The sequence below is a fragment of the Anarhichas minor genome, unplaced genomic scaffold, assembly GCF_050575085.1.
Source record: "Anarhichas minor isolate MPS153535 unplaced genomic scaffold, ASM5057508v1 ptg000018l, whole genome shotgun sequence".
Lineage (NCBI taxonomy): Eukaryota > Metazoa > Chordata > Actinopteri > Perciformes > Anarhichadidae > Anarhichas > Anarhichas minor.
In genome coordinates, this window is record NW_027466464.1 from 820,483 (window position 1) to 892,571 (window position 72,089).

Genomic DNA, 72,089 nt, shown 5'->3' on the forward strand with positions numbered 1-72,089 from the left:
ACGGTCACAAAGGCATGCCAGGAGTCCACAAACGGACTTTCGGGACTCCAGCGCCAACTTTCAAAATGTGTCGTCATGGTTACCTGACCAACCTGGCCGGCCCGAGGCCGCCAGCCCAAAGCAATGGGTGTCAATGACAGCCATAAACAGAGGAAGCCGCTAAAGCCACCAAACTTGGCACAATGTCATGAAGGCATGCCAGGAGTGCACAAACGGACTTTCGGGACTCTAGCGCCAACTTTCAAAATGTGTCGTCATGGGTACCTGGCCGGCACGAGGCCACCAGCCCAAAGCAATGGGTGTCAATGACAGCCATAACCAGAGGAAACCGCTAAAGCCACCAAACTTGGCACAATGTCATGAAGGCATGCCAGGAGTCCACACACGGACTTTCGGGACTCTAGCGCCAACTTTCAAAATGTGTCGTCATGGGTACCTGACCAACCCTGGCCGGCACGAGGCCACCAGCCCAAAGCAATGGGTATCAATGACAGCCATAAACAGACGAAGCCGCTAAAGCCACCAAACTTGGCACAATGTCATGAAGGCATGCCAGGAGTGCACAAACGGACTTTCGGGACTCCAGCGCCAACTTTCAAAATGTGTCGTCATGGGTACCTGATCAACCCTGGACGGCACGAGGCCACCAGCCCAAAGGAATGGGTATCAATGACAGCCATGAACAGAGGAAGCCGCTATAGCCACCAAACTTCTAAAACGGTCGCAAAGGCATGCCAGGAGTCCACAAACGGACTTTCGGGACTCTAGCGCCAACTTTCAAAATGTGTCGTCATGGGTACCTGGACGGCACGAGGCCACCAGCCCAAAGCAATGGGTGTCAATGACAGCCATAACCAGAGGAAGCCGCTAAAGCCACCAAAGTTGGCACAATGTCATGAAGGCATGCCAGGAGTCCACACACGGACTTTCGGGACTCCAGCGCCTACTTTCAAAATGTGTCGTCATGGGTACCTGACCAACCCTGGCCGGCACGAGGCCACCAGCCCAAAGCAATGGGTATCAATGACAGCCATAAACAGACGAAGCCGCTTAAGCCACCAAACTTGGCACAATGTCATGAAGGCATGCCAGGAGTGCACAAACGGACTTTCGGGACTCCAGCGCCTACTTTCAAAATGTGTCGTCATGGGTACCTGATCAACCCTGGCCGGCACGAGGCCGCCAGCCCAAAGCAATGGGTGTCAATGACAGCCATGAACAGAGGAAGCCGCTAAAGCCACCAAACTTCTAAAACGGTCGCAAAGGCATGCCAGGAGTCCACAAACGGACTTTCGGGACTCTAGCGCCAACTTTCAAAATGTGTCGTCATGGGTACCTGACCAACCCTGGCCGGCACAAGGCCACCAGCCCAAAGCAATGGGTATCAATGACAGCCATAACCAGAGGAAGCCGCTAAAGCCACCAAACTTCGCACACGGGCGCGAAGTCATGCCAGGAGTGCACACACGGACTTTCGGGACTCCAGCACCAACTTTCAAAATGTGTCGTCATGGTTACCTGACCAACCTGGCCGGCCCGAGGCCGCCAGCCCAAAGTAATGGGTGTCAATGACAGCCATAAACAGAGGAAGCCGCTAAAGCCACCAAACTTCGAAAACGGGCGCGAAGGCATGCCAGGAGTGCACAAACGGACTTTCGGGACTCTAGCGCCAACTTTCAAAATGTGTCGTCATGGGTACCTGATCAACCCTGGCCGGCACGAGGCCACCAGCCCAAAGGAATGGGTATCAATGACAGCCATGAACAGAGGAAGCCGCTAAAGCCACCAAACTTCTAAAACGGTCGCAAAGGCATGCCAGGAGTCCACAAACGGACTTTCGGGACTCTAGCGCCAACTTTCAAAATGTGTCGTCATGGGTACCTGGCCGGCCCGAGGCCCCCAGCCCAAAGCAATGGGTATCAATGACAGCCATAAACAGAGGAAGCCGCTAAAGCCACCAAACTTCGAAAACGGGCGCAACGGCATGCCAGGAGTCCACACACGGACTTTCGGGACTCCAGCGCCTACTTTCAAAATGTGTCGTCATGGGTACCTGATCAACCCTGGCCGGCACGAGGCCACCAGCCCAAAGGAATGGGTATCAATGACAGCCATGAACAGAGGAAGCCGCTAAAGCCACCAAACTTCTAAAACGGTCGCAAAGGCATGCCAGGAGTCCACAAACGGACTTTCGGGACTCTAGCGCCAACTTTCAAAATGTGTCGTCATGGGTACCTGACCAACCCTGGCCGGCACAAGGCCACCAGCCCAAAGCAATGGGTATCAATGACAGCCATAAACAGAGGAAGCCGCTAAAGCCACCAAACTTCGAAAACGGGCGCAACGGCATGCCAGGAGTCCACACACGGACTTTCGGGACTCCAGCGCCTACTTTCAAAATGTGTCGTCATGGGTACCTGATCAACCCTGGCCGGCACGAGGCCACCAGCCAAAGGAATGGGTATCAATGACAGCCATGAACAGAGGAAGCCGCTAAAGCCACCAAACTTCTAAAACGGTCGCAAAGGCATGCCAGGAGTCCACAAACGGACTTTCGGGACTCTAGCGCCAACTTTCAAAATGTGTCGTCATGGGTACCTGACCAACCCTGGCCGGCACAAGGCCACCAGCCCAAAGCAATGGGTATCAATGACAGCCATAAACAGAGGAAGCCGCTAAAGCCACCAAACTTCGAAAACGGGCGCAACAGCATGCCAGGAGTCCACACACGGACTTTCGGGACTCCAGCGCCTACTTTCAAAATGTGTCGTCATGGGTACCTGACCAACCCTGGCCGGCACAAGGCCACCAGCCCAAAGCAATGGGTATCAATGACAGCCATAACCAGAGGAAGCCGCTAAAGCCACCAAACTTCGCACACGGGCGCGAAGTCATGCCAGGAGTGCACACACGGACTTTCGGGACTCCAGCACCAACTTTCAAAATGTGTCGTCATGGTTACCTGACCAACCTGGCCGGCCCGAGGCCGCCAGCCCAAAGTAATGGGTGTCAATGACAGCCATAAACAGAGGAAGCCGCTAAAGCCACCAAACTTTGAAAACGGGCGCGAAGGCATGCCAGGAGTGCACAAACGGACTTTCGGGACTCTAGCGCCAACTTTCAAAATGTGTCGTCATGGGTACCTGGCCGGCCCGAGGCCCCCAGCCCAAAGCAATGGGTATCAATGACAGCCATAAACAGAGGAAGCCGCTAAAGCCACCAAACTTCGAAAACGGGCGCAACGGCATGCCAGGAGTCCACACACGGACTTTCGGGACTCCAGCGCCTACTTTCAAAATGTGTCGTCATGGGTACCTGATCAACCCTGGCCGGCACGAGGCCACCAGCCCAAAGGAATGGGTATCAATGACAGCCATGAACAGAGGAAGCCGCTAAAGCCACCAAACTTCTAAAACGGTCGCAAAGGCATGCCAGGAGTCCACAAACGGACTTTCGGGACTCTAGCGCCAACTTTCAAAATGTGTCGTCATGGGTACCTGACCAACCCTGGCCGGCACAAGGCCACCAGCCCAAAGCAATGGGTATCAATGACAGCCATAAATAGAGGAAGCCGCTAAAGCCACCAAACTTCGAAAACGGGCGCAACGGCATGCCAGGAGTCCACACACGGACTTTCGGGACTCCAGCGCCTACTTTCAAAATGTGTCGTCATGGGTACCTGACCAACCTGGCCGGCCCGAGGCCGCCAGCCCAAAGCAATGGGTGTCAATGACAGCCATAAACAGAGGAAGCCGCTAAAGCCACCAAACTTCGAAAACGGGCGCGAAGGCATGCCAGGAGTCCACACACGGACTTTCGGGACTCTAGCGCCAACTTTCAAAATGTGTCGTCATGGGTACCTGATCAACGCTGGCCGGCACGAGGCCACCAGCCCAAAGGAATGGGTATCAATGACAGCCATGAACAGAGGAAGCCGCTAAAGCCACCAAACTTCTAAAACGGTCGCAAAGGCATGCCAGGAGTCCACAAACGGACTTTCGGGACTCTAGCGCCAACTTTCAAAATGTGTCGTCATGGGTACCTGGCCGGCCCGAGGCCCCCAGCCCAAAGCAATGGGTATCAATGACAGCCATAAACAGAGGAAGCCGCTAAAGCCACCAAACTTCAAAAACGTGCGCAACGGCATGCCAGGAGTCCACATACGGACTTTCGGGACTCCAGCGCCTACTTTCAAAATGTGTCGTCATGGGTACCTGACCAACCCTGGCCGGCACAAGGCCACCAGCCCAAAGCAATGGGTATCAATGACAGCCATAAACAGAGGAAGCCGCTAAAGCCACCAAACTTCGAAAACGGGCGCAACGGCATGCCAGGAGTCCACACACGGACTTTCGGGACTCCAGCGCCTACTTTCAAAATGTGTCGTCATGGGTACCTGATCAACCCTGGCCGGCACGAGGCCACCAGCCCAAAGGAATGGGTATCAATGACAGCCATGAACAGAGGAAGCCGCTAAAGCCACCAAACTTCTAAAACAGTCGCAAAGGCATGCCAGGAGTCCACAAACGGACTTTCGGGACTCTAGCGCCAACTTTCAAAATGTGTCGTCATGGGTACCTGACCAACCCTGGCCGGCACAAGGCCACCAGCCCAAAGCAATGGGTATCAATGACAGCCATAAACAGAGGAAGCCGCTAAAGCCACCAAACTTCGAAAACGGGCGCAACGGCATGCCAGGAGTCCACACACGGACTTTCGGGACTCCAGCGCCTACTTTCAAAATGTGTCGTCATGGGTACCTGACCAACCCTGGCCGGCACAAGGCCACCAGCCCAAAGCAATGGGTATCAATGACAGCCATAACCAGAGGAAGCCGCTAAAGCCACCAAACTTCGAAAACGGGCGCGAAGGCATGCCAGGAGTCCACACACGGACTTTCGGGACTCTAGCGCCAACTTTCAAAATGTGTCGTCATGGGTACCTGATCAACGCTGGCCGGCACGAGGCCACCAGCCCAAAGGAATGGGTATCAATGACAGCCATGAACAGAGGAAGCCGCTAAAGCCACCAAACTTCTAAAACGGTCGCAAAGGCATGCCAGGAGTCCACAAACGGACTTTCGGGACTCTAGCGCCAACTTTCAAAATGTGTCGTCATGGGTACCTGACCAACCCTGGCCGGCACAAGGCCACCAGCCCAAAGCAATGGGTATCAATGACAGCCATAAATAGAGGAAGCCGCTAAAGCCACCAAACTTCGAAAACGGGCGCAACGGCATGCCAGGAGTCCACACACGGACTTTCGGGACTCCAGCGCCTACTTTCAAAATGTGTCGTCATGGGTACCTGACCAACCTGGCCGGCCCGAGGCCGCCAGCCCAAAGCAATGGGTGTCAATGACAGCCATAAACAGAGGAAGCCGCTAAAGCCACCAAACTTCGAAAACGGGCGCGAAGGCATGCCAGGAGTCCACACACGGACTTTCGGGACTCTAGCGCCAACTTTCAAAATGTGTCGTCATGGGTACCTGATCAACGCTGGCCGGCACGAGGCCACCAGCCCAAAGGAATGGGTATCAATGACAGCCATGAACAGAGGAAGCCGCTAAAGCCACCAAACTTCTAAAACGGTCGCAAAGGCATGCCAGGAGTCCACAAACGGACTTTCGGGACTCTAGCGCCAACTTTCAAAATGTGTCGTCATGGGTACCTGGCCGGCCCGAGGCCCCCAGCCCAAAGCAATGGGTATCAATGACAGCCATAAACAGAGGAAGCCGCTAAAGCCACCAAACTTCAAAAACGTGCGCAACGGCATGCCAGGAGTCCACATACGGACTTTCGGGACTCCAGCGCCTACTTTCAAAATGTGTCGTCATGGGTACCTGACCAACCCTGGCTGGCACAAGGCCACCAGCCCAAAGCAATGGGTATCAATGACAGCCATAAACAGAGGAAGCCGCTAAAGCCACCAAACTTCGAAAACGGGCGCAACGGCATGCCAGGAGTCCACACACGGACTTTCGGGACTCCAGCGCCAACTTTCAAAATGTGTCGTCATGGGTACCTGATCAACCCTGGCCGGCACGAGGCCACCAGCCCAAAGGAATGGGTATCAATGACAGCCATGAACAGAGGAAGACGCTAAAGCCACCAAACTTCTAAAACGGTCGCAAAGGCATGCCAGGAGTCCACAAACGGACTTTCGGGACTCTAGCGCCAACTTTCAAAATGTGTCGTCATGGGTACCTGGCCGGCCCGAGGCCCCCAGCCCAAAGCAATGGGTATCAATGACAGCCATAAACAGAGGAAGCCGCTAAAGCCACCAAACTTCGAAAACGTGCGCAACGGCATGCCAGGAGTCCACACACGGACTTTCGGGACTCTAGCGCCAACTTTCAAAATGTGTCGTCATGGGTACCTGATCAACCCTGGCCGGCACGAGGCCACCAGCCCAAAGGAATGGGTATCAATGACAGCCATGAACAGAGGAAGCCGCTAAAGCCACCAAACTTCTAAAACGGTCGCAAAGGCATGCCAGGAGTCCACAAACGGACTTTCGGGACTCTAGCGCCAACTTTCAAAATGTGTCGTCATGGGTACCTGGCCGGCCCGAGGCCCCCAGCCCAAAGCAATGGGTATCAATGACAGCCATAAACAGAGGAAGCCGCTAAAGCCACCAAACTTCAAAAACGTGCGCAACGGCATGCCAGGAGTCCACATACGGACTTTCGGGACTCCAGCGCCTACTTTCAAAATGTGTCGTCATGGGTACCTGACCAACCCTGGCCGGCACAAGGCCACCAGCCCAAAGCAATGGGTATCAATGACAGCCATAAACAGAGGAAGCCGCTAAAGCCACCAAACTTCGAAAACGGGCGCAACGGCATGCCAGGAGTCCACACACGGACTTTCGGGACTCCAGCGCCTACTTTCAAAATGTGTCGTCATGGGTACCTGATCAACCCTGGCCGGCACGAGGCCACCAGCCCAAAGGAATGGGTATCAATGACAGCCATGAACAGAGGAAGCCGCTAAAGCCACCAAACTTCGAAAACGGGCGCGAAGGCATGCCAGGAGTCCACACACGGACTTTCGGGACTCTAGCGCCAACTTTCAAAATGTGTCGTCATGGGTACCTGACCAACCTGGCCGGCCCGAGGCCGCCAGCCCAAAGCAATGGGTGTCAATGACAGCCATAAACAGAGGAAGCCGCTAAAGCCACCAAACTTCGAAAACGGGCGCGAAGGCATGCCAGGAGTCCACACACGGACTTTCGGGACTCTAGCGCCAACTTTCAAAATGTGTCGTCATGGGTACCTGATCAACGCTGGCCGGCACGAGGCCACCAGCCCAAAGGAATGGGTATCAATGACAGCCATGAACAGAGGAAGCCGCTAAAGCCACCAAACTTCTAAAACGGTCGCAAAGGCATGCCAGGAGTCCACAAACGGACTTTCGGGACTCTAGCGCCAACTTTCAAAATGTGTCGTCATGGGTACCTGGCCGGCCCGAGGCCCCCAGCCCAAAGCAATGGGTATCAATGACAGCCATAAACAGAGGAAGCCGCTAAAGCCACCAAACTTCAAAAACGTGCGCAACGGCATGCCAGGAGTCCACATACGGACTTTCGGGACTCCAGCGCCTACTTTCAAAATGTGTCGTCATGGGTACCTGACCAACCCTGGCCGGCACAAGGCCACCAGCCCAAAGCAATGGGTATCAATGACAGCCATAAACAGAGGAAGCCGCTAAAGCCACCAAACTTCGAAAACGGGCGCAACGGCATGCCAGGAGTCCACACACGGACTTTCGGGACTCCAGCGCCTACTTTCAAAATGTGTCGTCATGGGTACCTGATCAACCCTGGCCGGCACGAGGCCACCAGCCCAAAGGAATGGGTATCAATGACAGCCATGAACAGAGGAAGCCGCTAAAGCCACCAAACTTCTAAAACAGTCGCAAAGGCATGCCAGGAGTCCACAAACGGACTTTCGGGACTCTAGCGCCAACTTTCAAAATGTGTCGTCATGGGTACCTGACCAACCCTGGCCGGCACAAGGCCACCAGCCCAAAGCAATGGGTATCAATGACAGCCATAAACAGAGGAAGCCGCTAAAGCCACCAAACTTCGAAAACGGGCGCAACGGCATGCCAGGAGTCCACACACGGACTTTCGGGACTCCAGCGCCTACTTTCAAAATGTGTCGTCATGGGTACCTGACCAACCCTGGCCGGCACAAGGCCACCAGCCCAAAGCAATGGGTATCAATGACAGCCATAACCAGAGGAAGCCGCTAAAGCCACCAAACTTCGAAAACGGGCGCGAAGGCATGCCAGGAGTCCACACACGGACTTTCGGGACTCTAGCGCCAACTTTCAAAATGTGTCGTCATGGGTACCTGATCAACGCTGGCCGGCACGAGGCCACCAGCCCAAAGGAATGGGTATCAATGACAGCCATGAACAGAGGAAGCCGCTAAAGCCACCAAACTTCTAAAACGGTCGCAAAGGCATGCCAGGAGTCCACAAACGGACTTTCGGGACTCTAGCGCCAACTTTCAAAATGTGTCGTCATGGGTACCTGACCAACCCTGGCCGGCACAAGGCCACCAGCCCAAAGCAATGGGTATCAATGACAGCCATAAATAGAGGAAGCCGCTAAAGCCACCAAACTTCGAAAACGGGCGCAACGGCATGCCAGGAGTCCACACACGGACTTTCGGGACTCCAGCGCCTACTTTCAAAATGTGTCGTCATGGGTACCTGACCAACCTGGCCGGCCCGAGGCCGCCAGCCCAAAGCAATGGGTGTCAATGACAGCCATAAACAGAGGAAGCCGCTAAAGCCACCAAACTTCGAAAACGGGCGCGAAGGCATGCCAGGAGTCCACACACGGACTTTCGGGACTCTAGCGCCAACTTTCAAAATGTGTCGTCATGGGTACCTGATCAACCCTGGCCGGCACGAGGCCACCAGCCCAAAGGAATGGGTATCAATGACAGCCATGAACAGAGGAAGCCGCTAAAGCCACCAAACTTCTAAAACGGTCGCAAAGGCATGCCAGGAGTCCACAAACGGACTTTCGGGACTCTAGCGCCAACTTTCAAAATGTGTCGTCATGGGTACCTGGCCGGCCCGAGGCCCCCAGCCCAAAGCAATGGGTATCAATGACAGCCATAAACAGAGGAAGCCGCTAAAGCCACCAAACTTCAAAAACGTGCGCAACGGCATGCCAGGAGTCCACATACGGACTTTCGGGACTCCAGCGCCTACTTTCAAAATGTGTCGTCATGGGTACCTGACCAACCCTGGCCGGCACAAGGCCACCAGCCCAAAGCAATGGGTATCAATGACAGCCATAAACAGAGGAAGCCGCTAAAGCCACCAAACTTCGAAAACGGGCGCAACGGCATGCCAGGAGTCCACACACGGACTTTCGGGACTCCAGCGCCTACTTTCAAAATGTGTCGTCATGGGTACCTGATCAACCCTGGCCGGCACGAGGCCACCAGCCCAAAGGAATGGGTATCAATGACAGCCATGAACAGAGGAAGCCGCTAAAGCCACCAAACTTCTAAAACAGTCGCAAAGGCATGCCAGGAGTCCACAAACGGACTTTCGGGACTCTAGCGCCAACTTTCAAAATGTGTCGTCATGGGTACCTGACCAACCCTGGCCGGCACAAGGCCACCAGCCCAAAGCAATGGGTATCAATGACAGCCATAAACAGAGGAAGCCGCTAAAGCCACCAAACTTCGAAAACGGGCGCAACGGCATGCCAGGAGTCCACACACGGACTTTCGGGACTCCAGCGCCTACTTTCAAAATGTGTCGTCATGGGTACCTGACCAACCCTGGCCGGCACAAGGCCACCAGCCCAAAGCAATGGGTATCAATGACAGCCATAACCAGAGGAAGCCGCTAAAGCCACCAAACTTCGAAAACGGGCGCAAAGGCATGCCAGGAGTCCACACACGGACTTTCGGGACTCTAGCGCCAACTTTCAAAATGTGTCGTCATGGGTACCTGATCAACGCTGGCCGGCACGAGGCCACCAGCCCAAAGGAATGGGTATCAATGACAGCCATGAACAGAGGAAGCCGCTAAAGCCACCAAACTTCTAAAACGGTCGCAAAGGCATGCCAGGAGTCCACAAACGGACTTTCGGGACTCTAGCGCCAACTTTCAAAATGTGTCGTCATGGGTACCTGACCAACCCTGGCCGGCACAAGGCCACCAGCCCAAAGCAATGGGTATCAATGACAGCCATAAATAGAGGAAGCCGCTAAAGCCACCAAACTTCGAAAACGGGCGCAACGGCATGCCAGGAGTCCACACACGGACTTTCGGGACTCCAGCGCCTACTTTCAAAATGTGTCGTCATGGGTACCTGACCAACCTGGCCGGCCCGAGGCCGCCAGCCCAAAGCAATGGGTGTCAATGACAGCCATAAACAGAGGAAGCCGCTAAAGCCACCAAACTTCGAAAACGGGCGCGAAGGCATGCCAGGAGTCCACACACGGACTTTCGGGACTCTAGCGCCAACTTTCAAAATGTGTCGTCATGGGTACCTGATCAACCCTGGCCGGCACGAGGCCACCAGCCCAAAGGAATGGGTATCAATGACAGCCATGAACAGAGGAAGCCGCTAAAGCCACCAAACTTCTAAAACGGTCGCAAAGGCATGCCAGGAGTCCACAAACGGACTTTCGGGACTCTAGCGCCAACTTTCAAAATGTGTCGTCATGGGTACCTGGCCGGCCCGAGGCCCCCAGCCCAAAGCAATGGGTATCAATGACAGCCATAAACAGAGGAAGCCGCTAAAGCCACCAAACTTCAAAAACGTGCGCAACGGCATGCCAGGAGTCCACATACGGACTTTCGGGACTCCAGCGCCTACTTTCAAAATGTGTCGTCATGGGTACCTGACCAACCCTGGCCGGCACAAGGCCACCAGCCCAAAGCAATGGGTATCAATGACAGCCATAAACAGAGGAAGCCGCTAAAGCCACCAAACTTCGAAAACGGGCGCAACGGCATGCCAGGAGTCCACACACGGACTTTCGGGACTCCAGCGCCTACTTTCAAAATGTGTCGTCATGGGTACCTGATCAACCCTGGCCGGCACGAGGCCACCAGCCCAAAGGAATGGGTATCAATGACAGCCATGAACAGAGGAAGCCGCTAAAGCCACCAAACTTCTAAAACAGTCGCAAAGGCATGCCAGGAGTCCACAAACGGACTTTCGGGACTCTAGCGCCAACTTTCAAAATGTGTCGTCATGGGTACCTGACCAACCCTGGCCGGCACAAGGCCACCAGCCCAAAGCAATGGGTATCAATGACAGCCATAAACAGAGGAAGCCGCTAAAGCCACCAAACTTCGAAAACGGGCGCAACGGCATGCCAGGAGTCCACACACGGACTTTCGGGACTCCAGCGCCTACTTTCAAAATGTGTCGTCATGGGTACCTGACCAACCCTGGCCGGCACAAGGCCACCAGCCCAAAGCAATGGGTATCAATGACAGCCATAACCAGAGGAAGCCGCTAAAGCCACCAAACTTCGAAAACGGGCGCAAAGGCATGCCAGGAGTCCACACACGGACTTTCGGGACTCTAGCGCCAACTTTCAAAATGTGTCGTCATGGGTACCTGATCAACGCTGGCCGGCACGAGGCCACCAGCCCAAAGGAATGGGTATCAATGACAGCCATGAACAGAGGAAGCCGCTAAAGCCACCAAACTTCTAAAACGGTCGCAAAGGCATGCCAGGAGTCCACAAACGGACTTTCGGGACTCTAGCGCCAACTTTCAAAATGTGTCGTCATGGGTACCTGACCAACCCTGGCCGGCACAAGGCCACCAGCCCAAAGCAATGGGTATCAATGACAGCCATAAATAGAGGAAGCCGCTAAAGCCACCAAACTTCGAAAACGGGCGCAACGGCATGCCAGGAGTCCACACACGGACTTTCGGGACTCCAGCGCCTACTTTCAAAATGTGTCGTCATGGGTACCTGACCAACCTGGCCGGCCCGAGGCCGCCAGCCCAAAGCAATGGGTGTCAATGACAGCCATAAACAGAGGAAGCCGCTAAAGCCACCAAACTTCGAAAACGGGCGCGAAGGCATGCCAGGAGTCCACACACGGACTTTCGGGACTCTAGCGCCAACTTTCAAAATGTGTCGTCATGGGTACCTGATCAACGCTGGCCGGCACGAGGCCACCAGCCCAAAGGAATGGGTATCAATGACAGCCATGAACAGAGGAAGCCGCTAAAGCCACCAAACTTCTAAAACGGTCGCAAAGGCATGCCAGGAGTCCACAAACGGACTTTCGGGACTCTAGCGCCAACTTTCAAAATGTGTCGTCATGGGTACCTGGCCGGCCCGAGGCCCCCAGCCCAAAGCAATGGGTATCAATGACAGCCATAAACAGAGGAAGCCGCTAAAGCCACCAAACTTCAAAAACGTGCGCAACGGCATGCCAGGAGTCCACATACGGACTTTCGGGACTCCAGCGCCAACTTTCAAAATGTGTCGTCATGGGTACCTGACCAACCCTGGCTGGCACAAGGCCACCAGCCCAAAGCAATGGGTATCAATGACAGCCATAAACAGAGGAAGCCGCTAAAGCCACCAAACTTCGAAAACGGGCGCAACGGCATGCCAGGAGTCCACACACGGACTTTCGGGACTCCAGCGCCAACTTTCAAAATGTGTCGTCATGGGTACCTGATCAACCCTGGCCGGCACGAGGCCACCAGCCCAAAGGAATGGGTATCAATGACAGCCATGAACAGAGGAAGACGCTAAAGCCACCAAACTTCTAAAACGGTCGCAAAGGCATGCCAGGAGTCCACAAACGGACTTTCGGGACTCTAGCGCCAACTTCCAAAATGTGTCGTCATGGGTACCTGGCCGGCCCGAGGCCCCCAGCCCAAAGCAATGGGTATCAATGACAGCCATAAACAGAGGAAGCCGCTAAAGCCACCAAACTTCGAAAACGTGCGCAACGGCATGCCAGGAGTCCACACACGGACTTTCGGGACTCTAGCGCCAACTTTCAAAATGTGTCGTCATGGGTACCTGATCAACCCTGGCCGGCACGAGGCCACCAGCCCAAAGGAATGGGTATCAATGACAGCCATGAACAGAGGAAGCCGCTAAAGCCACCAAACTTCTAAAACGGTCGCAAAGGCATGCCAGGAGTCCACAAACGGACTTTCGGGACTCTAGCGCCAACTTTCAAAATGTGTCGTCATGGGTACCTGGCCGGCCCGAGGCCCCCAGCCCAAAGCAATGGGTATCAATGACAGCCATAAACAGAGGAAGCCGCTAAAGCCACCAAACTTCAAAAACGTGCGCAACGGCATGCCAGGAGTCCACATACGGACTTTCGGGACTCCAGCGCCTACTTTCAAAATGTGTCGTCATGGGTACCTGACCAACCCTGGCCGGCACAAGGCCACCAGCCCAAAGCAATGGGTATCAATGACAGCCATAAACAGAGGAAGCCGCTAAAGCCACCAAACTTCGAAAACGGGCGCAACGGCATGCCAGGAGTCCACACACGGACTTTCGGGACTCCAGCGCCTACTTTCAAAATGTGTCGTCATGGGTACCTGATCAACCCTGGCCGGCACGAGGCCACCAGCCCAAAGGAATGGGTATCAATGACAGCCATGAACAGAGGAAGCCGCTAAAGCCACCAAACTTCGAAAACGGGCGCGAAGGCATGCCAGGAGTCCACACACGGACTTTCGGGACTCTAGCGCCAACTTTCAAAATGTGTCGTCATGGGTACCTGACCAACCTGGCCGGCCCGAGGCCGCCAGCCCAAAGCAATGGGTGTCAATGACAGCCATAAACAGAGGAAGCCGCTAAAGCCACCAAACTTCGAAAACGGGCGCGAAGGCATGCCAGGAGTCCACACACGGACTTTCGGGACTCTAGCGCCAACTTTCAAAATGTGTCGTCATGGGTACCTGATCAACGCTGGCCGGCACGAGGCCACCAGCCCAAAGGAATGGGTATCAATGACAGCCATGAACAGAGGAAGCCGCTAAAGCCACCAAACTTCTAAAACGGTCGCAAAGGCATGCCAGGAGTCCACAAACGGACTTTCGGGACTCTAGCGCCAACTTTCAAAATGTGTCGTCATGGGTACCTGGCCGGCCCGAGGCCCCCAGCCCAAAGCAATGGGTATCAATGACAGCCATAAACAGAGGAAGCCGCTAAAGCCACCAAACTTCAAAAACGTGCGCAACGGCATGCCAGGAGTCCACATACGGACTTTCGGGACTCCAGCGCCTACTTTCAAAATGTGTCGTCATGGGTACCTGACCAACCCTGGCCGGCACAAGGCCACCAGCCCAAAGCAATGGGTATCAATGACAGCCATAAACAGAGGAAGCCGCTAAAGCCACCAAACTTCGAAAACGGGCGCAACGGCATGCCAGGAGTCCACACACGGACTTTCGGGACTCCAGCGCCTACTTTCAAAATGTGTCGTCATGGGTACCTGATCAACCCTGGCCGGCACGAGGCCACCAGCCCAAAGGAATGGGTATCAATGACAGCCATGAACAGAGGAAGCCGCTAAAGCCACCAAACTTCTAAAACGGTCGCAAAGGCATGCCAGGAGTCCACAAACGGACTTTCGGGACTCTAGCGCCAACTTTCAAAATGTGTCGTCATGGGTACCTGACCAACCCTGGCCGGCACAAGGCCACCAGCCCAAAGCAATGGGTATCAATGACAGCCATAAACAGAGGAAGCCGCTAAAGCCACCAAACTTCAAAAACGGGCGCAACGGCATGCCAGGAGTCCACACACGGACTTTCGGGACTCCAGCGCCTACTTTCAAAATGTGTCGTCATGGGTACCTGACCAACCTGGCCGGCCCGAGGCCGCCAGCCCAAAGCAATGGGTGTCAATGACAGCCATAAACAGAGGAAGCCGCTAAAGCCACCAAACTTCGAAAACGGGCGCGAAGGCATGCCAGGAGTGCACAAACGGACTTTCGGGACTCTAGCGCCAACTTTCAAAATGTGTCGTCATGGGTACCTGATCAACCCTGGCCGGCACGAGGCCACCAGCCCAAAGGAATGGGTATCAATGACAGCCATGAACAGAGGAAGACGCTAAAGCCACCAAACTTCTAAAACGGTCGCAAAGGCATGCCAGGAGTCCACAAACGGACTTTCGGGACTCTAGCGCCAACTTTCAAAATGTGTCGTCATGGGTACCTGGCCGGCCCGAGGCCCCCAGCCCAAAGCAATGGGTATCAATGACAGCCATAAACAGAGGAAGCCGCTAAAGCCACCAAACTTCGAAAACGTGCGCAACGGCATGCCAGGAGTCCACATACGGACTTTCGGGACTCCAGCGCCTACTTTCAAAATGTGTCGTCATGGGTACCTGACCAACCCTGGCCGGCACAAGGCCACCAGCCCAAAGCAATGGGTATCAATGACAGCCATAAACAGAGGAAGCTGCTAAAGCCACCAAACTTCGAAAACGGGCGCAACGGCATGCCAGGAGTCCACACACGGACTTTCGGGACTCCAGCGCCTACTTTCAAAATGTGTCGTCATGGGTACCTGATCAACCCTGGCCGGCACGAGGCCACCAGCCCAAAGGAATGGGTATCAATGACAGCCATGAACAGAGGAAGCCGCTAAAGCCACCAAACTTCTAAAACAGTCGCAAAGGCATGCCAGGAGTCCACAAACGGACTTTCGGGACTCTAGCGCCAACTTTCAAAATGTGTCGTCATGGGTACCTGACCAACCCTGGCCGGCACAAGGCCACCAGCCCAAAGCAATGGGTATCAATGACAGCCATAAACAGAGGAAGCCGCTAAAGCCACCAAACTTCGAAAACGGGCGCAACGGCATGCCAGGAGTCCACACACGGACTTTCGGGACTCCAGCGCCTACTTTCAAAATGTGTCGTCATGGGTACCTGACCAACCCTGGCCGGCACAAGGCCACCAGCCCAAAGCAATGGGTATCAATGACAGCCATAACCAGAGGAAGCCGCTAAAGCCACCAAACTTCGGAAACGGGCGCGAAGGCATGCCAGGAGTCCACACACGGACTTTCGGGACTCTAGCGCCAACTTTCAAAATGTGTCGTCATGGGTACCTGATCAACGCTGGCCGGCACGAGGCCACCAGCCCAAAGGAATGGGTATCAATGACAGCCATGAACAGAGGAAGCTGCTAAAGCCACCAAACTTCTAAAACGGTCGCAAAGGCATGCCAGGAGTCCACAAACGGACTTTCGGGACTCTAGCGCCAACTTTCAAAATGTGTCGTCATGGGTACCTGGCCGGCCCGAGGCCCCCAGCCCAAAGCAATGGGTATCAATGACAGCCATAAACAGAGGAAGCCGCTAAAGCCACCAAACTTCAAAAACGTGCGCAACGGCATGCCAGGAGTCCACATACGGACTTTCGGGACTCTAGCGCCAACTTTCAAAATGTGTCGTCATGGGTACCTGATCAACCCTGGCCGGCACGAGGCCACCAGCCCAAAGGAATGGGTATCAATGACAGCCATGAACAGAGGAAGCCGCTAAAGCCACCAAACTTCTAAAACGGTCGCAAAGGCATGCCAGGAGTCCACAAACGGACTTTCGGGACTCTAGCGCCAACTTTCAAAATGTGTCGTCATGGGTACCTGGCCGGCCCGAGGCCCCCAGCCCAAAGCAATGGGTATCAATGACAGCCATAAACAGAGGAAGCCGCTAAAGCCACCAAACTTCAAAAACGTGCGCAACGGCATGCCAGGAGTCCACATACGGACTTTCGGGACTCCAGCGCCTACTTTCAAAATGTGTCGTCATGGGTACCTGACCAACCCTGGCCGGCACAAGGCCACCAGCCCAAAGCAATGGGTATCAATGACAGCCATAAACAGAGGAAGCCGCTAAAGCCACCAAACTTCGAAAACGGGCGCAACGGCATGCCAGGAGTCCACACACGGACTTTCGGGACTCCAGCGCCTACTTTCAAAATGTGTCGTCATGGGTACCTGATCAACCCTGGCCGGCACGAGGCCACCAGCCCAAAGGAATGGGTATCAATGACAGCCATGAACAGAGGAAGCCGCTAAAGCCACCAAACTTCGAAAACGGGCGCGAAGGCATGCCAGGAGTCCACACACGGACTTTCGGGACTCTAGCGCCAACTTTCAAAATGTGTCGTCATGGGTACCTGACCAACCTGGCCGGCCCGAGGCCGCCAGCCCAAAGCAATGGGTGTCAATGACAGCCATAAACAGAGGAAGCCGCTAAAGCCACCAAACTTCGAAAACGGGCGCGAAGGCATGCCAGGAGTCCACACACGGACTTTCGGGACTCTAGCGCCAACTTTCAAAATGTGTCGTCATGGGTACCTGATCAACGCTGGCCGGCACGAGGCCACCAGCCCAAAGGAATGGGTATCAATGACAGCCATGAACAGAGGAAGCCGCTAAAGCCACCAAACTTCTAAAACGGTCGCAAAGGCATGCCAGGAGTCCACAAACGGACTTTCGGGACTCTAGCGCCAACTTTCAAAATGTGTCGTCATGGGTACCTGGCCGGCCCGAGGCCCCCAGCCCAAAGCAATGGGTATCAATGACAGCCATAAACAGAGGAAGCCGCTAAAGCCACCAAACTTCAAAAACGTGCGCAACGGCATGCCAGGAGTCCACATACGGACTTTCGGGACTCCAGCGCCTACTTTCAAAATGTGTCGTCATGGGTACCTGACCAACCCTGGCCGGCACAAGGCCACCAGCCCAAAGCAATGGGTATCAATGACAGCCATAAACAGAGGAAGCCGCTAAAGCCACCAAACTTCGAAAACGGGCGCAACGGCATGCCAGGAGTCCACACACGGACTTTCGGGACTCCAGCGCCTACTTTCAAAATGTGTCGTCATGGGTACCTGATCAACCCTGGCCGGCACGAGGCCACCAGCCCAAAGGAATGGGTATCAATGACAGCCATGAACAGAGGAAGCCGCTAAAGCCACCAAACTTCTAAAACGGTCGCAAAGGCATGCCAGGAGTCCACAAACGGACTTTCGGGACTCTAGCGCCAACTTTCAAAATGTGTCGTCATGGGTACCTGACCAACCCTGGCCGGCACAAGGCCACCAGCCCAAAGCAATGGGTATCAATGACAGCCATAAACAGAGGAAGCCGCTAAAGCCACCAAACTTCAAAAACGGGCGCAACGGCATGCCAGGAGTCCACACACGGACTTTCGGGACTCCAGCGCCTACTTTCAAAATGTGTCGTCATGGGTACCTGACCAACCTGGCCGGCCCGAGGCCGCCAGCCCAAAGCAATGGGTGTCAATGACAGCCATAAACAGAGGAAGCCGCTAAAGCCACCAAACTTCGAAAACGGGCGCGAAGGCATGCCAGGAGTGCACAAACGGACTTTCGGGACTCTAGCGCCAACTTTCAAAATGTGTCGTCATGGGTACCTGATCAACCCTGGCCGGCACGAGGCCACCAGCCCAAAGGAATGGGTATCAATGACAGCCATGAACAGAGGAAGACGCTAAAGCCACCAAACTTCTAAAACGGTCGCAAAGGCATGCCAGGAGTCCACAAACGGACTTTCGGGACTCTAGCGCCAACTTTCAAAATGTGTCGTCATGGGTACCTGGCCGGCCCGAGGCCCCCAGCCCAAAGCAATGGGTATCAATGACAGCCATAAACAGAGGAAGCCGCTAAAGCCACCAAACTTCGAAAACGTGCGCAACGGCATGCCAGGAGTCCACATACGGACTTTCGGGACTCCAGCGCCTACTTTCAAAATGTGTCGTCATGGGTACCTGACCAACCCTGGCCGGCACAAGGCCACCAGCCCAAAGCAATGGGTATCAATGACAGCCATAAACAGAGGAAGCCGCTAAAGCCACCAAACTTCGAAAACGGGCGCAACGGCATGCCAGGAGTCCACACACGGACTTTCGGGACTCCAGCGCCTACTTTCAAAATGTGTCGTCATGGGTACCTGATCAACCCTGGCCGGCACGAGGCCACCAGCCCAAAGGAATGGGTATCAATGACAGCCATGAACAGAGGAAGCCGCTAAAGCCACCAAACTTCTAAAACAGTCGCAAAGGCATGCCAGGAGTCCACAAACGGACTTTCGGGACTCTAGCGCCAACTTTCAAAATGTGTCGTCATGGGTACCTGACCAACCCTGGCCGGCACAAGGCCACCAGCCCAAAGCAATGGGTATCAATGACAGCCATAAACAGAGGAAGCCGCTAAAGCCACCAAACTTCGAAAACGGGCGCAACGGCATGCCAGGAGTCCACACACGGACTTTCGGGACTCCAGCGCCTACTTTCAAAATGTGTCGTCATGGGTACCTGACCAACCCTGGCCGGCACAAGGCCACCAGCCCAAAGCAATGGGTATCAATGACAGCCATAACCAGAGGAAGCCGCTAAAGCCACCAAACTTCGAAAACGGGCGCGAAGGCATGCCAGGAGTCCACACACGGACTTTCGGGACTCTAGCGCCAACTTTCAAAATGTGTCGTCATGGGTACCTGATCAACGCTGGCCGGCACGAGGCCACCAGCCCAAAGGAATGGGTATCAATGACAGCCATGAACAGAGGAAGCTGCTAAAGCCACCAAACTTCTAAAACGGTCGCAAAGGCATGCCAGGAGTCCACAAACGGACTTTCGGGACTCTAGCGCCAACTTTCAAAATGTGTCGTCATGGGTACCTGGCCGGCCCGAGGCCCCCAGCCCAAAGCAATGGGTATCAATGACAGCCATAAACAGAGGAAGCCGCTAAAGCCACCAAACTTCAAAAACGTGCGCAACGGCATGCCAGGAGTCCACATACGGACTTTCGGGACTCCAGCGCCTACTTTCAAAATGTGTCGTCATGGGTACCTGACCAACCCTGGCCGGCACAAGGCCACCAGCCCAAAGCAATGGGTATCAATGACAGCCATAAACAGAGGAAGCCGCTAAAGCCACCAAACTTCGAAAACGGGCGCAACGGCATGCCAGGAGTCCACACACGGACTTTCGGGACTCCAGCGCCTACTTTCAAAATGTGTCGTCATGGGTACCTGATCAACCCTGGCCGGCACGAGGCCACCAGCCCAAAGGAATGGGTATCAATGACAGCCATGAACAGAGGAAGCCGCTAAAGCCACCAAACTTCTAAAACGGTCGCAAAGGCATGCCAGGAGTCCACAAACGGACTTTCGGGACTCTAGCGCCAACTTTCAAAATGTGTCGTCATGGGTACCTGACCAAACCTGGCCGGCACAAGGCCACCAGCCCAAAGCAATGGGTATCAATGACAGCCATAAACAGAGGAAGCCGCTAAAGCCACCAAACTTCGAAAACGGGCGCAACGGCATGCCAGGAGTCCACACACGGACTTTCGGGACTCCAGCGCCTACTTTCAAAATGTGTCGTCATGGGTACCTGACCAACCTGGCCGGCCCGAGGCCGCCAGCCCAAAGCAATGGGTGTCAATGACAGCCATAAACAGAGGAAGCCGCTAAAGCCACCAAACTTCGAAAACGGGCGCGAAGGCATGCCAGGAGTGCACAAACGGACTTTCGGGACTCTAGCGCCAACTTTCAAAATGTGTCGTCATGGGTACCTGATCAACCCTGGCCGGCACGAGGCCACCAGCCCAAAGGAATGGGTATCAATGACAGCCATGAACAGAGGAAGACGCTAAAGCCACCAAACTTCTAAAACAGTCGCAAAGGCATGCCAGGAGTCCACAAATGGACTTTCGGGACTCTAGCGCCAACTTTCAAAATGTGTCGTCATGGGTACCTGGCCGGCCCGAGGCCCCCAGCCCAAAGCAATGGGTATCAATGACAGCCATAAACAGAGGAAGCCGCTAAAGCCACCAAACTTCGAAAACGTGCGCAACGGCATGCCAGGAGTCCACACACGGACTTTCGGGACTCTAGCGCCAACTTTCAAAATGTGTCGTCATGGGTACCTGATCAACCCTGGCCGGCACGAGGCTACCAGCCCAAAGGAATGGGTATCAATGACAGCCATGAACAGAGGAAGCCGCTAAAGCCACCAAACTTCTAAAACGGTCGCAAAGGCATGCCAGGAGTCCACAAACGGACTTTCGGGACTCTAGCGCCAACTTTCAAAATGTGTCGTCATGGGTACCTGGCCGGCCCGAGGCCCCCAGCCCAAAGCAATGGGTATCAATGACAGCCATAAACAGAGGAAGCCGCTAAAGCCACCAAACTTCAAAAACGTGCGCAACGGCATGCCAGGAGTCCACATACGGACTTTCGGGACTCCAGCGCCTACTTTCAAAATGTGTCGTCATGGGTACCTGACCAACCCTGGCCGGCACAAGGCCACCAGCCCAAAGCAATGGGTATCAATGACAGCCATAAACAGAGGAAGCCGCTAAAGCCACCAAACTTCGAAAACGGGCGCAACGGCATGCCAGGAGTCCACACACGGACTTTCGGGACTCCAGCGCCTACTTTCAAAATGTGTCATCATGGGTACCTGATCAACCCTGGCCGGCACGAGGCCACCAGCCCAAAGGAATGGGTATCAATGACAGCCATGAACAGAGGAAGCCGCTAAAGCCACCAAACTTCTAAAACGGTCGCAAAGGCATGCCAGGAGTCCACAAACGGACTTTCGGGACTCTAGCGCCAACTTTCAAAATGTGTCGTCATGGGTACCTGACCAACCCTGGCCGGCACAAGGCCACCAGCCCAAAGCAATGGGTATCAATGACAGCCATAAACAGAGGAAGCCGCTAAAGCCACCAAACTTCGAAAACGGGCGCAACGGCATGCCAGGAGTCCACACACGGACTTTCGGGACTCCAGCGCCTACTTTCAAAATGTGTCGTCATGGGTACCTGACCAACCCTGGCCGGCACAAGGCCACCAGCCCAAAGCAATGGGTATCAATGACAGCCATAACCAGAGGAAGCCGCTAAAGCCACCAAACTTCGCACACGGGCGCGAAGTCATGCCAGGAGTGCACACACGGACTTTCGGGACTCCAGCACCAACTTTCAAAATGTGTCGTCATGGTTACCTGACCAACCTGGCCGGCCCGAGGCCGCCAGCCCAAAGTAATGGGTGTCAATGACAGCCATAAACAGAGGAAGCCGCTAAAGCCACCAAACTTTGAAAACGGGCGCGAAGGCATGCCAGGAGTGCACAAACGGACTTTCGGGACTCTAGCGCCAACTTTCAAAATGTGTCGTCATGGGTACCTGACCAACCCTGGCCGGCACAAGGCCACCAGCCCAAAGCAATGGGTATCAATGACAGCCATAAACAGAGGAAGCCGCTAAAGCCACCAAACTTCGAAAACGGGCGCAACGGCATGCCAGGAGTCCACACACGGACTTTCGGGACTCCAGCGCCTACTTTCAAAATGTGTCGTCATGGGTACCTGATCAACCCTGGCCGGCACGAGGCCACCAGCCCAAAGGAATGGGTATCAATGACAGCCATGAACAGAGGAAGCCGCTAAAGCCACCAAACTTCTAAAACGGTCGCAAAGGCATGCCAGGAGTCCACAAACGGACTTTCGGGACTCTAGCGCCAACTTTCAAAATGTGTCGTCATGGGTACCTGACCAACCCTGGCCGGCACAAGGCCACCAGCCCAAAGCAATGGGTATCAATGACAGCCATAAATAGAGGAAGCCGCTAAAGCCACCAAACTTCGAAAACGGGCGCAACGGCATGCCAGGAGTCCACACACGGACTTTCGGGACTCCAGCGCCTACTTTCAAAATGTGTCGTCATGGGTACCTGACCAACCTGGCCGGCCCGAGGCCGCCAGCCCAAAGCAATGGGTGTCAATGACAGCCATAAACAGAGGAAGCCGCTAAAGCCACCAAACTTCGAAAACGGGCGCAACGGCATGCCAGGAGTCCACACACGGACTTTCGGGACTCCAGCGCCTACTTTCAAAATGTGTCGTCATGGGTACCTGATCAACCCTGGCCGGCACGAGGCCACCAGCCCAAAGGAATGGGTATCAATGACAGCCATGAACAGAGGAAGCCGCTAAAGCCACCAAACTTCTAAAACGGTCGCAAAGGCATGCCAGGAGTCCACAAACGGACTTTCGGGACTCTAGCGCCAACTTTCAAAATGTGTCGTCATGGGTACCTGACCAACCCTGGCCGGCACAAGGCCACCAGCCCAAAGCAATGGGTATCAATGACAGCCATAAACAGAGGAAGCCGCTAAAGCCACCAAACTTCGAAAACGGGCGCAACGGCATGCCAGGAGTCCACACACGGACTTTCGGGACTCCAGCGCCTACTTTCAAAATGTGTCGTCATGGGTACCTGACCAACCTGGCCGGCCCGAGGCCGCCAGCCCAAAGCAATGGGTGTCAATGACAGCCATAAACAGAGGAAGCCGCTAAAGCCACCAAACTTCAAAAACGTGCGCAACGGCATGCCAGGAGTCCACATACGGACTTTCGGGACTCCAGCGCCTACTTTCAAAATGTGTCGTCATGGGTACCTGACCAACCCTGGCCGGCACAAGGCCACCAGCCCAAAGCAATGGGTATCAATGACAGCCATAAACAGAGGAAGCCGCTAAAGCCACCAAACTTCGAAAACGGGCGCAACGGCATGCCAGGAGTCCACACACGGACTTTCGGGACTCCAGCGCCTACTTTCAAAATGTGTCGTCATGGGTACCTGATCAACCCTGGCCGGCACGAGGCCACCAGCCCAAAGGAATGGGTATCAATGACAGCCATGAACAGAGGAAGCCGCTAAAGCCACCAAACTTCGAAAACGGGCGCGAAGGCATGCCAGGAGTCCACACACGGACTTTCGGGACTCTAGCGCCAACTTTCAAAATGTGTCGTCATGGGTACCTGACCAACCTGGCCGGCCCGAGGCCGCCAGCCCAAAGCAATGGGTGTCAATGACAGCCATAAACAGAGGAAGCCGCTAAAGCCACCAAACTTCGAAAACGGGCGCGAAGGCATGCCAGGAGTCCACACACGGACTTTCGGGACTCTAGCGCCAACTTTCAAAATGTGTCGTCATGGGTACCTGATCAACACTGGCCGGCACGAGGCCACCAGCCCAAAGGAATGGGTATCAATGACAGCCATGAACAGAGGAAGCCGCTAAAGCCACCAAACTTCTAAAACGGTCGCAAAGGCATGCCAGGAGTCCACAAACGGACTTTCGGGACTCTAGCGCCAACTTTCAAAATGTGTCGTCATGGGTACCTGGCCGGCCCGAGGCCCCCAGCCCAAAGCAATGGGTATCAATGACAGCCATAAACAGAGGAAGCCGCTAAAGCCACCAAACTTCAAAAACGTGCGCAACGGCATGCCAGGAGTCCACATACGGACTTTCGGGACTCCAGCGCCTACTTTCAAAATGTGTCGTCATGGGTACCTGACCAACCCTGGCCGGCACAAGGCCACCAGCCCAAAGCAATGGGTATCAATGACAGCCATAAACAGAGGAAGCCGCTAAAGCCACCAAACTTCGAAAAAGGGCGCAACGGCATGCCAGGAGTCCACACACGGACTTTCGGGACTCCAGCGCCTACTTTCAAAATGTGTCGTCATGGGTACCTGATCAACCCTGGCCGGCACGAGGCCACCAGCCCAAAGGAATGGGTATCAATGACAGCCATGAACAGAGGAAGCCGCTAAAGCCACCAAACTTCTAAAACGGTCGCAAAGGCATGCCAGGAGTCCACAAACGGACTTTCGGGACTCTAGCGCCAACTTTCAAAATGTGTCGTCATGGGTACCTGACCAACCCTGGCCGGCACAAGGCCACCAGCCCAAAGCAATGGGTATCAATGACAGCCATAAACAGAGGAAGCCGCTAAAGCCACCAAACTTCGAAAACGGGCGCAACGGCATGCCAGGAGTCCACACACGGACTTTCGGGACTCCAGCGCCTACTTTCAAAATGTGTCGTCATGGGTACCTGACCAACCTGGCCGGCCCGAGGCCGCCAGCCCAAAGCAATGGGTGTCAATGACAGCCATAAACAGAGGAAGCCGCTAAAGCCACCAAACTTCGAAAACGGGCGCGAAGGCATGCCAGGAGTGCACAAACGGACTTTCGGGACTCTAGCGCCAACTTTCAAAATGTGTCGTCATGGGTACCTGATCAACCCTGGCCGGCACGAGGCCACCAGCCCAAAGGAATGGGTATCAATGACAGCCATGAACAGAGGAAGACGCTAAAGCCACCAAACTTCTAAAACGGTCGCAAAGGCATGCCAGGAGTCCACAAACGGACTTTCGGGACTCTAGCGCCAACTTTCAAAATGTGTCGTCATGGGTACCTGGCCGGCCCGAGGCCCCCAGCCCAAAGCAATGGGTATCAATGACAGCCATAAACAGAGGAAGCCGCTAAAGCCACCAAACTTCGAAAACGTGCGCAACGGCATGCCAGGAGTCCACACACGGACTTTCGGGACTCTAGCGCCAACTTTCAAAATGTGTCGTCATGGGTACCTGATCAACCCTGGCCGGCACGAGGCCACCAGCCCAAAGGAATGGGTATCAATGACAGCCATGAACAGAGGAAGCCGCTAAAGCCACCAAACTTCTAAAACGGTCGCAAAGGCATGCCAGGAGTCCACAAACGGACTTTCGGGACTCTAGCGCCAACTTTCAAAATGTGTCGTCATGGGTACCTGGCCGGCCCGAGGCCCCCAGCCCAAAGCAATGGGTATCAATGACAGCCATAAACAGAGGAAGCCGCTAAAGCCACCAAACTTCAAAAACGTGCGCAACGGCATGCCAGGAGTCCACATACGGACTTTCGGGACTCCAGCGCCTACTTTCAAAATGTGTCGTCATGGGTACCTGACCAACCCTGGCCGGCACAAGGCCACCAGCCCAAAGCAATGGGTATCAATGACAGCCATAAACAGAGGAAGCCGCTAAAGCCACCAAACTTCGAAAACGGGCGCAACGGCATGCCAGGAGTCCACACACGGACTTTCGGGACTCCAGCGCCTACTTTCAAAATGTGTCGTCATGGGTACCTGATCAACCCTGGCCGGCACGAGGCCACCAGCCCAAAGGAATGGGTATCAATGACAGCCATGAACAGAGGAAGCCGCTAAAGCCACCAAACTTCTAAAACAGTCGCAAAGGCATGCCAGGAGTCCACAAACGGACTTTCGGGACTCTAGCGCCAACTTTCAAAATGTGTCGTCATGGGTACCTGACCAACCCTGGCCGGCACAAGGCCACCAGCCCAAAGCAATGGGTATCAATGACAGCCATAAACAGAGGAAGCCGCTAAAGCCACCAAACTTCGAAAACGGGCGCAACGGCATGCCAGGAGTCCACACACGGACTTTCGGGACTCCAGCGCCTACTTTCAAAATGTGTCGTCATGGGTACCTGACCAACCCTGGCCGGCACAAGGCCACCAGCCCAAAGCAATGGGTATCAATGACAGCCATAACCAGAGGAAGCCGCTAAAGCCACCAAACTTCGAAAACGGGTGCGAAGGCATGCCAGGAGTCCACACACGGACTTTCGGGACTCTAGCGCCAACTTTCAAAATGTGTCGTCATGGGTACCTGATCAACGCTGGCCGGCACGAGGCCACCAGCCCAAAGGAATGGGTATCAATGACAGCCATGAACAGAGGAAGCTGCTAAAGCCACCAAACTTCTAAAACGGTCGCAAAGGCATGCCAGGAGTCCACAAACGGACTTTCGGGACTCTAGCGCCAACTTTCAAAATGTGTCGTCATGGGTACCTGGCCGGCCCGAGGCCCCCAGCCCAAAGCAATGGGTATCAATGACAGCCATAAACAGAGGAAGCCGCTAAAGCCACCAAACTTCAAAAACGTGCGCAACGGCATGCCAGGAGTCCACATACGGACTTTCGGGACTCCAGCGCCTACTTTCAAAATGTGTCGTCATGGGTACCTGACCAACCCTGGCCGGCACAAGGCCACCAGCCCAAAGCAATGGGTATCAATGACAGCCATAAACAGAGGAAGCCGCTAAAGCCACCAAACTTCGAAAACGGGCGCAACGGCATGCCAGGAGTCCACACACGGACTTTCGGGACTCCAGCGCCTACTTTCAAAATGTGTCGTCATGGGTACCTGATCAACCCTGGCCGGCACGAGGCCACCAGCCCAAAGGAATGGGTATCAATGACAGCCATGAACAGAGGAAGCCGCTAAAGCCACCAAACTTCTAAAACGGTCGCAAAGGCATGCCAGGAGTCCACAAACGGACTTTCGGGACTCTAGCGCCAACTTTCAAAATGTGTCGTCATGGGTACCTGACCAAACCTGGCCGGCACAAGGCCACCAGCCCAAAGCAATGGGTATCAATGACAGCCATAAACAGAGGAAGCCGCTAAAGCCACCAAACTTCGAAAACGTGCGCAACGGCATGCCAGGAGTCCACACACGGACTTTCGGGACTCCAGCGCCTACTTTCAAAATGTGTCGTCATGGGTACCTGACCAACCTGGCCGGCCCGAGGCCGCCAGCCCAAAGCAATGGGTGTCAATGACAGCCATAAACAGAGGAAGCCGCTAAAGCCACCAAACTTCGAAAACGGGCGCGAAGGCATGCCAGGAGTGCACAAACGGACTTTCGGGACTCTAGCGCCAACTTTCAAAATGTGTCGTCATGGGTACCTGATCAACCCTGGCCGGCACGAGGCCACCAGCCCAAAGGAATGGGTATCAATGACAGCCATGAACAGAGGAAGCCGCTAAAGCCACCGAACTTCGCACACGGGCGCGAAGGCATGCCAGGAGTGCACAAACGGACTTTCGGGACTCTAGCGCCAACTTTCAAAATGTGTCGTCATGGGTACCTGGCCGGCCCGAGGCCCCCAGCCCAAAGCAATGGGTATCAATGACAGCCATAAACAGAGGAAGCCGCTAAAGTCACCAAACTTCGAAAACGGGCGCAACGGCATGCCAGGAGTCCACACACGGACTTTCGGGACTCCAGCGCCTACTTTCAAAATGTGTCGTCATGGGTACCTGACCAACCTGGCCGGCCCGAGGCCGCCAGCCCAAAGCAATGGGTGACAATGACAGCCATAAACAGAGGAAGCCGCTAAAGCCACCAAACTTCGAAAACGGGCGCGAAGGCATGCCAGGAGTGCACAAACGGACTTTCGGGACTCTAGCGCCAACTTTCAAAATGTGTCGTCATGGGTACCTGATCAACCCTGGCCGGCACGAGGCCACCAGCCCAAAGGAATGGGTATCAATGACAGCCATGAACAGAGGAAGCCGCTAAAGCCACCAAACTTCTAAAACGGTCGCAAAGGCATGCCAGGAGTCCACAAACGGACTTTCGGGACTCTAGCGCCAACTTTCAAAATGTGTCGTCATGGGTACCTGGCCGGCCCGAGGCCCCCAGCCCAAAGCAATGGGTATCAATGACAGCCATAAACAGAGGAAGCCGCTAAAGCCACCAAACTTCGAAAACGTGCGCAACGGCATGCCAGGAGTCCACACACGGACTTTCGGGACTCCAGCGCCTACTTTCAAAATGTGTCGTCATGGGTACCTGACCAACCCTGGCCGGCACAAGGTCACCAGCCCAAAGCAATGGGTATCAATGACAGCCATAAACAGAGGAAGCCGCTAAAGCCACCAAACTTCGAAAACGGGCGCAACGGCATGCCAGGAGTCCACACACGGACTTTCGGGACTCCAGCGCCTACTTTCAAAATGTGTCGTCATGGGTACCTGATCAACCCTGGCCGGCACGAGGCCACCAGCCCAAAGGAATGGGTATCAATGACAGCCATGAACAGAGGAAGCCGCTAAAGCCACCAAACTTCTAAAACGGTCGCAAAGGCATGCCAGGAGTCCACAAACGGACTTTCGGGACTCTAGCGCCAACTTTCAAAATGTGTCGTCATGGGTACCTGACCAACCCTGGCCGGCACAAGGCCACCAGCCCAAAGCAATGGGTATCAATGACAGCCATAAACAGAGGAAGCCGCTAAAGCCACCAAACTTCGAAAACGGGCGCGAAGGCATGCCAGGAGTGCACAAACGGACTTTCGGGACTCTAGCGCCAACTTTCAAAATGTGTCGTCATGGGTACCTGATCAACCCTGGCCGGCACGAGGCCACCAGCCCAAAGGAATGGGTATCAATGACAGCCATGAACAGAGGAAGCCGCTAAAGCCACCAAACTTCTAAAACGGTCGCAAAGGCATGCCAGGAGTCCACAAACGGACTTTCGGGACTCTAGCGCCAACTTTCAAAATGTGTCGTCATGGGTACCTGACCAACCCTGGCCGGCACAAGGCCACCAGCCCAAAGCAATGGGTATCAATGACAGCCATAAACAGAGGAAGCCGCTAAAGCCACCAAACTTCGAAAACGGGCGCAACGGCATGCCAGGAGTCCACACACGGACTTTCGGGACTCCAGCGCCTACTTTCAAAATGTGTCGTCATGGGTACCTGACCAACCTGGCCGGCCCGAGGCCGCCAGCCCAAAGCAATGGGTGTCAATGACAGCCATAAACAGAGGAAGCCGCTAAAGCCACCAAACTTCGAAAACGGGCGCGAAGGCATGCCAGGAGTGCACAAACGGACTTTCGGGACTCTAGCGCCAACTTTCAAAATGTGTCGTCATGGGTACCTGATCAACCCTGGCCGGCACGAGGCCACCAGCCCAAAGGAATGGGTATCAATGACAGCCATGAACAGAGGAAGACGCTAAAGCCACCAAACTTCTAAAACGGTCGCAAAGGCATGCCAGGAGTCCACAAACGGACTTTCGGGACTCTAGCGCCAACTTTCAAAATGTGTCGTCATGGGTACCTGGCCGGCCCGAGGCCCCCAGCCCAAAGCAATGGGTATCAATGACAGCCATAAACAGAGGAAGCCGCTAAAGCCACCAAACTTCGAAAACGTGCGCAACGGCATGCCAGGAGTCCACACACGGACTTTCGGGACTCTAGCGCCAACTTTCAAAATGTGTCGTCATGGGTACCTGATCAACCCTGGCCGGCACGAGGCCACCAGCCCAAAGGAATGGGTATCAATGACAGCCATGAACAGAGGAAGCCGCTAAAGCCACCAAACTTCTAAAACGGTCGCAAAGGCATGCCAGGAGTCCACAAACGGACTTTCGGGACTCTAGCGCCAACTTTCAAAATGTGTCGTCATGGGTACCTGGCCGGCCCGAGGCCCCCAGCCCAAAGCAATGGGTATCAATGACAGCCATAAACAGAGGAAGCCGCTAAAGCCACCAAACTTCAAAAACGTGCGCAACGGCATGCCAGGAGTCCACATACGGACTTTCGGGACTCCAGCGCCTACTTTCAAAATGTGTCGTCATGGGTACCTGACCAACCCTGGCCGGCACAAGGCCACCAGCCCAAAGCAATGGGTATCAATGACAGCCATAAACAGAGGAAGCCGCTAAAGCCACCAAACTTCGAAAACGGGCGCAACGGCATGCCAGGAGTCCACACACGGACTTTCGGGACTCCAGCGCCTACTTTCAAAATGTGTCGTCATGGGTACCTGATCAACCCTGGCCGGCACGAGGCCACCAGCCCAAAGGAATGGGTATCAATGACAGCCATGAACAGAGGAAGCCGCTAAAGCCACCAAACTTCTAAAACAGTCGCAAAGGCATGCCAGGAGTCCACAAACGGACTTTCGGGACTCTAGCGCCAACTTTCAAAATGTGTCGTCATGGGTACCTGACCAACCCTGGCCGGCACAAGGCCACCAGCCCAAAGCAATGGGTATCAATGACAGCCATAAACAGAGGAAGCCGCTAAAGCCACCAAACTTCGAAAACGGGCGCAACGGCATGCCAGGAGTCCACACACGGACTTTCGGGACTCCAGCGCCTACTTTCAAAATGTGTCGTCATGGGTACCTGACCAACCCTGGCCGGCACAAGGCCACCAGCCCAAAGCAATGGGTATCAATGACAGCCATAACCAGAGGAAGCCGCTAAAGCCACCAAACTTCGAAAACGGGTGCGAAGGCATGCCAGGAGTCCACACACGGACTTTCGGGACTCTAGCGCCAACTTTCAAAATGTGTCGTCATGGGTACCTGATCAACGCTGGCCGGCACGAGGCCACCAGCCCAAAGGAATGGGTATCAATGACAGCCATGAACAGAGGAAGCTGCTAAAGCCACCAAACTTCTAAAACGGTCGCAAAGGCATGCCAGGAGTCCACAAACGGACTTTCGGGACTCTAGCGCCAACTTTCAAAATGTGTCGTCATGGGTACCTGGCCGGCCCGAGGCCCCCAGCCCAAAGCAATGGGTATCAATGACAGCCATAAACAGAGGAAGCCGCTAAAGCCACCAAACTTCAAAAACGTGCGCAACGGCATGCCAGGAGTCCACATACGGACTTTCGGGACTCCAGCGCCTACTTTCAAAATGTGTCGTCATGGGTACCTGACCAACCCTGGCCGGCACAAGGCCACCAGCCCAAAGCAATGGGTATCAATGACAGCCATAAACAGAGGAAGCCGCTAAAGCCACCAAACTTCGAAAACGGGCGCAACGGCATGCCAGGAGTCCACACACGGACTTTCGGGACTCCAGCGCCTACTTTCAAAATGTGTCGTCATGGGTACCTGATCAACCCTGGCCGGCACGAGGCCACCAGCCCAAAGGAATGGGTATCAATGACAGCCATGAACAGAGGAAGCCGCTAAAGCCACCAAACTTCTAAAACGGTCGCAAAGGCATGCCAGGAGTCCACAAACGGACTTTCGGGACTCTAGCGCCAACTTTCAAAATGTGTCGTCATGGGTACCTGACCAAACCTGGCCGGCACAAGGCCACCAGCCCAAAGCAATGGGTATCAATGACAGCCATAAACAGAGGAAGCCGCTAAAGCCACCAAACTTCGAAAACGTGCGCAACGGCATGCCAGGAGTCCACACACGGACTTTCGGGACTCCAGCGCCTACTTTCAAAATGTGTCGTCATGGGTACCTGACCAACCTGGCCGGCCCGAGGCCGCCAGCCCAAAGCAATGGGTGTCAATGACAGCCATAAACAGAGGAAGCCGCTAAAGCCACCAAACTTCGAAAACGGGCGCGAAGGCATGCCAGGAGTGCACAAACGGACTTTCGGGACTCTAGCGCCAACTTTCAAAATGTGTCGTCATGGGTACCTGATCAACCCTGGCCGGCACGAGGCCACCAGCCCAAAGGAATGGGTATCAATGACAGCCATGAACAGAGGAAGCCGCTAAAGCCACCGAACTTCGCACACGGGCGCGAAGGCATGCCAGGAGTGCACAAACGGACTTTCGGGACTCTAGCGCCAACTTTCAAAATGTGTCGTCATGGGTACCTGGCCGGCCCGAGGCCCCCAGCCCAAAGCAATGGGTATCAATGACAGCCATAAACAGAGGAAGCCGCTAAAGTCACCAAACTTCGAAAACGGGCGCAACGGCATGCCAGGAGTCCACACACGGACTTTCGGGACTCCAGCGCCTACTTTCAAAATGTGTCGTCATGGGTACCTGACCAACCTGGCCGGCCCGAGGCCGCCAGCCCAAAGCAATGGGTGACAATGACAGCCATAAACAGAGGAAGCCGCTAAAGCCACCAAACTTCGAAAACGGGCGCGAAGGCATGCCAGGAGTGCACAAACGGACTTTCGGGACTCTAGCGCCAACTTTCAAAATGTGTCGTCATGGGTACCTGATCAACCCTGGCCGGCACGAGGCCACCAGCCCAAAGGAATGGGTATCAATGACAGCCATGAACAGAGGAAGCCGCTAAAGCCACCAAACTTCTAAAACGGTCGCAAAGGCATGCCAGGAGTCCACAAACGGACTTTCGGGACTCTAGCGCCAACTTTCAAAATGTGTCGTCATGGGTACCTGGCCGGCCCGAGGCCCCCAGCCCAAAGCAATGGGTATCAATGACAGCCATAAACAGAGGAAGCCGCTAAAGCCACCAAACTTCGAAAACGTGCGCAACGGCATGCCAGGAGTCCACACACGGACTTTCGGGACTCCAGCGCCTACTTTCAAAATGTGTCGTCATGGGTACCTGACCAACCCTGGCCGGCACAAGGTCACCAGCCCAAAGCAATGGGTATCAATGACAGCCATAAACAGAGGAAGCCGCTAAAGCCACCAAACTTCGAAAACGGGCGCAACGGCATGCCAGGAGTCCACACACGGACTTTCGGGACTCCAGCGCCTACTTTCAAAATGTGTCGTCATGGGTACCTGATCAACCCTGGCCGGCACGAGGCCACCAGCCCAAAGGAATGGGTATCAATGACAGCCATGAACAGAGGAAGCCGCTAAAGCCACCAAACTTCTAAAACGGTCGCAAAGGCATGCCAGGAGTCCACAAACGGACTTTCGGGACTCTAGCGCCAACTTTCAAAATGTGTCGTCATGGGTACCTGACCAACCCTGGCCGGCACAAGGCCACCAGCCCAAAGCAATGGGTATCAATGACAGCCATAAACAGAGGAAGCCGCTAAAGCCACCAAACTTCGAAAACGGGCGCGAAGGCATGCCAGGAGTGCACAAACGGACTTTCGGGACTCTAGCGCCAACTTTCAAAATGTGTCGTCATGGGTACCTGATCAACCCTGGCCGGCACGAGGCCACCAGCCCAAAGGAATGGGTATCAATGACAGCCATGAACAGAGGAAGCCGCTAAAGCCACCAAACTTCTAAAACGGTCGCAAAGTCATGCCAGGAGTCCACAAACGGACTTTCGGGACTCTAGCGCCAACTTTCAAAATGTGTCGTCATGGGTACCTGACCAACCTGGCCGGCCCGAGGCCGCCAGCCCAAAGCAATGGGTGTCAATGACAGCCATAAACAGAGGAAGCCGCTAAAGCCACCAAACTTCGAAAACGGGCGCAACGGCATGCCAGGAGTCCACACACGGACTTTCGGGACTCCAGCGCCTACTTTCAAAATGTGTCGTCATGGGTACCTGATCAACCCTGGCCGGCACGAGGCCACCAGCCCAAAGGAATGGGTATCAATGACAGCCATGAACAGAGGAAGCCGCTAAAGCCACCAAACTTCTAAAACGGTCGCAAAGGCATGCCAGGAGTCCACAAACGGACTTTCGGGACTCTAGCGCCAACTTTCAAAATGTGTCGTCATGGGTACCTGACCAACCCTGGCCGGCACAAGGCCACCAGCCCAAAGCAATGGGTATCAATGACAGCCATAAACAGAGGAAGCCGCTAAAGCCACCAAACTTCGAAAACGGTCGCAAAGGCATGCCAGGAGTCCACAAACGGACTTTCGGGACTCTAGCGCCAACTTTCAAAATGTGTCGTCATGGGTACCTGGCCGGCCCGAGGCCCCCAGCCCAAAGCAATGGGTATCAATGACAGCCATAAACAGAGGAAGCCGCTAAAGCCACCAAACTTCTAAAACGGTCGCAAAGGCATGCCAGGAGTCCACAAATGGACTTTCGGGACTCTAGCGCCAACTTTCAAAATGTGTCGTCATGGGTACCTGACCAACCTGGCCGGCCCGAGGCCGCCAGCCCAAAGCAATGGGTGTCAATGACAGCCATAAACAGAGGAAGCCGCTAAAGCCACCAAACTTCGAAAACGGGCGCGAAGGCATGCCAGGAGTGCACAAACGGACTTTCGGGACTCTAGCGCCAACTTTCAAAATGTGTCGTCATGGGTACCTGATCAACCCTGGCCGGCACGAGGCCACCAGCCCAAAGGAATGGGTATCAATGACAGCCATGAACAGAGGAAGCCGCTAAAGCCACCAAACTTCTAAAACAGTCGCAAAGGCATGCCAGGAGTCCACAAACGGACTTTCGGGACTCTAGCGCCAACTTTCAAAATGTGTCGTCATGGGTACCTGACCAACCCTGGCCGGCACAAGGCCACCAGCCCAAAGCAATGGGTATCAATGACAGCCATAAACAGAGGAAGCCGCTAAAGCCACCAAACTTCGAAAACGGGCGCAACGGCATGCCAGGAGTCCACACACGGACTTTCGGGACTCCAGCGCCTACTTTCAAAATGTGTCGTCATGGGTACCTGACCAACCCTGGCCGGCACAAGGCCACCAGCCCAAAGCAATGGGTATCAATGACAGCCATCAACAGAGGAAGCTGCTAAAGCCACCAAACTTCGAAAACGGGCGCAACGGCATGCCAGGAGTCCACACACGGACTTTCGGGACTCCAGCGCCTACTTTCAAAATGTGTCGTCATGGGTACCTGATCAACCCTGGCCGGCACGAGGCCACCAGCCCAAAGCAATGGGTGTCAATGACAGCCATAAACAGAGGAAGCCGCTAAAGCCACCAAACTTCGCACACGGGCGCGAAGGCATGCCAGGAGTGCACAAACGGACTTTCGGGACTCTAGCGCCAACTTTCAAAATGTGTCGTCATGGGTACCTGGCCGGCCCGAGGCCCCCAGCCCAAAGCAATGGGTATCAATGACAGCCATTAACAGAGGAAGCCGCTAAAGCCACCAAACTTCGAAAACGGGCGCAACGGCATGCCAGGAGTCCACACACGGACTTTCGGGACTCCAGCGCCTACTTTCAAAATGTGTCGTCATGGGTACCTGACCAACCCTGGCCGGCACAAGGTCACCAGCCCAAAGCAATGGGTATCAATGACAGCCATAAACAGAGGAAGCCGCTAAAGCCACCAAACTTCGAAAACGGGCGCAACGGCATGCCAGGAGTCCACACACGGACTTTCGGGACTCCAGCGCCTACTTTCAAAATGTGTCGTCATGGGTACCTGATCAACCCTGGCCGGCACGAGGCCACCAGCCCAAAGGAATGGGTATCAATGACAGCCATGAACAGAGGAAGCCGCTAAAGCCACCAAACTTCTAAAACGGTCGCAAAGGCATGCCAGGAGTCCACAAACGGACTTTCGGGACTCTAGCGCCAACTTTCAAAATGTGTCGTCATGGGTACCTGGCCGGCCCGAGGCCCCCAGCCCAAAGCAATGGGTATCAATGACAGCCATAAACAGAGGAAGCCGCTAAAGCCACCAAACTTCGAAAACGGTCGCAAAGGCATGCCAGGAGTCCACAAACGGACTTTCGGGACTCTAGCGCCAACTTTCAAAATGTGTCGTCATGGATACCTGGCCGGCCCGAGGCCGCCAGCCCAAAGCAATGGGTGTCAATGACAGCCATAAACAGAGGAAGCCGCTAAAGCCACCAAACTTCGAAAACGGGCGCGAAGGCATGCCAGGAGTGCACAAACGGACTTTCGGGACTCTAGCGCCAACTTTCAAAATGTGTCGTCATGGGTACCTGATCAACCCTGGCCGGCACGAGGCCACCAGCCCAAAGGAATGGGTATCAATGACAGCCATGAACAGAGGAAGCCGCTAAAGCCACCAAACTTCTAAAACGGTCGCAAAGGCATGCCAGGAGTCCACAAACGGACTTTCGGGACTCTAGCGCCAACTTTCAAAATGTGTCGTCATGGGTACCTGACCAACCCTGGCCGGCACAAGGCCACCAGCCCAAAGCAATGGGTATCAATGACAGCCATAAACAGAGGAAGCCGCTAAAGCCACCAAACTTCGAAAACGGGCGCAACGGCATGCCAGGAGTCCACACACGGACTTTCGGGACTCCAGCGCCTACTTTCAAAATGTGTCGTCATGGGTACCTGACCAACCCTGGCCGGCACAAGGCCACCAGCCCAAAGCAATGGGTATCAATGACAGCCATCAACAGAGGAAGCTGCTAAAGCCACCAAACTTCGAAAACGGGCGCAACGGCATGCCAGGAGTCCACACACGGACTTTCGGGACTCCAGCGCCTACTTTCAAAATGTGTCGTCATGGGTACCTGATCAACCCTGGCCGGCACGAGGCCACCAGCCCAAAGCAATGGGTGTCAATGACAGCCATAAACAGAGGAAGCCGCTAAAGCCACCAAACTTCGCACACGGGCGCGAAGGCATGCCAGGAGTGCACAAACGGACTTTCGGGACTCTAGCGCCAACTTTCAAAATGTGTCGTCATGGGTACCTGGCCGGCCCGAGGCCCCCAGCCCAAAGCAATGGGTATCAATGACAGCCATTAACAGAGGAAGCCGCTAAAGCCACCAAACTTCGAAAACGGGCGCAACGGCATGCCAGGAGTCCACACACGGACTTTCGGGACTCCAGCGCCTACTTTCAAAATGTGTCGTCATGGGTACCTGACCAACCCTGGCCGGCACAAGGTCACCAGCCCAAAGCAATGGGTATCAATGACAGCCATAAACAGAGGAAGCCGCTAAAGCCACCAAACTTCGAAAACGGGCGCAACGGCATGCCAGGAGTCCACACACGGACTTTCGGGACTCCAGCGCCTACTTTCAAAATGTGTCGTCATGGGTACCTGATCAACCCTGGCCGGCACGAGGCCACCAGCCCAAAGGAATGGGTATCAATGACAGCCATGAACAGAGGAAGCCGCTAAAGCCACCAAACTTCTAAAACGGTCGCAAAGGCATGCCAGGAGTCCACAAACGGACTTTCGGGACTCTAGCGCCAACTTTCAAAATGTGTCGTCATGGGTACCTGACCAACCTGGCCGGCCCGAGGCCGCCAGCCCAAAGCAATGGGTGTCAATGACAGCCATAAACAGAGGAAGCCGCTAAAGCCACCAAACTTCGAAAACGGGCGCAACGGCATGCCAGGAGTCCACACACGGACTTTCGGGACTCCAGCGCCTACTTTCAAAATGTGTCGTCATGGGTACCTGATCAACCCTGGCCGGCACGAGGCCACCAGCCCAAAGGAATGGGTATCAATGACAGCCATGAACAGAGGAAGCCGCTAAAGCCACCAAACTTCTAAAACGGTCGCAAAGGCATGCCAGGAGTCCACAAACGGACTTTCGGGACTCTAGCGCCAACTTTCAAAATGTGTCGTCATGGGTACCTGACCAACCCTGGCCGGCACAAGGCCACCAGCCCAAAGCAATGGGTATCAATGACAGCCATAAACAGAGGAAGCCGCTAAAGCCACCAAACTTCGAAAACGGTCGCAAAGGCATGCCAGGAGTCCACAAACGGACTTTCGGGACTCTAGCGCCAACTTTCAAAATGTGTCGTCATGGGTACCTGGCCGGCCCGAGGCCCCCAGCCCAAAGCAATGGGTATCAATGACAGCCATAAACAGAGGAAGCCGCTAAAGCCACCAAACTTCTAAAACGGTCGCAAAGGCATGCCAGGAGTCCACAAACGGACTTTCGGGACTCTAGCGCCAACTTTCAAAATGTGTCGTCATGGGTACCTGACCAACCTGGCCGGCCCGAGGCCGCCAGCCCAAAGCAATGGGTGTCAATGACAGCCATAAACAGAGGAAGCCGCTAAAGCCACCAAACTTCGAAAACGGGCGCGAAGGCATGCCAGGAGTGCACAAACGGACTTTCGGGACTCTAGCGCCAACTTTCAAAATGTGTCGTCATGGGTACCTGATCAACCCTGGCCGGCACGAGGCCACCAGCCCAAAGGAATGGGTATCAATGACAGCCATGAACAGAGGAAGCCGCTAAAGCAACCAAACTTCTAAAACGGTCGCAAAGGCATGCCAGGAGTCCACAAACGGACTTTCGGGACTCTAGCGCCAACTTTCAAAATGTGTCGTCATGGGTACCTGGCCGGCCCGAGGCCCCCAGCCCAAAGCAATGGGTATCAATGACAGCCATAAACAGAGGAAGCCGCTAAAGCCACCAAACTTCGAAAACGGTCGCAAAGGCATGCCAGGAGTCCACAAACGGACTTTCGGGACTCTAGCGCCAACTTTCAAAATGTGTCGTCATGGGTACCTGGCCGGCCCGAGGCCCCCAGCCCAAAGCAATGGGTATCAATGACAGCCATAAACAGAGGAAGCCGCTAAAGCCACCAAACTTCTAAAACGGTCGCAAAGGCATGCCAGGAGTCCACAAACGGACTTTCGGGACTCTAGCGCCAACTTTCAAAATGTGTCGTCATGGGTACCTGACCAACCTGGCCGGCCCGAGGCCGCCAGCCCAAAGCAATGGGTGTCAATGACAGCCATAAACAGAGGAAGCCGCTAAAGCCACCAAACTTCGAAAACGGGCGCGAAGGCATGCCAGGAGTGCACAAACGGACTTTCGGGACTCTAGCGCCAACTTTCAAAATGTGTCGTCATGGGTACCTGATCAACCCTGGCCGGCACGAGGCCACCAGCCCAAAGGAATGGGTATCAATGACAGCCATGAACAGAGGAAGCCGCTAAAGCCACCAAACTTCTAAAACGGTCGCAAAGGCATGCCAGGAGTCCACAAACGGACTTTCGGGACTCTAGCGCCAACTTTCAAAATGTGTCGTCATGGGTACCTGACCAACCCTGGCCGGCACAAGGCCACCAGCCCAAAGCAATGGGTATCAATGACAGCCATAAACAGAGGAAGCCGCTAAAGCCACCAAACTTCGAAAACGGTCGCAAAGGCATGCCAGGAGTCCACAAACGGACTTTCGGGACTCTAGCGCCAACTTTCAAAATGTGTCGTCATGGGTACCTGGCCGGCCCGAGGCCCCCAGCCCAAAGCAATGGGTATCAATGACAGCCATAAACAGAGGAAGCCGCTAAAGCCACCAAACTTCGAAAACGGGCGCAACGGCATGCCAGGAGTCCACACACGGACTTTCGGGACTCCAGCGCCTACTTTCAAAATGTGTCGTCATGGGTACCTGATCAACCCTGGCCGGCACGAGGCCACCAGCCCAAAGCAATGGGTATCAATGACAGCCATAAACAGAGGAAGCCGCTAAAGCCACCAAACTTCGAAAACGGGCGCAACGGCATGCCAGGAGTCCACACACGGACTTTCGGGACTCCAGCGCCTACTTTCAAAATGTGTCGTCATGGGTACCTGATCAACCCTGGCCGGCACGAGGCCACCAGCCCAAAGCAATGGGTGTCAATGGCAGCCATAAACAGAGGAAGCCGCTAAAGCCACCAAACTTCGCACACGGGCGCGAAGGCATGCCAGTAGTGCACAAACGGACTTTCGGGACTCTAGCGCCAACTTTCAAAATGTGTCGTCATGGGTACCTGGCCGGCCCGAGGCCCCCAGCCCAAAGCAATGGGTATCAATGACAGCCATTAACAGAGGAAGCCGCTAAAGCCACCAAACTTCGAAAACGGGCGCAACGGCATGCCAGGAGTCCACACACGGACTTTCGGGACTCCAGCGCCTACTTTCAAAATGTGTCGTCATGGGTACCTGACCAACCCTGGCCGGCACAAGGCCACCAGCCCAAAGCAATGGGTATCAATGACAGCCATAACCAGAGGAAGCCGCTAAAGCCACCAAACTTTGCACACGGGCGCGAAGTCATGCCAGGAGTGCACACACGGACTTTCGGGACTCCAGCACCAACTTTCAAAATGTGTCGTCATGGTTACCTGACCAACCTGGCCGGCCCGAGGCCGCCAGCCCAAAGTAATGGGTGTCAATGACAGCCATAAACAGAGGAAGCCGCTAAAGCCACCAAACTTCGAAAACGGGCGCAACGGCATGCCAGGAGTCCACACACGGACTTTCGGGACTCCAGCGCCTACTTTCAAAATGTGTCGTCATGGGTACCTGATCAACCCTGGCCGGCACGAGGCCACCAGCCCAAAGGAATGGGTATCAATGACAGCCATGAACAGAGGAAGCCGCTAAAGCCACCAAACTTCTAAAACGGTCGCAAAGGCATGCCAGGAGTCCACAAACGGACTTTCGGGACTCTAGCGCCAACTTTCAAAATGTGTCGTCATGGGTACCTGGCCGGCCCGAGGCCCCCAGCCCAAAGCAATGGGTATCAATGACAGCCATAAACAGAGGAAGCCGCTAAAGCCACCAAACTTCAAAAACGTGCGCAACGGCATGCCAGGAGTCCACACACGGACTTTCGGGACTCCAGCGCCTACTTTCAAAATGTGTCGTCATGGGTACCTGACCAACCCTGGCCGGCACAAGGCCACCAGCCCAAAGCAATGGGTATCAATGACAGCCATAAACAGAGGAAGCCGCTAAAGCCACCAAACTTCGAAAACGGGCGCAACGGCATGCCAGGAGTCCACACACGGACTTTCGGGACTCCAGCGCCTACTTTCAAAATGTGTCGTCATGGGTACCTGATCAACCCTGGCCGGCACGAGGCCACCAGCCCAAAGGAATGGGTATCAATGACAGCCATGAACAGAGGAAGCCGCTAAAGCCACCAAACTTCTAAAACGGTCGCAAAGGCATGCCAGGAGTCCACAAACGGACTTTCGGGACTCTAGCGCCAACTTTCAAAATGTGTCGTCATGGGTACCTGACCAACCCTGGCCGGCACAAGGCCACCAGCCCAAAGCAATGGGTATCAATGACAGCCATAAACAGAGGAAGCCGCTAAAGCCACCAAACTTCGAAAACGGGCGCAACGGCATGCCAGGAGTCCACACACGGACTTTCGGGACTCCAGCGCCTACTTTCAAAATGTGTCGTCATGGGTACCTGACCAACCTGGCCGGCCCGAGGCCGCCAGCCCAAAGCAATGGGTGTCAATGACAGCCATAAACAGAGGAAGCCGCTAAAGCCACCAAACTTCGAAAACGGGCGCGAAGGCATGCCAGGAGTGCACAAACGGACTTTCGGGACTCTAGCGCCAACTTTCAAAATGTGTCGTCATGGGTACCTGATCAACCCTGGCCGGCACGAGGCCACCAGCCCAAAGGAATGGGTATCAATGACAGCCATGAACAGAGGAAGCCGCTAAAGCCACCGAACTTCGCACACGGGCGCGAAGGCATGCCAGGAGTGCACAAACGGACTTTCGGGACTCTAGCGCCAACTTTCAAAATGTGTCGTCATGGGTACCTGGCCGGCCCGAGGCCCCCAGCCCAAAGCAATGGGTATCAATGACAGCCATAAACAGAGGAAGCCGCTAAAGTCACCAAACTTCGAAAACGGGCGCAACGGCATGCCAGGAGTCCACACACGGACTTTCGGGACTCCAGCGCCAACTTTCAAAATGTGTCGTCATGGGTACCTGATCAACCCTGGCCGGCACGAGGCCACCAGCCCAAAGGAATGGGTATCAATGACAGCCATGAACAGAGGAAGCCGCTAAAGCCACCAAACTTCTAAAACGGTCGCAAAGGCATGCCAGGAGTCCACAAATGGACTTTCGGGACTCTAGCGCCAACTTTCAAAATGTGTCGTCATGGGTACCTGGCCGGCCCGAGGCCCCCAGCCCAAAGCAATGGGTATCAATGACAGCCATAAACAGAGGAAGCCGCTAAAGCCACCAAACTTCGAAAACGTGCGCAACGGCATGCCAGGAGTCCACACACGGACTTTCGGGACTCCAGCGCCTACTTTCAAAATGTGTCGTCATGGGTACCTGACCAACCCTGGCCGGCACAAGGTCACCAGCCCAAAGCAATGGGTATCAATGACAGCCATAAACAGAGGAAGCCGCTAAAGCCACCAAACTTCGAAAACGGGCGCAACGGCATGCCAGGAGTCCACACACGGACTTTCGGGACTCCAGCGCCTACTTTCAAAATGTGTCGTCATGGGTACCTGATCAACCCTGGCCGGCACGAGGCCACCAGCCCAAAGGAATGGGTATCAATGACAGCCATGAACAGAGGAAGCCGCTAAAGCCACCAAACTTCTAAAACGGTCGCAAAGTCATGCCAGGAGTCCACAAACGGACTTTCGGGACTCTAGCGCCAACTTTCAAAATGTGTCGTCATGGGTACCTGACCAACCTGGCCGGCCCGAGGCCGCCAGCCCAAAGCAATGGGTGTCAATGACAGCCATAAACAGAGGAAGCCGCTAAAGCCACCAAACTTCGAAAACGGGCGCAACGGCATGCCAGGAGTCCACACACGGACTTTCGGGACTCCAGCGCCTACTTTCAAAATGTGTCGTCATGGGTACCTGATCAACCCTGGCCGGCACGAGGCCACCAGCCCAAAGGAATGGGTATCAATGACAGCCATGAACAGAGGAAGCCGCTAAAGCCACCAAACTTCTAAAACGGTCGCAAAGGCATGCCAGGAGTCCACAAACGGACTTTCGGGACTCTAGCGCCAACTTTCAAAATGTGTCGTCATGGGTACCTGACCAACCCTGGCCGGCACAAGGCCACCAGCCCAAAGCAATGGGTATCAATGACAGCCATAAACAGAGGAAGCCGCTAAAGCCACCAAACTTCGAAAACGGTCGCAAAGGCATGCCAGGAGTCCACAAACGGACTTTCGGGACTCTAGCGCCAACTTTCAAAATGTGTCGTCATGGGTACCTGACCAACCCTGGCCGGCACAAGGCCACCAGCCCAAAGCAATGGGTATCAATGACAGCCATAAACAGAGGAAGCCGCTAAAGCCACCAAACTTCGAAAACGGGCGCAACGGCATGCCAGGAGTCCACACACGGACTTTCGGGACTCCAGCGCCTACTTTCAAAATGTGTCGTCATGGGTACCTGACCAACCCTGGCCGGCACAAGGCCACCAGCCCAAAGCAATGGGTATCAATGACAGCCATCAACAGAGGAAGCCGCTAAAGCCACCAAACTTCGAAAACGGGCGCAACGGCATGCCAGGAGTCCACACACGGACTTTCGGGACTCCAGCGCCTACTTTCAAAATGTGTCGTCATGGGTACCTGATCAACCCTGGCCGGCACGAGGCCACCAGCCCAAAGCAATGGGTGTCAATGACAGCCATAAACAGAGGAAGCCGCTAAAGCCACCAAACTTCGCACACGGGCGCGAAGGCATGCCAGGAGTGCACAAACGGACTTTCGGGACTCTAGCGCCAACTTTCAAAATGTGTCGTCATGGGTACCTGGCCGGCCCGAGGCCCCCAGCCCAAAGCAATGGGTATCAATGACAGCCATTAACAGAGGAAGCCGCTAAAGCCACCAAACTTCGAAAACGGGCGCAACGGCATGCCAGGAGTCCACACACGGACTTTCGGGACTCCAGCGCCTACTTTCAAAATGTGTCGTCATGGGTACCTGACCAACCCTGGCCGGCACAAGGCCACCAGCCCAAAGCAATGGGTATCAATGACAGCCATAAACAGAGGAAGCCGCTAAAGCCACCAAACTTCTAAAACGGTCGCAAAGGCATGCCAGGAGTCCACAAACGGACTTTCGGGACTCTAGCGCCAACTTTCAAAATGTGTCGTCATGGGTACCTGGCCGGCCCGAGGCCCCCAGCCCAAAGCAATGGGTATCAATGACAGCCATAAACAGAGGAAGCCGCTAAAGCCACCAAACTTCGAAAACGTGCGCAACGGCATGCCAGGAGTCCACACACGGACTTTCGGGACTCCAGCGCCTACTTTCAAAATGTGTCGTCATGGGTACCTGACCAACCCTGGCCGGCACAAGGTCACCAGCCCAAAGCAATGGGTATCAATGACAGCCATAAACAGAGGAAGCCGCTAAAGCCACCAAACTTCGAAAACGGGCGCAACGGCATGCCAGGAGTCCACACACGGACTTTCGGGACTCCAGCGCCTACTTTCAAAATGTGTCGTCATGGGTACCTGACCAACCCTGGCCGGCACAAGGTCACCAGCCCAAAGCAATGGGTATCAATGACAGCCATAAACAGAGGAAGCCGCTAAAGCCACCAAACTTCGAAAACGGGCGCAACGGCATGCCAGGAGTCCACACACGGACTTTCGGGACTCCAGCGCCTACTTTCAAAATGTGTCGTCATGGGTACCTGATCAACCCTGGCCGGCACGAGGCCACCAGCCCAAAGGAATGGGTATCAATGACAGCCATGAACAGAGGAAGCCGCTAAAGCCACCAAACTTCTAAAACGGTCGCAAAGGAATGCCAGGAGTCCACAAACGGACTTTCGGGACTCTAGCGCCAACTTTCAAAATGTGTCGTCATGGGTACCTGACCAACCCTGGCCGGCACAAGGCCACCAGCCCAAAGCAATGGGTATCAATGACAGCCATAAACAGAGGAAGCCGCTAAAGCCACCAAACTTCGAAAACGGGCGCGAAGGCATGCCAGGAGTGCACAAACGGACTTTCGGGACTCTAGCGCCAACTTTCAAAATGTGTCGTCATGGGTACCTGATCAACCCTGGCCGGCACGAGGCCACCAGCCCAAAGGAATGGGTATCAATGACAGCCATGAACAGAGGAAGCCGCTAAAGCCACCAAACTTCTAAAACGGTCGCAAAGTCATGCCAGGAGTCCACAAACGGACTTTCGGGACTCGAGCGCCAACTTTCAAAATGTGTCGTCATGGGTACCTGACCAACCTGGCCGGCCCGAGGCCGCCAGCCCAAAGCAATGGGTGTCAATGACAGCCATAAACAGAGGAAGCCGCTAAAGCCACCAAACTTCGAAAACGGGCGCAACGGCATGCCAGGAGTCCACACACGGACTTTCGGGACTCTAGCGCCAACTTTCAAAATGTGTCGTCATGGGTACCTGGCCGGCCCGAGGCCCCCAGCCCAAAGCAATGGGTATCAATGACAGCCATAAACAGAGGAAGCCGCTAAAGCCACCAAACTTCGAAAACGTGCGCAACGGCATGCCAGGAGTCCACACACGGACTTTCGGGACTCCAGCGCCTACTTTCAAAATGTGTCGTCATGGGTACCTGACCAACCCTGGCCGGCACAAGGTCACCAGCCCAAAGCAATGGGTATCAATGACAGCCATAAACAGAGGAAGCCGCTAAAGCCACCAAACTTCGAAAACGGGCGCAACGGCATGCCAGGAGTCCACACACGGACTTTCGGGACTCCAGCGCCTACTTTCAAAATGTGTCGTCATGGGTACCTGACCAACCCTGGCCGGCACAAGGTCACCAGCCCAAAGCAATGGGTATCAATGACAGCCATAAACAGAGGAAGCCGCTAAAGCCACCAAACTTCGAAAACGGGCGCAACGGCATGCCAGGAGTCCACACACGGACTTTCGGGACTCCAGCGCCTACTTTCAAAATGTGTCGTCATGGGTACCTGATCAACCCTGGCCGGCACGAGGCCACCAGCCCAAAGGAATGGGTATCAATGACAGCCATGAACAGAGGAAGCCGCTAAAGCCACCAAACTTCTAAAACGGTCGCAAAGGCATGCCAGGAGTCCACAAACGGACTTTCGGGACTCTAGCGCCAACTTTCAAAATGTGTCGTCATGGGTACCTGACCAACCCTGGCCGGCACAAGGCCACCAGCCCAAAGCAATGGGTATCAATGACAGCCATAAACAGAGGAAGCCGCTAAAGCCACCAAACTTCGAAAACGGGCGCGAAGGCATGCCAGGAGTGCACAAACGGACTTTCGGGACTCTAGCGCCAACTTTCAAAATGTGTCGTCATGGGTACCTGATCAACCCTGGCCGGCACGAGGCCACCAGCCCAAAGGAATGGGTATCAATGACAGCCATGAACAGAGGAAGCCGCTAAAGCCACCAAACTTCTAAAACGGTCGCAAAGTCATGCCAGGAGTCCACAAACGGACTTTCGGGACTCTAGCGCCAACTTTCAAAATGTGTCGTCATGGGTACCTGACCAACCTGGCTGGCCCGAGGCCGCCAGCCCAAAGCAATGGGTGTCAATGACAGCCATAAACAGAGGAAGCCGCTAAAGCCACCAAACTTCGAAAACGGGCGCAACGGCATGCCAGGAGTCCACACACGGACTTTCGGGACTCCAGCGCCTACTTTCAAAATGTGTCGTCATGGGTACCTGATCAACCCTGGCCGGCACGAGGCCACCAGCCCAAAGGAATGGGTATCAATGACAGCCATGAACAGAGGAAGCCGCTAAAGCCACCAAACTTCTAAAACAGTCGCAAAGGCATGCCAGGAGTCCACAAACGGACTTTCGGGACTCTAGCGCCAACTTTCAAAATGTGTCGTCATGGGTACCTGACCAACCCTGGCCGGCACAAGGCCACCAGCCCAAAGCAATGGGTATCAATGACAGCCATAAACAGAGGAAGCCGCTAAAGCCACCAAACTTCGAAAACGGTCGCAAAGGCATGCCAGGAGTCCACAAACGGACTTTCGGGACTCTAGCGCCAACTTTCAAAATGTGTCGTCATGGGTACCTGGCCGGCCCGAGGCCCCCAGCCCAAAGCAATGGGTATCAATGACAGCCATAAACAGAGGAAGCCGCTAAAGCCACCAAACTTCTAAAACGGTCGCAAAGGCATGCCAGGAGTCCACAAATGGACTTTCGGGACTCTAGCGCCAACTTTCAAAATGTGTCGTCATGGGTACCTGACCAACCTGGCCGGCCCGAGGCCGCCAGCCCAAAGCAATGGGTGTCAATGACAGCCATAAACAGAGGAAGCCGCTAAAGCCACCAAACTTCGAAAACGGGCGCGAAGGCATGCCAGGAGTGCACAAACGGACTTTCGGGACTCTAGCGCCAACTTTCAAAATGTGTCGTCATGGGTACCTGATCAACCCTGGCCGGCACGAGGCCACCAGCCCAAAGGAATGGGTATCAATGACAGCCATGAACAGAGGAAGCCGCTAAAGCCACCAAACTTCTAAAACGGTCGCAAAGGCATGCCAGGAGTCCACAAACGGACTTTCGGGACTCTAGCGCCAACTTTCAAAATGTGTCGTCATGGGTACCTGACCAACCCTGGCCGGCACGAGGCCACCAGCCCAAAGGAATGGGTATCAATGACAGCCATGAACAGAGGAAGCCGCTAAAGCCACCAAACTTCTAAAACGGTCGCAAAGTCATGCCAGGAGTCCACAAACGGACTTTCGGGACTCTAGCGCCAACTTTCAAAATGTGTCGTCATGGGTACCTGACCAACCTGGCCGGCCCGAGGCCGCCAGCCCAAAGCAATGGGTGTCAATGACAGCCATAAACAGAGGAAGCCGCTAAAGCCACCAAACTTCGAAAACGGGCGCAACGGCATGCCAGGAGTCCACACACGGACTTTCGGGACTCCAGCGCCTACTTTCAAAATGTGTCGTCATGGGTACCTGATCAACCCTGGCCGGCACGAGGCCACCAGCCCAAAGGAATGGGTATCAATGACAGCCATGAACAGAGGAAGCCGCTAAAGCCACCAAACTTCTAAAACAGTCGCAAAGGCATGCCAGGAGTCCACAAACGGACTTTCGGGACTCTAGCGCCAACTTTCAAAATGTGTCGTCATGGGTACCTGACCAACCCTGGCCGGCACAAGGCCACCAGCCCAAAGCAATGGGTATCAATGACAGCCATAAACAGAGGAAGCCGCTAAAGCCACCAAACTTCGAAAACGGTCGCAAAGGCATGCCAGGAGTCCACAAACGGACTTTCGGGACTCTAGCGCCAACTTTCAAAATGTGTCGTCATGGGTACCTGGCCGGCCCGAGGCCCCCAGCCCAAAGCAATGGGTATCAATGACAGCCATAAACAGAGGAAGCCGCTAAAGCCACCAAACTTCAAAAACGTGCGCAACGGCATGCCAGGAGTCCACACATGGACTTTCGGGACTCCAGCGCCTACTTTCAAAATGTGTCGTCATGGGTACCTGACCAACCCTGGCCGGCACAAGGCCACCAGCCCAAAGCAATGGGTATCAATGACAGCCATAAACAGAGGAAGCCGCTAAAGCCACCAAACTTCGAAAACGGGCGCAACGGCATGCCAGGAGTCCACACACGGACTTTCGGGACTCCAGCGCCTACTTTCAAAATGTGTCGTCATGGGTACCTGATCAACCCTGGCCGGCACGAGGCCACCAGCCCAAAGGAATGGGTATCAATGACAGCCATAAACAGAGGAAGCCGCTAAAGCCACCAAACTTCGAAAACGGGCGCAACGGCATGCCAGGAGTCCACACACGGACTTTCGGGACTCCAGCGCCTACTTTCAAAATGTGTCGTCATGGGTACCTGACCAACCCTGGCCGGCACAAGGTCACCAGCCCAAAGCAATGGGTATCAATGACAGCCATAAACAGAGGAAGCCGCTAAAGCCACCAAACTTCGAAAACGGGCGCAACGGCATGCCAGGAGTCCACACACGGACTTTCGGGACTCCAGCGCCTACTTTCAAAATGTGTCGTCATGGGTACCTGATCAACCCTGGCCGGCACGAGGCCACCAGCCCAAAGGAATGGGTATCAATGACAGCCATGAACAGAGGAAGCCGCTAAAGCCACCAAACTTCTAAAACGGTCGCAAAGGCATGCCAGGAGTCCACAAACGGACTTTCGGGACTCTAGCGCCAACTTTCAAAATGTGTCGTCATGGGTACCTGATCAACCCTGGCCGGCACGAGGCCACCAGCCCAAAGGAATGGGTATCAATGACAGCCATGAACAGAGGAAGCCGCTAAAGCCACCGAACTTCGCACACGGGCGCGAAGGCATGCCAGGAGTGCACAAACGGACTTTCGGGACTCTAGCGCCAACTTTCAAAATGTGTCGTCATGGGTACCTGGCCGGCCCGAGGCCCCCAGCCCAAAGCAATGGGTATCAATGACAGCCATAAACAGAGGAAGCCGCTAAAGTCACCAAACTTCGAAAACGGGCGCAACGGCATGCCAGGAGTCCACACACGGACTTTCGGGACTCCAGCGCCTACTTTCAAAATGTGTCGTCATGGGTACCTGACCAACCTGGCCGGCCAGAGGCCGCCAGCCCAAAGCAATGGGTGACAATGACAGCCATAAACAGAGGAAGCCGCTAAAGCCACCAAACTTCGAAAACGGGCGCGAAGGCATGCCAGGAGTGCACAAACGGACTTTCGGGACTCTAGCGCCAACTTTCAAAATGTGTCGTCATGGGTACCTGATCAACCCTGGCCGGCACGAGGCCACCAGCCCAAAGGAATGGGTATCAATGACAGCCATGAACAGAGGAAGCCGCTAAAGCCACCAAACTTCTAAAACGGTCGCAAAGGCATGCCAGGAGTCCACAAATGGACTTTCGGGACTCTAGCGCCAACTTTCAAAATGTGTCGTCATGGGTACCTGGCCGGCCCGAGGCCCCCAGCCCAAAGCAATGGGTATCAATGACAGCCATAAACAGAGGAAGCCGCTAAAGCCACCAAACTTCGAAAACGTGCGCAACGGCATGCCAGGAGTCCACACACGGACTTTCGGGACTCCAGCGCCTACTTTCAAAATGTGTCGTCATGGGTACCTGATCAACCCTGGCCGGCACGAGGCCACCAGCCCAAAGGAATGGGTATCAATGACAGCCATGAACAGAGGAAGCCGCTAAAGCCACCAAACTTCTAAAACGGTCGCAAAGTCATGCCAGGAGTCCACAAACGGACTTTCGGGACTCTAGCGCCAACTTTCAAAATGTGTCGTCATGGGTACCTGACCAACCTGGCCGGCCCGAGGCCGCCAGCCCAAAGCAATGGGTGTCAATGACAGCCATAAACAGAGGAAGCCGCTAAAGCCACCAAACTTCGAAAACGGGCGCAACGGCATGCCAGGAGTCCACACACGGACTTTCGGGACTCCAGCGCCTACTTTCAAAATGTGTCGTCATGGGTACCTGATCAACCCTGGCCGGCACGAGGCCACCAGCCCAAAGGAATGGGTATCAATGACAGCCATGAACAGAGGAAGCCGCTAAAGCCACCAAACTTCTAAAACGGTCGCAAAGGCATGCCAGGAGTCCACAAACGGACTTTCGGGACTCTAGCGCCAACTTTCAAAATGTGTCGTCATGGGTACCTGACCAACCCTGGCCGGCACAAGGCCACCAGCCCAAAGCAATGGGTATCAATGACAGCCATAAACAGAGGAAGCCGCTAAAGCCACCAAACTTCGAAAACGGTCGCAAAGGCATGCCAGGAGTCCACAAACGGACTTTCGGGACTCTAGCGCCAACTTTCAAAATGTGTCGTCATGGGTACCTGGCCGGCCCGAGGCCCCCAGCCCAAAGCAATGGGTATCAATGACAGCCATAAACAGAGGAAGCCGCTAAAGCCACCAAACTTCTAAAACGGTCGCAAAGGCATGCCAGGAGTCCACAAATGGACTTTCGGGACTCTAGCGCCAACTTTCAAAATGTGTCGTCATGGGTACCTGACCAACCTGGCCGGCCCGAGGCCGCCAGCCCAAAGCAATGGGTGTCAATGACAGCCATAAACAGAGGAAGCTGCTAAAGCCACCAAACTTCGAAAACGGGCGCGAAGGCATGCCAGGAGTGCACAAACGGACTTTCGGGACTCTAGCGCCAACTTTCAAAATGTGTCGTCATGGGTACCTGATCAACCCTGGCCGGCACGAGGCCACCAGCCCAAAGGAATGGGTATCAATGACAGCCATGAACAGAGGAAGCCGCTAAAGCCACCAAACTTCTAAAACGGTCGCAAAGGCATGCCAGGAGTCCACAAACGGACTTTCGGGACTCTAGCGCCAACTTTCAAAATGTGTCGTCATGGGTACCTGACCAACCCTGGCCGGCACAAGGCCACCAGCCCAAAGCAATGGGTATCAATGACAGCCATAAACAGAGGAAGCCGCTAAAGCCACCAAACTTCGAAAACGGGCGCAACGGCATGCCAGGAGTCCACACACGGACTTTCGGGACTCCAGCGCCTACTTTCAAAATGTGTCGTCATGGGTACCTGACCAACCCTGGCCGGCACAAGGCCACCAGCCCAAAGCAATGGGTATCAATGACAGCCATCAACAGAGGAAGCCGCTAAAGCCACCAAACTTCGAAAACGGGCGCAACGGCATGCCAGGAGTCCACACACGGACTTTCGGGACTCCAGCGCCTACTTTCAAAATGTGTCGTCATGGGTACCTGATCAACCCTGGCCGGCACGAGGCCACCAGCCCAAAGCAATGGGTGTCAATGACAGCCATAAACAGAGGAAGCCGCTAAAGCCACCAAACTTCGCACACGGGCGCGAAGGCATGCCAGGAGTGCACAAACGGACTTTCGGGACTCTAGCGCCAACTTTCAAAATGTGTCGTCATGGGTACCTGGCCGGCCCGAGGCCCCCAGCCCAAAGCAATGGGTATCAATGACAGCCATAAACAGAGGAAGCCGCTAAAGCCACCAAACTTCGAAAACGTGCGCAACGGCATGCCAGGAGTCCACACACGGACTTTCGGGACTCCAGCGCCTACTTTCAAAATGTGTCGTCATGGGTACCTGACCAACCCTGGCCGGCACAAGGTCACCAGCCCAAAGCAATGGGTATCAATGACAGCCATAAACAGAGGAAGCCGCTAAAGCCACCAAACTTCGAAAACGGGCGCAACGGCATGCCAGGAGTCCACACACGGACTTTCGGGACTCCAGCGCCTACTTTCAAAATGTGTCGTCATGGGTACCTGACCAACCCTGGCCGGCACAAGGTCACCAGCCCAAAGCAATGGGTATCAATGACAGCCATAAACAGAGGAAGCCGCTAAAGCCACCAAACTTCGAAAACGGGCGCAACGGCATGCCAGGAGTCCACACACGGACTTTCGGGACTCCAGCGCCTACTTTCAAAATGTGTCGTCATGGGTACCTGATCAACCCTGGCCGGCACGAGGCCACCAGCCCAAAGGAATGGGTATCAATGACAGCCATGAACAGAGGAAGCCGCTAAAGCCACCAAACTTCTAAAACGGTCGCAAAGGAATGCCAGGAGTCCACAAACGGACTTTCGGGACTCTAGCGCCAACTTTCAAAATGTGTCGTCATGGGTACCTGACCAACCCTGGCCGGCACAAGGCCACCAGCCCAAAGCAATGGGTATCAATGACAGCCATAAACAGAGGAAGCCGCTAAAGCCACCAAACTTCGAAAACGGGCGCGAAGGCATGCCAGGAGTGCACAAACGGACTTTCGGGACTCTAGCGCCAACTTTCAAAATGTGTCGTCATGGGTACCTGATCAACCCTGGCCGGCACGAGGCCACCAGCCCAAAGGAATGGGTATCAATGACAGCCATGAACAGAGGAAGCCGCTAAAGCCACCAAACTTCTAAAACGGTCGCAAAGTCATGCCAGGAGTCCACAAACGGACTTTCGGGACTCGAGCGCCAACTTTCAAAATGTGTCGTCATGGGTACCTGACCAACCTGGCCGGCCCGAGGCCGCCAGCCCAAAGCAATGGGTGTCAATGACAGCCATAAACAGAGGAAGCCGCTAAAGCCACCAAACTTCGAAAACGGGCGCAACGGCATGCCAGGAGTCCACACACGGACTTTCGGGACTCTAGCGCCAACTTTCAAAATGTGTAGTCATGGGTACCTGGCCGGCCCGAGGCCCCCAGCCCAAAGCAATGGGTATCAATGACAGCCATAAACAGAGGAAGCCGCTAAAGCCACCAAACTTCGAAAACGTGCGCAACGGCATGCCAGGAGTCCACACACGGACTTTCGGGACTCCAGCGCCTACTTTCAAAATGTGTCGTCATGGGTACCTGACCAACCCTGGCCGGCACAAGGTCACCAGCCCAAAGCAATGGGTATCAATGACAGCCATAAACAGAGGAAGCCGCTAAAGCCACCAAACTTCGAAAACGGGCGCAACGGCATGCCAGGAGTCCACACACGGACTTTCGGGACTCCAGCGCCTACTTTCAAAATGTGTCGTCATGGGTACCTGACCAACCCTGGCCGGCACAAGGTCACCAGCCCAAAGCAATGGGTATCAATGACAGCCATAAACAGAGGAAGCCGCTAAAGCCACCAAACTTCGAAAACGGGCGCAACGGCATGCCAGGAGTCCACACACGGACTTTCGGGACTCCAGCGCCTACTTTCAAAATGTGTCGTCATGGGTACCTGATCAACCCTGGCCGGCACGAGGCCACCAGCCCAAAGGAATGGGTATCAATGACAGCCATGAACAGAGGAAGCCGCTAAAGCCACCAAACTTCTAAAACGGTCGCAAAGGCATGCCAGGAGTCCACAAACGGACTTTCGGGACTCTAGCGCCAACTTTCAAAATGTGTCGTCATGGGTACCTGACCAACCCTGGCCGGCACAAGGCCACCAGCCCAAAGCAATGGGTATCAATGACAGCCATAAACAGAGGAAGCCGCTAAAGCCACCAAACTTCGAAAACGGGCGCGAAGGCATGCCAGGAGTGCACAAACGGACTTTCGGGACTCTAGCGCCAACTTTCAAAATGTGTCGTCATGGGTACCTGATCAACCCTGGCCGGCACGAGGCCACCAGCCCAAAGGAATGGGTATCAATGACAGCCATGAACAGAGGAAGCCGCTAAAGCCACCAAACTTCTAAAACGGTCGCAAAGTCATGCCAGGAGTCCACAAACGGACTTTCGGGACTCTAGCGCCAACTTTCAAAATGTGTCGTCATGGGTACCTGACCAACCTGGCCGGCCCGAGGCCGCCAGCCCAAAGCAATGGGTGTCAATGACAGCCATAAACAGAGGAAGCCGCTAAAGCCACCAAACTTCGAAAACGGGCGCAACGGCATGCCAGGAGTCCACACACGGACTTTCGGGACTCCAGCGCCTACTTTCAAAATGTGTCGTCATGGGTACCTGATCAACCCTGGCCGGCACGAGGCCACCAGCCCAAAGGAATGGGTATCAATGACAGCCATGAACAGAGGAAGCCGCTAAAGCCACCAAACGTCTAAAACAGTCGCAAAGGCATGCCAGGAGTCCACAAACGGACTTTCGGGACTCTAGCGCCAACTTTCAAAATGTGTCGTCATGGGTACCTGACCAACCCTGGCCGGCACAAGGCCACCAGCCCAAAGCAATGGGTATCAATGACAGCCATAAACAGAGGAAGCCGCTAAAGCCACCAAACTTCGAAAACGGTCGCAAAGGCATGCCAGGAGTCCACAAACGGACTTTCGGGACTCTAGCGCCAACTTTCAAAATGTGTCGTCATGGGTACCTGGCCGGCCCGAGGCCCCCAGCCCAAAGCAATGGGTATCAATGACAGCCATAAACAGAGGAAGCCGCTAAAGCCACCAAACTTCTAAAACGGTCGCAAAGGCATGCCAGGAGTCCACAAATGGACTTTCGGGACTCTAGCGCCAACTTTCAAAATGTGTCGTCATGGGTACCTGACCAACCTGGCCGGCCCGAGGCCGCCAGCCCAAAGCAATGGGTGTCAATGACAGCCATAAACAGAGGAAGCCGCTAAAGCCACCAAACTTCGAAAACGGGCGCGAAGGCATGCCAGGAGTGCACAAACGGACTTTCGGGACTCTAGCGCCAACTTTCAAAATGTGTCGTCATGGGTACCTGATCAACCCTGGCCGGCACGAGGCCACCAGCCCAAAGGAATGGGTATCAATGACAGCCATGAACAGAGGAAGCCGCTAAAGCCACCAAACTTCTAAAACGGTCGCAAAGGCATGCCAGGAGTCCACAAACGGACTTTCGGGACTCTAGCGCCAACTTTCAAAATGTGTCGTCATGGGTACCTGACCAACCCTGGCCGGCACGAGGCCACCAGCCCAAAGGAATGGGTATCAATGACAGCCATGAACAGAGGAAGCCGCTAAAGCCACCAAACTTCTAAAACGGTCGCAAAGTCATGCCAGGAGTCCACAAACGGACTTTCGGGACTCTAGCGCCAACTTTCAAAATGTGTCGTCATGGGTACCTGACCAACCTGGCCGGCCCGAGGCCGCCAGCCCAAAGCAATGGGTGTCAATGACAGCCATAAACAGAGGAAGCCGCTAAAGCCACCAAACTTCGAAAACGGGCGCAACGGCATGCCAGGAGTCCACACACGGACTTTCGGGACTCCAGCGCCTACTTTCAAAATGTGTCGTCATGGGTACCTGATCAACCCTGGCCGGCACGAGGCCACCAGCCCAAAGGAATGGGTATCAATGACAGCCATGAACAGAGGAAGCCGCTAAAGCCACCAAACTTCTAAAACAGTCGCAAAGGCATGCCAGGAGTCCACAAACGGACTTTCGGGACTCTAGCGCCAACTTTCAAAATGTGTCGTCATGGGTACCTGACCAACCCTGGCCGGCACAAGGCCACCAGCCCAAAGCAATGGGTATCAATGACAGCCATAAACAGAGGAAGCCGCTAAAGCCACCAAACTTCGAAAACGGTCGCAAAGGCATGCCAGGAGTCCACAAACGGACTTTCGGGACTCTAGCGCCAACTTTCAAAATGTGTCGTCATGGGTACCTGGCCGGCCCGAGGCCCCCAGCCCAAAGCAATGGGTATCAATGACAGCCATAAACAGAGGAAGCCGCTAAAGCCACCAAACTTCAAAAACGTGCGCAACGGCATGCCAGGAGTCCACACATGGACTTTCGGGACTCCAGCGCCTACTTTCAAAATGTGTCGTCATGGGTACCTGACCAACCCTGGCCGGCACAAGGCCACCAGCCCAAAGCAATGGGTATCAATGACAGCCATAAACAGAGGAAGCCGCTAAAGCCACCAAACTTCGAAAACGGGCGCAACGGCATGCCAGGAGTCCACACACGGACTTTCGGGACTCCAGCGCCTACTTTCAAAATGTGTCGTCATGGGTACCTGATCAACCCTGGCCGGCACGAGGCCACCAGCCCAAAGGAATGGGTATCAATGACAGCCATAAACAGAGGAAGCCGCTAAAGCCACCAAACTTCGAAAACGGGCGCAACGGCATGCCAGGAGTCCACACACGGACTTTCGGGACTCCAGCGCCTACTTTCAAAATGTGTCGTCATGGGTACCTGACCAACCCTGGCCGGCACGAGGTCACCAGCCCAAAGCAATGGGTATCAATGACAGCCATAAACAGAGGAAGCCGCTAAAGCCACCAAACTTCGAAAACGGGCGCAACGGCATGCCAGGAGTCCACACACGGACTTTCGGGACTCCAGCGCCTACTTTCAAAATGTGTCGTCATGGGTACCTGATCAACCCTGGCCGGCACGAGGCCACCAGCCCAAAGGAATGGGTATCAATGACAGCCATGAACAGAGGAAGCCGCTAAAGCCACCAAACTTCTAAAACGGTCGCAAAGGCATGCCAGGAGTCCACAAACGGACTTTCGGGACTCTAGCGCCAACTTTCAAAATGTGTCGTCATGGGTACCTGATCAACCCTGGCCGGCACGAGGCCACCAGCCCAAAGGAATGGGTATCAATGACAGCCATGAACAGAGGAAGCCGCTAAAGCCACCGAACTTCGCACACGGGCGCGAAGGCATGCCAGGAGTGCACAAACGGACTTTCGGGACTCTAGCGCCAACTTTCAAAATGTGTCGTCATGGGTACCTGGCCGGCCCGAGGCCCCCAGCCCAAAGCAATGGGTATCAATGACAGCCATAAACAGAGGAAGCCGCTAAAGTCACCAAACTTCGAAAACGGGCGCAACGGCATGCCAGGAGTCCACACACGGACTTTCGGGACTCCAGCGCCTACTTTCAAAATGTGTCGTCATGGGTACCTGACCAACCTGGCCGGCCAGAGGCCGCCAGCCCAAAGCAATGGGTGACAATGACAGCCATAAACAGAGGAAGCCGCTAAAGCCACCAAACTTCGAAAACGGGCGCGAAGGCATGCCAGGAGTGCACAAACGGACTTTCGGGACTCTAGCGCCAACTTTCAAAATGTGTCGTCATGGGTACCTGATCAACCCTGGCCGGCACGAGGCCACCAGCCCAAAGGAATGGGTATCAATGACAGCCATGAACAGAGGAAGCCGCTAAAGCCACCAAACTTCTAAAACGGTCGCAAAGGCATGCCAGGAGTCCACAAATGGACTTTCGGGACTCTAGCGCCAACTTTCAAAATGTGTCGTCATGGGTACCTGGCCGGCCCGAGGCCCCCAGCCCAAAGCAATGGGTATCAATGACAGCCATAAACAGAGGAAGCCGCTAAAGCCACCAAACTTCGAAAACGTGCGCAACGGCATGCCAGGAGTCCACACACGGACTTTCGGGACTCCAGCGCCTACTTTCAAAATGTGTCGTCATGGGTACCTGATCAACCCTGGCCGGCACGAGGCCACCAGCCCAAAGGAATGGGTATCAATGACAGCCATGAACAGAGGAAGCCGCTAAAGCCACCAAACTTCTAAAACGGTCGCAAAGTCATGCCAGGAGTCCACAAACGGACTTTCGGGACTCTAGCGCCAACTTTCAAAATGTGTCGTCATGGGTACCTGACCAACCTGGCCGGCCCGAGGCCGCCAGCCCAAAGCAATGGGTGTCAATGACAGCCATAAACAGAGGAAGCCGCTAAAGCCACCAAACTTCGAAAACGGGCGCAACGGCATGCCAGGAGTCCACACACGGACTTTCGGGACTCCAGCGCCTACTTTCAAAATGTGTCGTCATGGGTACCTGATCAACCCTGGCCGGCACGAGGCCACCAGCCCAAAGGAATGGGTATCAATGACAGCCATGAACAGAGGAAGCCGCTAAAGCCACCAAACTTCTAAAACGGTCGCAAAGGCATGCCAGGAGTCCACAAACGGACTTTCGGGACTCTAGCGCCAACTTTCAAAATGTGTCGTCATGGGTACCTGACCAACCCTGGCCGGCACAAGGCCACCAGCCCAAAGCAATGGGTATCAATGACAGCCATAAACAGAGGAAGCCGCTAAAGCCACCAAACTTCGAAAACGGTCGCAAAGGCATGCCAGGAGTCCACAAACGGACTTTCGGGACTCTAGCGCCAACTTTCAAAATGTGTCGTCATGGGTACCTGGCCGGCCCGAGGCCCCCAGCCCAAAGCAATGGGTATCAATGACAGCCATAAACAGAGGAAGCCGCTAAAGCCACCAAACTTCTAAAACGGTCGCAAAGGCATGCCAGGAGTCCACAAATGGACTTTCGGGACTCTAGCGCCAACTTTCAAAATGTGTCGTCATGGGTACCTGACCAACCTGGCCGGCCCGAGGCCGCCAGCCCAAAGCAATGGGTGTCAATGACAGCCATAAACAGAGGAAGCTGCTAAAGCCACCAAACTTCGAAAACGGGCGCGAAGGCATGCCAGGAGTGCACAAACGGACTTTCGGGACTCTAGCGCCAACTTTCAAAATGTGTCGTCATGGGTACCTGATCAACCCTGGCCGGCACGAGGCCACCAGCCCAAAGGAATGGGTATCAATGACAGCCATGAACAGAGGAAGCCGCTAAAGCCACCAAACTTCTAAAACGGTCGCAAAGGCATGCCAGGAGTCCACAAACGGACTTTCGGGACTCTAGCGCCAACTTTCAAAATGTGTCGTCATGGGTACCTGACCAACCCTGGCCGGCACAAGGCCACCAGCCCAAAGCAATGGGTATCAATGACAGCCATAAACAGAGGAAGCCGCTAAAGCCACCAAACTTCGAAAACGGGCGCAACGGCATGCCAGGAGTCCACACACGGACTTTCGGGACTCCAGCGCCTACTTTCAAAATGTGTCATCATGGGTACCTGACCAACCCTGGCCGGCACAAGGCCACCAGCCCAAAGCAATGGGTATCAATGACAGCCATCAACAGAGGAAGCCGCTAAAGCCACCAAACTTCGAAAACGGGCGCAACGGCATGCCAGGAGTCCACACACGGACTTTCGGGACTCCAGCGCCTACTTTCAAAATGTGTCGTCATGGGTACCTGATCAACCCTGGCCGGCACGAGGCCACCAGCCCAAAGCAATGGGTGTCAATGACAGCCATAAACAGAGGAAGCCGCTAAAGCCACCAAACTTCGCACACGGGCGCGAAGGCATGCCAGGAGTGCACAAACGGACTTTCGGGACTCTAGCGCCAACTTTCAAAATGTGTCGTCATGGGTACCTGGCCGGCCCGAGGCCCCCAGCCCAAAGCAATGGGTATCAATGACAGCCATTAACAGAGGAAGCCGCTAAAGCCACCAAACTTCGAAAACGGGCGCAACGGCATGCCAGGAGTCCACACACGGACTTTCGGGACTCCAGCGCCTACTTTCAAAATGTGTCGTCATGGGTACCTGACCAACCCTGGCCGGCACAAGGCCACCAGCCCAAAGCAATGGGTATCAATGACAGCCATAAACAGAGGAAGCCGCTAAAGCCACCAAACTTCTAAAACGGTCGCAACGGCATGCCAGGAGTCCACACACGGACTTTCGGGACTCCAGCGCCTACTTTCAAAATGTGTCGTCATGGGTACCTGATCAACCCTGGCCGGCACGAGGCCACCAGCCCAAAGGAATGGGTATCAATGACAGCCATGAACAGAGGAAGCCGCTAAAGCCACCAAACTTCTAAAACGGTCGCAAAGGAATGCCAGGAGTCCACAAACGGACTTTCGGGACTCTAGCGCCAACTTTCAAAATGTGTCGTCATGGGTACCTGACCAACCCTGGCCGGCACAAGGCCACCAGCCCAAAGCAATGGGTATCAATGACAGCCATAAACAGAGGAAGCCGCTAAAGCCACCAAACTTCGAAAACGGGCGCGAAGGCATGCCAGGAGTGCACAAACGGACTTTCGGGACTCTAGCGCCAACTTTCAAAATGTGTCGTCATGGGTACCTGATCAACCCTGGCCGGCACGAGGCCACCAGCCCAAAGGAATGGGTATCAATGACAGCCATGAACAGAGGAAGCCGCTAAAGCCACCAAACTTCTAAAACGGTCGCAAAGTCATGCCAGGAGTCCACAAACGGACTTTCGGGACTCGAGCGCCAACTTTCAAAATGTGTCGTCATGGGTACCTGACCAACCTGGCCGGCCCGAGGCCGCCAGCCCAAAGCAATGGGTGTCAATGACAGCCATAAACAGAGGAAGCCGCTAAAGCCACCAAACTTCGAAAACGGGCGCAACGGCATGCCAGGAGTCCACACACGGACTTTCGGGACTCTAGCGCCAACTTTCAAAATGTGTCGTCATGGGTACCTGGCCGGCCCGAGGCCCCCAGCCCAAAGCAATGGGTATCAATGACAGCCATAAACAGAGGAAGCCGCTAAAGCCACCAAACTTCGAAAACGTGCGCAACGGCATGCCAGGAGTCCACACACGGACTTTCGGGACTCCAGCGCCTACTTTCAAAATGTGTCGTCATGGGTACCTGACCAACCCTGGCCGGCACAAGGTCACCAGCCCAAAGCAATGGGTATCAATGACAGCCATAAACAGAGGAAGCCGCTAAAGCCACCAAACTTCGAAAACGGGCGCAACGGCATGCCAGGAGTCCACACACGGACTTTCGGGACTCCAGCGCCTACTTTCAAAATGTGTCGTCATGGGTACCTGACCAACCCTGGCCGGCACAAGGTCACCAGCCCAAAGCAATGGGTATCAATGACAGCCATAAACAGAGGAAGCCGCTAAAGCCACCAAACTTCGAAAACGGGCGCAACGGCATGCCAGGAGTCCACACACGGACTTTCGGGACTCCAGCGCCTACTTTCAAAATGTGTCGTCATGGGTACCTGATCAACCCTGGCCGGCACGAGGCCACCAGCCCAAAGGAATGGGTATCAATGACAGCCATGAACAGAGGAAGCCGCTAAAGCCACCAAACTTCTAAAACGGTCGCAAAGGCATGCCAGGAGTCCACAAACGGACTTTCGGGACTCTAGCGCCAACTTTCAAAATGTGTCGTCATGGGTACCTGACCAACCCTGGCCGGCACAAGGCCACCAGCCCAAAGCAATGGGTATCAATGACAGCCATAAACAGAGGAAGCCGCTAAAGCCACCAAACTTCGAAAACGGGCGCGAAGGCATGCCAGGAGTGCACAAACGGACTTTCGGGACTCTAGCGCCAACTTTCAAAATGTGTCGTCATGGGTACCTGATCAACCCTGGCCGGCACGAGGCCACCAGCCCAAAGGAATGGGTATCAATGACAGCCATGAACAGAGGAAGCCGCTAAAGCCACCAAACTTCTAAAACGGTCGCAAAGTCATGCCAGGAGTCCACAAACGGACTTTCGGGACTCTAGCGCCAACTTTCAAAATGTGTCGTCATGGGTACCTGACCAACCTGGCTGGCCCGAGGCCGCCAGCCCAAAGCAATGGGTGTCAATGACAGCCATAAACAGAGGAAGCCGCTAAAGCCACCAAACTTCGAAAACGGGCGCAACGGCATGCCAGGAGTCCACACACGGACTTTCGGGACTCCAGCGCCTACTTTCAAAATGTGTCGTCATGGGTACCTGATCAACCCTGGCCGGCACGAGGCCACCAGCCCAAAGGAATGGGTATCAATGACAGCCATGAACAGAGGAAGCCGCTAAAGCCACCAAACTTCTAAAACAGTCGCAAAGGCATGCCAGGAGTCCACAAACGGACTTTCGGGACTCTAGCGCCAACTTTCAAAATGTGTCGTCATGGGTACCTGACCAACCCTGGCCGGCACAAGGCCACCAGCCCAAAGCAATGGGTATCAATGACAGCCATAAACAGAGGAAGCCGCTAAAGCCACCAAACTTCGAAAACGGTCGCAAAGGCATGCCAGGAGTCCACAAACGGACTTTCGGGACTCTAGCGCCAACTTTCAAAATGTGTCGTCATGGGTACCTGGCCGGCCCGAGGCCCCCAGCCCAAAGCAATGGGTATCAATGACAGCCATAAACAGAGGAAGCCGCTAAAGCCACCAAACTTCTAAAACGGTCGCAAAGGCATGCCAGGAGTCCACAAATGGACTTTCGGGACTCTAGCGCCAACTTTCAAAATGTGTCGTCATGGGTACCTGACCAACCTGGCCGGCCCGAGGCCGCCAGCCCAAAGCAATGGGTGTCAATGACAGCCATAAACAGAGGAAGCCGCTAAAGCCACCAAACTTCGAAAACGGGCGCGAAGGCATGCCAGGAGTGCACAAACGGACTTTCGGGACTCTAGCGCCAACTTTCAAAATGTGTCGTCATGGGTACCTGATCAACCCTGGCCGGCACGAGGCCACCAGCCCAAAGGAATGGGTATCAATGACAGCCATGAACAGAGGAAGCCGCTAAAGCCACCAAACTTCTAAAACGGTCGCAAAGGCATGCCAGGAGTCCACAAACGGACTTTCGGGACTCTAGCGCCAACTTTCAAAATGTGTCGTCATGGGTACCTGACCAACCCTGGCCGGCACGAGGCCACCAGCCCAAAGGAATGGGTATCAATGACAGCCATGAACAGAGGAAGCCGCTAAAGCCACCAAACTTCTAAAACGGTCGCAAAGTCATGCCAGGAGTCCACAAACGGACTTTCGGGACTCTAGCGCCAACTTTCAAAATGTGTCGTCATGGGTACCTGACCAACCTGGCCGGCCCGAGGCCGCCAGCCCAAAGCAATGGGTGTCAATGACAGCCATAAACAGAGGAAGCCGCTAAAGCCACCAAACTTCGAAAACGGGCGCAACGGCATGCCAGGAGTCCACACACGGACTTTCGGGACTCCAGCGCCTACTTTCAAAATGTGTCGTCATGGGTACCTGATCAACCCTGGCCGGCACGAGGCCACCAGCCCAAAGGAATGGGTATCAATGACAGCCATGAACAGAGGAAGCCGCTAAAGCCACCAAACTTCTAAAACAGTCGCAAAGGCATGCCAGGAGTCCACAAACGGACTTTCGGGACTCTAGCGCCAACTTTCAAAATGTGTCGTCATGGGTACCTGACCAACCCTGGCCGGCACAAGGCCACCAGCCCAAAGCAATGGGTATCAATGACAGCCATAAACAGAGGAAGCCGCTAAAGCCACCAAACTTCGAAAACGGTCGCAAAGGCATGCCAGGAGTCCACAAACGGACTTTCGGGACTCTAGCGCCAACTTTCAAAATGTGTCGTCATGGGTACCTGGCCGGCCCGAGGCCCCCAGCCCAAAGCAATGGGTATCAATGACAGCCATAAACAGAGGAAGCCGCTAAAGCCACCAAACTTCAAAAACGTGCGCAACGGCATGCCAGGAGTCCACACATGGACTTTCGGGACTCCAGCGCCTACTTTCAAAATGTGTCGTCATGGGTACCTGACCAACCCTGGCCGGCACAAGGCCACCAGCCCAAAGCAATGGGTATCAATGACAGCCATAAACAGAGGAAGCCGCTAAAGCCACCAAACTTCGAAAACGGGCGCAACGGCATGCCAGGAGTCCACACACGGACTTTCGGGACTCCAGCGCCTACTTTCAAAATGTGTCGTCATGGGTACCTGATCAACCCTGGCCGGCACGAGGCCACCAGCCCAAAGGAATGGGTATCAATGACAGCCATAAACAGAGGAAGCCGCTAAAGCCACCAAACTTCGAAAACGGGCGCAACGGCATGCCAGGAGTCCACACACGGACTTTCGGGACTCCAGCGCCTACTTTCAAAATGTGTCGTCATGGGTACCTGACCAACCCTGGCCGGCACAAGGTCACCAGCCCAAAGCAATGGGTATCAATGACAGCCATAAACAGAGGAAGCCGCTAAAGCCACCAAACTTCGAAAACGGGCGCAACGGCATGCCAGGAGTCCACACACGGACTTTCGGGACTCCAGCGCCTACTTTCAAAATGTGTCGTCATGGGTACCTGATCAACCCTGGCCGGCACGAGGCCACCAGCCCAAAGGAATGGGTATCAATGACAGCCATGAACAGAGGAAGCCGCTAAAGCCACCAAACTTCTAAAACGGTCGCAAAGGCATGCCAGGAGTCCACAAACGGACTTTCGGGACTCTAGCGCCAACTTTCAAAATGTGTCGTCATGGGTACCTGATCAACCCTGGCCGGCACGAGGCCACCAGCCCAAAGGAATGGGTATCAATGACAGCCATGAACAGAGGAAGCCGCTAAAGCCACCGAACTTCGCACACGGGCGCGAAGGCATGCCAGGAGTGCACAAACGGACTTTCGGGACTCTAGCGCCAACTTTCAAAATGTGTCGTCATGGGTACCTGGCCGGCCCGAGGCCCCCAGCCCAAAGCAATGGGTATCAATGACAGCCATAAACAGAGGAAGCCGCTAAAGTCACCAAACTTCGAAAACGGGCGCAACGGCATGCCAGGAGTCCACACACGGACTTTCGGGACTCCAGCGCCTACTTTCAAAATGTGTCGTCATGGGTACCTGACCAACCTGGCCGGCCAGAGGCCGCCAGCCCAAAGCAATGGGTGACAATGACAGCCATAAACAGAGGAAGCCGCTAAAGCCACCAAACTTCGAAAACGGGCGCGAAGGCATGCCAGGAGTGCACAAACGGACTTTCGGGACTCTAGCGCCAACTTTCAAAATGTGTCGTCATGGGTACCTGATCAACCCTGGCCGGCACGAGGCCACCAGCCCAAAGGAATGGGTATCAATGACAGCCATGAACAGAGGAAGCCGCTAAAGCCACCAAACTTCTAAAACGGTCGCAAAGGCATGCCAGGAGTCCACAAATGGACTTTCGGGACTCTAGCGCCAACTTTCAAAATGTGTCGTCATGGGTACCTGGCCGGCCCGAGGCCCCCAGCCCAAAGCAATGGGTATCAATGACAGCCATAAACAGAGGAAGCCGCTAAAGCCACCAAACTTCGAAAACGTGCGCAACGGCATGCCAGGAGTCCACACACGGACTTTCGGGACTCCAGCGCCTACTTTCAAAATGTGTCGTCATGGGTACCTGATCAACCCTGGCCGGCACGAGGCCACCAGCCCAAAGGAATGGGTATCAATGACAGCCATGAACAGAGGAAGCCGCTAAAGCCACCAAACTTCTAAAACGGTCGCAAAGTCATGCCAGGAGTCCACAAACGGACTTTCGGGACTCTAGCGCCAACTTTCAAAATGTGTCGTCATGGGTACCTGACCAACCTGGCCGGCCCGAGGCCGCCAGCCCAAAGCAATGGGTGTCAATGACAGCCATAAACAGAGGAAGCCGCTAAAGCCACCAAACTTCGAAAACGGGCGCAACGGCATGCCAGGAGTCCACACACGGACTTTCGGGACTCCAGCGCCTACTTTCAAAATGTGTCGTCATGGGTACCTGATCAACCCTGGCCGGCACGAGGCCACCAGCCCAAAGGAATGGGTATCAATGACAGCCATGAACAGAGGAAGCCGCTAAAGCCACCAAACTTCTAAAACGGTCGCAAAGGCATGCCAGGAGTCCACAAACGGACTTTCGGGACTCTAGCGCCAACTTTCAAAATGTGTCGTCATGGGTACCTGACCAACCCTGGCCGGCACAAGGCCACCAGCCCAAAGCAATGGGTATCAATGACAGCCATAAACAGAGGAAGCCGCTAAAGCCACCAAACTTCGAAAACGGTCGCAAAGGCATGCCAGGAGTCCACAAACGGACTTTCGGGACTCTAGCGCCAACTTTCAAAATGTGTCGTCATGGGTACCTGGCCGGCCCGAGGCCCCCAGCCCAAAGCAATGGGTATCAATGACAGCCATAAACAGAGGAAGCCGCTAAAGCCACCAAACTTCTAAAACGGTCGCAAAGGCATGCCAGGAGTCCACAAATGGACTTTCGGGACTCTAGCGCCAACTTTCAAAATGTGTCGTCATGGGTACCTGACCAACCTGGCCGGCCCGAGGCCGCCAGCCCAAAGCAATGGGTGTCAATGACAGCCATAAACAGAGGAAGCTGCTAAAGCCACCAAACTTCGAAAACGGGCGCGAAGGCATGCCAGGAGTGCACAAACGGACTTTCGGGACTCTAGCGCCAACTTTCAAAATGTGTCGTCATGGGTACCTGATCAACCCTGGCCGGCACGAGGCCACCAGCCCAAAGGAATGGGTATCAATGACAGCCATGAACAGAGGAAGCCGCTAAAGCCACCAAACTTCTAAAACGGTCGCAAAGGCATGCCAGGAGTCCACAAACGGACTTTCGGGACTCTAGCGCCAACTTTCAAAATGTGTCGTCATGGGTACCTGACCAACCCTGGCCGGCACAAGGCCACCAGCCCAAAGCAATGGGTATCAATGACAGCCATAAACAGAGGAAGCCGCTAAAGCCACCAAACTTCGAAAACGGGCGCAACGGCATGCCAGGAGTCCACACACGGACTTTCGGGACTCCAGCGCCTACTTTCAAAATGTGTCGTCATGGGTACCTGACCAACCCTGGCCGGCACAAGGCCACCAGCCCAAAGCAATGGGTATCAATGACAGCCATCAACAGAGGAAGCCGCTAAAGCCACCAAACTTCGAAAACGGGCGCAACGGCATGCCAGGAGTCCACACACGGACTTTCGGGACTCCAGCGCCTACTTTCAAAATGTGTCGTCATGGGTACCTGATCAACCCTGGCCGGCACGAGGCCACCAGCCCAAAGCAATGGGTGTCAATGACAGCCATAAACAGAGGAAGCCGCTAAAGCCACCAAACTTCGCACACGGGCGCGAAGGCATGCCAGGAGTGCACAAACGGACTTTCGGGACTCTAGCGCCAACTTTCAAAATGTGTCGTCATGGGTACCTGGCCGGCCCGAGGCCCCCAGCCCAAAGCAATGGGTATCAATGACAGCCATAAACAGAGGAAGCCGCTAAAGCCACCAAACTTCGAAAACGTGCGCAACGGCATGCCAGGAGTCCACACACGGACTTTCGGGACTCCAGCGCCTACTTTCAAAATGTGTCGTCATGGGTACCTGACCAACCCTGGCCGGCACAAGGTCACCAGCCCAAAGCAATGGGTATCAATGACAGCCATAAACAGAGGAAGCCGCTAAAGCCACCAAACTTCGAAAACGGGCGCAACGGCATGCCAGGAGTCCACACACGGACTTTCGGGACTCCAGCGCCTACTTTCAAAATGTGTCGTCATGGGTACCTGACCAACCCTGGCCGGCACAAGGTCACCAGCCCAAAGCAATGGGTATCAATGACAGCCATAAACAGAGGAAGCCGCTAAAGCCACCAAACTTCGAAAACGGGCGCAACGGCATGCCAGGAGTCCACACACGGACTTTCGGGACTCCAGCGCCTACTTTCAAAATGTGTCGTCATGGGTACCTGATCAACCCTGGCCGGCACGAGGCCACCAGCCCAAAGGAATGGGTATCAATGACAGCCATGAACAGAGGAAGCCGCTAAAGCCACCAAACTTCTAAAACGGTCGCAAAGGAATGCCAGGAGTCCACAAACGGACTTTCGGGACTCTAGCGCCAACTTTCAAAATGTGTCGTCATGGGTACCTGACCAACCCTGGCCGGCACAAGGCCACCAGCCCAAAGCAATGGGTATCAATGACAGCCATAAACAGAGGAAGCCGCTAAAGCCACCAAACTTCGAAAACGGGCGCGAAGGCATGCCAGGAGTGCACAAACGGACTTTCGGGACTCTAGCGCCAACTTTCAAAATGTGTCGTCATGGGTACCTGATCAACCCTGGCCGGCACGAGGCCACCAGCCCAAAGGAATGGGTATCAATGACAGCCATGAACAGAGGAAGCCGCTAAAGCCACCAAACTTCTAAAACGGTCGCAAAGTCATGCCAGGAGTCCACAAACGGACTTTCGGGACTCGAGCGCCAACTTTCAAAATGTGTCGTCATGGGTACCTGACCAACCTGGCCGGCCCGAGGCCGCCAGCCCAAAGCAATGGGTGTCAATGACAGCCATAAACAGAGGAAGCCGCTAAAGCCACCAAACTTCGAAAACGGGCGCAACGGCATGCCAGGAGTCCACACACGGACTTTCGGGACTCTAGCGCCAACTTTCAAAATGTGTAGTCATGGGTACCTGGCCGGCCCGAGGCCCCCAGCCCAAAGCAATGGGTATCAATGACAGCCATAAACAGAGGAAGCCGCTAAAGCCACCAAACTTCGAAAACGTGCGCAACGGCATGCCAGGAGTCCACACACGGACTTTCGGGACTCCAGCGCCTACTTTCAAAATGTGTCGTCATGGGTACCTGACCAACCCTGGCCGGCACAAGGTCACCAGCCCAAAGCAATGGGTATCAATGACAGCCATAAACAGAGGAAGCCGCTAAAGCCACCAAACTTCGAAAACGGGCGCAACGGCATGCCAGGAGTCCACACACGGACTTTCGGGACTCCAGCGCCTACTTTCAAAATGTGTCGTCATGGGTACCTGACCAACCCTGGCCGGCACAAGGTCACCAGCCCAAAGCAATGGGTATCAATGACAGCCATAAACAGAGGAAGCCGCTAAAGCCACCAAACTTCGAAAACGGGCGCAACGGCATGCCAGGAGTCCACACACGGACTTTCGGGACTCCAGCGCCTACTTTCAAAATGTGTCGTCATGGGTACCTGATCAACCCTGGCCGGCACGAGGCCACCAGCCCAAAGGAATGGGTATCAATGACAGCCATGAACAGAGGAAGCCGCTAAAGCCACCAAACTTCTAAAACGGTCGCAAAGGCATGCCAGGAGTCCACAAACGGACTTTCGGGACTCTAGCGCCAACTTTCAAAATGTGTCGTCATGGGTACCTGACCAACCCTGGCCGGCACAAGGCCACCAGCCCAAAGCAATGGGTATCAATGACAGCCATAAACAGAGGAAGCCGCTAAAGCCACCAAACTTCGAAAACGGGCGCGAAGGCATGCCAGGAGTGCACAAACGGACTTTCGGGACTCTAGCGCCAACTTTCAAAATGTGTCGTCATGGGTACCTGATCAACCCTGGCCGGCACGAGGCCACCAGCCCAAAGGAATGGGTATCAATGACAGCCATGAACAGAGGAAGCCGCTAAAGCCACCAAACTTCTAAAACGGTCGCAAAGTCATGCCAGGAGTCCACAAACGGACTTTCGGGACTCTAGCGCCAACTTTCAAAATGTGTCGTCATGGGTACCTGACCAACCTGGCCGGCCCGAGGCCGCCAGCCCAAAGCAATGGGTGTCAATGACAGCCATAAACAGAGGAAGCCGCTAAAGCCACCAAACTTCGAAAACGGGCGCAACGGCATGCCAGGAGTCCACACACGGACTTTCGGGACTCCAGCGCCTACTTTCAAAATGTGTCGTCATGGGTACCTGATCAACCCTGGCCGGCACGAGGCCACCAGCCCAAAGGAATGGGTATCAATGACAGCCATGAACAGAGGAAGCCGCTAAAGCCACCAAACGTCTAAAACAGTCGCAAAGGCATGCCAGGAGTCCACAAACGGACTTTCGGGACTCTAGCGCCAACTTTCAAAATGTGTCGTCATGGGTACCTGACCAACCCTGGCCGGCACAAGGCCACCAGCCCAAAGCAATGGGTATCAATGACAGCCATAAACAGAGGAAGCCGCTAAAGCCACCAAACTTCGAAAACGGTCGCAAAGGCATGCCAGGAGTCCACAAACGGACTTTCGGGACTCTAGCGCCAACTTTCAAAATGTGTCGTCATGGGTACCTGGCCGGCCCGAGGCCCCCAGCCCAAAGCAATGGGTATCAATGACAGCCATAAACAGAGGAAGCCGCTAAAGCCACCAAACTTCTAAAACGGTCGCAAAGGCATGCCAGGAGTCCACAAATGGACTTTCGGGACTCTAGCGCCAACTTTCAAAATGTGTCGTCATGGGTACCTGACCAACCTGGCCGGCCCGAGGCCGCCAGCCCAAAGCAATGGGTGTCAATGACAGCCATAAACAGAGGAAGCCGCTAAAGCCACCAAACTTCGAAAACGGGCGCGAAGGCATGCCAGGAGTGCACAAACGGACTTTCGGGACTCTAGCGCCAACTTTCAAAATGTGTCGTCATGGGTACCTGATCAACCCTGGCCGGCACGAGGCCACCAGCCCAAAGGAATGGGTATCAATGACAGCCATGAACAGAGGAAGCCGCTAAAGCCACCAAACTTCTAAAACGGTCGCAAAGGCATGCCAGGAGTCCACAAACGGACTTTCGGGACTCTAGCGCCAACTTTCAAAATGTGTCGTCATGGGTACCTGACCAACCCTGGCCGGCACGAGGCCACCAGCCCAAAGGAATGGGTATCAATGACAGCCATGAACAGAGGAAGCCGCTAAAGCCACCAAACTTCTAAAACGGTCGCAAAGTCATGCCAGGAGTCCACAAACGGACTTTCGGGACTCTAGCGCCAACTTTCAAAATGTGTCGTCATGGGTACCTGACCAACCTGGCCGGCCCGAGGCCGCCAGCCCAAAGCAATGGGTGTCAATGACAGCCATAAACAGAGGAAGCCGCTAAAGCCACCAAACTTCGAAAACGGGCGCAACGGCATGCCAGGAGTCCACACACGGACTTTCGGGACTCCAGCGCCTACTTTCAAAATGTGTCGTCATGGGTACCTGATCAACCCTGGCCGGCACGAGGCCACCAGCCCAAAGGAATGGGTATCAATGACAGCCATGAACAGAGGAAGCCGCTAAAGCCACCAAACTTCTAAAACAGTCGCAAAGGCATGCCAGGAGTCCACAAACGGACTTTCGGGACTCTAGCGCCAACTTTCAAAATGTGTCGTCATGGGTACCTGACCAACCCTGGCCGGCACAAGGCCACCAGCCCAAAGCAATGGGTATCAATGACAGCCATAAACAGAGGAAGCCGCTAAAGCCACCAAACTTCGAAAACGGTCGCAAAGGCATGCCAGGAGTCCACAAACGGACTTTCGGGACTCTAGCGCCAACTTTCAAAATGTGTCGTCATGGGTACCTGGCCGGCCCGAGGCCCCCAGCCCAAAGCAATGGGTATCAATGACAGCCATAAACAGAGGAAGCCGCTAAAGCCACCAAACTTCAAAAACGTGCGCAACGGCATGCCAGGAGTCCACACATGGACTTTCGGGACTCCAGCGCCTACTTTCAAAATGTGTCGTCATGGGTACCTGACCAACCCTGGCCGGCACAAGGCCACCAGCCCAAAGCAATGGGTATCAATGACAGCCATAAACAGAGGAAGCCGCTAAAGCCACCAAACTTCGAAAACGGGCGCAACGGCATGCCAGGAGTCCACACACGGACTTTCGGGACTCCAGCGCCTACTTTCAAAATGTGTCGTCATGGGTACCTGATCAACCCTGGCCGGCACGAGGCCACCAGCCCAAAGGAATGGGTATCAATGACAGCCATAAACAGAGGAAGCCGCTAAAGCCACCAAACTTCGAAAACGGGCGCAACGGCATGCCAGGAGTCCACACACGGACTTTCGGGACTCCAGCGCCTACTTTCAAAATGTGTCGTCATGGGTACCTGACCAACCCTGGCCGGCACGAGGTCACCAGCCCAAAGCAATGGGTATCAATGACAGCCATAAACAGAGGAAGCCGCTAAAGCCACCAAACTTCGAAAACGGGCGCAACGGCATGCCAGGAGTCCACACACGGACTTTCGGGACTCCAGCGCCTACTTTCAAAATGTGTCGTCAT